The sequence below is a fragment of the Podarcis muralis genome, chromosome 17 (assembly GCF_964188315.1).
Source record: "Podarcis muralis chromosome 17, rPodMur119.hap1.1, whole genome shotgun sequence".
NCBI classification, from domain to species: domain Eukaryota; kingdom Metazoa; phylum Chordata; class Lepidosauria; order Squamata; family Lacertidae; genus Podarcis; species Podarcis muralis.
Genome location: NC_135671.1, coordinates 34,958,060 through 35,027,946, shown reverse-complemented (window position 1 = coordinate 35,027,946; position 69,887 = coordinate 34,958,060). Strand labels below are relative to the sequence as shown.

The 69,887-nt window shown below is 45.7% G+C and overlaps 4 protein-coding genes and 1 pseudogene across 5 annotated transcripts; 3 read left to right on the top strand and 2 right to left on the bottom strand.

The window, feature by feature from the left end:
- Positions 1 to 10,056: 10,056 nt before the first annotated feature.
- Positions 10,057 to 17,667, bottom strand: LOC114587859 (uncharacterized). The gene is made up of 2 exons (XM_028712692.2): positions 17,178 to 17,667; positions 10,057 to 11,870 (listed from the first exon to the last, which is right to left on the bottom strand). The coding sequence occupies exon 2, from the start codon at positions 11,857 to 11,859 to the stop codon at positions 10,786 to 10,788; it is 1,074 nt and encodes a 357-aa protein (XP_028568525.2). The 5' UTR covers positions 11,860 to 11,870; positions 17,178 to 17,667; the 3' UTR covers positions 10,057 to 10,785.
- Positions 17,668 to 31,169: 13,502 nt separating this feature from the next.
- Positions 31,170 to 45,040, top strand: LOC114587618 (surfeit locus protein 4-like). 2 transcript variants are annotated; one of them, XM_028712110.2, is made up of 6 exons: positions 31,170 to 31,310; positions 37,629 to 37,815; positions 38,654 to 38,730; positions 40,745 to 40,788; positions 43,717 to 43,903; positions 44,437 to 45,040. In XM_028712110.2, exons 1-6 carry the CDS (start codon positions 31,260 to 31,262, stop codon positions 44,701 to 44,703), a joined length of 813 nt encoding a protein of 270 aa, XP_028567943.1. In that variant the 5' UTR covers positions 31,170 to 31,259; the 3' UTR covers positions 44,704 to 45,040. The 2 variants fall into 2 exon arrangements, with proteins under 2 accessions (XP_028567943.1, XP_028567945.1); XM_028712112.2 differs by lacking the exon at positions 31,170 to 31,310 and adding an exon at positions 36,057 to 36,078.
- A 4,315-nt stretch (positions 45,041 to 49,355) lies between these two features.
- Positions 49,356 to 60,169, top strand: YJU2B (YJU2 splicing factor homolog B). The gene is made up of 10 exons (XM_077921587.1): positions 49,356 to 49,491; positions 50,995 to 51,031; positions 53,168 to 53,221; positions 54,045 to 54,127; positions 54,368 to 54,423; positions 55,277 to 55,337; positions 56,628 to 56,770; positions 56,862 to 57,034; positions 57,817 to 57,955; positions 59,465 to 60,169. The coding sequence occupies exons 2-10, from the start codon at positions 51,029 to 51,031 to the stop codon at positions 59,872 to 59,874; spliced, it is 1,122 nt and encodes a 373-aa protein (XP_077777713.1). The 5' UTR covers positions 49,356 to 49,491; positions 50,995 to 51,028; the 3' UTR covers positions 59,875 to 60,169.
- Positions 51,449 to 52,183, bottom strand: LOC144326002 (translation machinery-associated protein 7 pseudogene; annotated as a pseudogene).
- Positions 60,170 to 63,619: 3,450 nt separating the features above from the next.
- Positions 63,620 to 69,576, top strand: C17H19orf53 (chromosome 17 C19orf53 homolog). The gene is made up of 3 exons (XM_028712763.2): positions 63,620 to 63,815; positions 67,056 to 67,111; positions 68,507 to 69,576. The coding sequence occupies exons 1-3, from the start codon at positions 63,713 to 63,715 to the stop codon at positions 68,645 to 68,647; spliced, it is 300 nt and encodes a 99-aa protein (XP_028568596.1). The 5' UTR covers positions 63,620 to 63,712; the 3' UTR covers positions 68,648 to 69,576.
- The last annotated feature ends 311 nt before the right edge of the window (positions 69,577 to 69,887 follow it).

Below are 69,887 nucleotides of genomic sequence, written 5' to 3'. Positions count from 1 at the left end.
ACTGCCCTATACCCAGATGTCTCAGGGCGGTTCGCAGAATAAAATCAAAATATAAAACCACAAAATACATAATCAAAATAAAAACAATACCCTCCTCCCAAATAACCCACCACATTTTAAATGGCATGTATCATATAGTGCTTGCAGCATCATTAACACAAGGCACACTGACATTTGGTGACTTATGAAAAGTCTTTAAAAACTATTATTATTAGCAGAGCGCTATTTTCTTGTGCCTTTGAATCAAAGTAGTGCTCATGTAGTTCTTTTTTTTTTTGCTGGGTGGGGGATTGGGTGAGCGCTAGCAAGAATAATTCCCAGCGCATCGATGTCCTTCCATTACGTAACTTTTTTATTTTATTTTAAATTTAGTAATAATAATTATTATTATTTATAATAATAATATTATTTACTTTCTTGGGCTCCATGATCACTGCAGATGGTGACAGCAGTCACGAAATTAAAAGACGCCTGCTTCTTGGGAGACGGGCAATGACAAACCTAGACAGCATCTTAAAAAGCAGAGACATCACCTTGCCAACAAAGGTCTGTATAGTAAAAGCTATGGTTTTCCCAGTAGTGATGTATGGAAGTGAGAGCTGGACCATAAAGAAGGCTGATCGCTGAAGAATTGATGCTTTTGAATTCTGGTGCTGGAGGAGACTCTTGAGAGTCCCATGGACTGCAAGAAGATCAAACCTCTCCATTCTTAAGGAAATCAGCCCCGAGTGCTCACTGGAAGGACAGATCGTGAAGCTGAGGCTCCAATACTTTGGCCACCTCATGAGAGAAGACTCCCTGGAAAAGACCCTGATGTTGGGAAAGATGGAGGGCACAAGGAGAAGGGGACAACAGTGGATGAGATGGTTGGATGGTGTTCTTGAAGCTACCATCATGAGTTTGATCAATCTGCGGGAGGCAGTGTAGGACAGAAGTGCCTGGTGTGCTCTGGTCCATGGGGTCACGAAGAGTCGGACATGACTAAACGACTAAACAACAACAACAACAACAAATTATTTATAAATAAATTTAAACATATTTTAATATAAATATAAAGAAGGAGCTGGAATGGAAGCGATGTATACCAGCAAACGAGCAAAACTAAATATTAGTATGCTAATGTCTACAGTGGTACCTCGGTTTTCAAACATCTCGTAAGTCAAACATTTTGGTTTTTGAATGCCAAAAACCCGGAAGTACCCGCTTTGGTTTTCAAAAGCTAAAAACCCAGAAGTAACTGCTTCAGTTTTCGAACACTTTTCGGAAGTCAAGCGTGCCACGTGGCTTCCATATTGAGTTTTCCATAAGTAAATGCTTCCAGAAATGCATGCTTCGGTTTTCGAACGTTTTGGAAGTCAAACGGTGCTGTGGGTTAAACCACAGAGCCTAGGACTTGCTGATCAGAAGGTCAGCGGTTCGAATCCCCGCGACGGAGTGAGCTCCCATTGCTCGGTCCCTGCTCCTGCCCACCTAGCAGTTCGAAAGCACGCAGTGCAAGTAGATAAATAGGTACCACTCTGGCAGGAAGATAAATGGCATTTCCGTGCACTGCTCTGGTTCGCCAGAAGCGGCTTAGTCATGCTGGCCACATGACCCGGAAGCTGTACGCCGGCACCCTCGGCCAATAAAGCGAGATGAGCAACGCAACCCCAGAGTCGGTTACGACTGGACCTAATGGTCAGGGGTCCCTTTACCTTTACCTTTACTAGGCTTGTGTAGGGTGGCAGCTTTAAATGTATTAAACACTGTAAATAAAGGTTCATTGTAAATAAAGCACCCATGAAATTGTGCTTAATCATAAAATGTCCACCAGGCACTTTTGCAGCTGGAAAAATAAATGCAATGAGCCCTGCCAGGGAGATTAGTGCCCACACCAACAAGCAGGAAAACAAATGCCGCCCTAGCCAATTAGAGCAAAATGGCTGCTATAATTTTCAAAGAAATAGAAGGGAAATGAAGAGATCCTACTCTCTTCTTCATTGGTCAGCACAAGTAAATGGCAGACCAATAGGTTTGGGTGCCTGAGCTAGAAAATCCAAACGGTGCCTCCAAAAATGCAATCATGAATGAAATATTTGACCACTGCCTTCTTTTTGGCACCTTCCAATCTGCAGTCACAGCCTGCCTAAATAATGGATCAGGCCCTGGAGGAAAATGAAGCAGGAAGTCCCTTCCTTGCTTGTCAATCAGACTAATGCCTTTGTATTCAGTGGCAGGAAAGAGCTCTGAGGGCCGAGGAAGGCTTAACTTCTGACTGATCAGCTGAGCAGAACACTGCTTGCTCATTTCATCTGTATAATTTTGTTAGTAAATAGGCTGAAGAATTTATTTTCTTTCTTTTTTTTATTAGAAAATTTTATTTACAAACAAACACATAGACATGAAACAAAATCCATATTACCCTAACACCCTAAATTACAGACATTAAAACACTGTCCCTCACCCTCCTATATATAATAATATTTCACATTGCAATTTTTATCTAAATTTATATTTCTTAACTCTTTTAACTTACTATTTATTTATTTTTTTAACAAGCTTTACAAACATTAATCCAAACATATCAGCATGTTAGTTTCTGAGCAGTACTTGGACATGTAATCCTCAAACCATTTCCATTGTATTTTTATTTTCTGGTTTGATTGGTACCTTATTACTGCAGTTAATCTTGTCCATTCTATAAATTCAGTTAGTTTATTTATCCAGTCAACCTTTGTGGGTATATATTTCCCTTTCCAGTTTTGTGCAAGGAGTAGCCTTGCTGTGGCTGTCACGTATAAGAATAATAATTTCCTATCTTTACCTATTATACTCAGTAAAGATGCCTCTGGTTTTTCCTCTAAATTAATTCTGAGCATCTTTTTTATTTCCTCATGAATTTTTTAACTTTTCCGCAACCCCACCCTCTGCCTCCTCGCACTTCCAGCACTTCCTTTCTCTTTAAATGGAAGCTGAAAGTTCAAGGAAGAGTCCAGGAACATCCCAGATTTGGGATCCCAAACAAAGCGCTCATGGGCAGCACAGTGCCCTTGCACATGCCACTTGACACCTGCGAAGGCCTCCCTTGCCACTAGTAATTTGGGGAAACAAATAGGGGTTTGTGGGGTTTCTTGTAATGAAGTCTCCCTATCCGCCATCACTCTTCAGCTATTACATACTGCAGGCTAGCAAACCACAAATCATAGAATCTTAGAGTTGGGACCACAAGGGTCATTGAGTCCAACCCCCGCATCTCAACTGAAGCATCCCTAACAGATGGCCACCCAACCTCTGCTTTAAAACCTCCAAGGAAGGAGAGTCCACCACCTTCCGAGGGAGACCATTCCACTGTCAAACAGCACATATCTCTTTTTTTGAATTTTTTTTGATTATTTTCACATAACAAATTATTTCAGCAATTATATTTTCCCCCCCGATGGAAGCAGGGAGCTGGAGGAAGAGGGTTTGTTGAGAAAGGGTTGAAATCGAAGCAGATCTTAAGCACAGAAAGGGATGTCAGATCCTCCAAGTGTCCCTTTTTTCCAGGGACGTCCCTGATTTAGAGAAGCTGTTTCTGATTTGATCCCAGAATGTTCCACTTTTCCTTAGGATGTCCCTATTTTCATTGGAGAAAGGTTGGAAGGTGAAATATATTCAGAGCTGAGAGCGGATTTCATGCTCTTTATTCAGCTCATAGTGGTGAGGAGGGATGGAAGTTCCCCCAGAATGTCTGCTTTAAATACATTATTTACACAATGGGCCCCGCGCGAATGGCTAGTTCTGAGATTCACCTGTAGGCCAATCAGGTTGCGGATTCACTTCCACCTGGAGCTGGATTGGGTGGCTCCTGTGGACCAATCAGACTGCTGCATTCTGGATCCTATTGTTCTAGGACCAATCAGACTGCTGCATTCTGAATCCTATTGTTCTAGGGCCAAACAGAATGTTGCATTTTGGATCCCATTCAACTCAGTACATAACAGAAGGTATGGAGTTATCCCACCAGGAAGCCATCTGAAGGAAATCTTGTATACAGAAGTTTTTTTTTTAATGTTTAATGTTTTATTATATTTTTATATATGTTGGAAGCTGCCCAGAGTGGCTGGGGCAACCCGGTAAGATGTGTGGGGTATAAATAGTAAAATGTTCACTATGGAATGGGACGTCCCTACTTTCAGCGGAGAAATGTTGGAGTGTATGGGATGTACACCATAGAATGAGATTTCTTTTTTTGGTGGAGGGGAGGAGAGGAAGACAGGACAAGGACAAGCCAAACTGAGATGGAAATTTGTTTGTACAGTGCCATCAGTGTGCATGGTATATTGCAGAGTACAGGAGGGCAGTTCCTTGCCCTGAGGAGCTTACAATCTAAATTTTCCACAGGGGAAGCGGAGGGGGGCGGGTAAAGCAGCAAAGCTATATGCAGTTGTTTTATTTGCAAAGTGCCTCATTACAGGGTGCGTTACAGAAGGGCATGGGAATGAGCGGGTTGTGTGTCAAAAGGGCTTCATACAAAAGGTGGGGCTTGAGGTTCACATACGGGTTTGAAACAAACAGGCAAATACTGTATTGGGCTGCAGGCTTCTGATCTTACAGAACCAGGAACTGCCACATTTCCCAACCTTATAAAGAAAAGATCCGTGAAGCAGGGCTCAGTCAATGTTTGCTGACTCCTGTGCCCTCTGCTGGAAATTCTCATGGCGGCACCCTTTCTGTAAACTAGTCAGCAACTAGTTTGGTAAAGGGAGTCTCAGGCCCTTTCTCCACCCAGAATCCCTGAAGTGGTCTCTTAGCAGCTTCTGTTGCAGTAGATGCCACTTTTCTCTGTGTACCTTTCATTTTGCCTCGTGCTTGGCAAATGGAAGAGGATCAGGTGGCCCTCCTTAGAAGGCTTCTGTGTGGGTCCAGGAGGCTCCAGCTTCTGATTCCTAAAGGATTTGCCTGCACTGCAATCCATCCTGGAGGAAAGTTGCAGGTCTTGTCTGCTGTTGTACAGTACCTGACTTTTCTATTTTTCAGAATGGCAGCCAGTGATAAATAAAGCCTATGCTTGCACAGAAAGGATATCCAGGCGTTGCCAGTGGGGTTTCCTCCTAATTCTTTGTTTATGGTGTTGGGCGTTCCTATTCTCTGACACCTTCTCTGACACTAACGTTGCCATATAACTAACTCCACTTCTTTGGCACTAATGGGTAATACATTGGAGTTTCCCTGCATGCATCAGGGCTGAAGCCTACAGGCCTTGAATATATGACCTGTGGGATTTCAGGTGAATAGTTAGCCTGCGTGCTGTGGGTTAAACCACTGAGCCTAGGACTTGCCGATCAGAAGGTCAGCGGTTCGAATCCCCACGACGGGGTGAGCTCCCGTTGCTCGGTCCCTGCTCCTGCCAACCTAGCAGTTCAAAAGCACGTCAAAGTGCAAGTAGATAAATAGGTACCACTCCGGCAGGAAGGTAAACGGCGTTTCTGTATGCTGCTCTGGTTTGGCAGAAGCGGTTTAGTCATGCTGGCCACATGACCCGGAAGCTGTACGCCGGATCCCTCGGCCAGTAAAGCGAGGTGAGCGCCACAACCCCAGAGTCGGCCACGACTGGACCTAATGGTCAGGGGTCCCTTTACCTTTACTAACCTCCCAGATCTGTGCAAAGAAGAGAACTGCAGAGGGATGATCCCCGTGATCCATAAACACACTTCCAGCTTGCTTGCTGGTCTGAGCAACTAGAAACTGGGTGTGGGGGGGGGGGGAGCAAGCAAGCAATGTGTTTCCAAACCTGGGATCTCTGCTACTCCTCCCAAACAGATAATCCATGATATCACAAATATTCTGACTGGGGTTAGATGCACACAGACTTGGGCAAATGTCCATGGCATCCATTTTGCCTCACTGGATCAGGTCAACTATGGATTCGGGGGTGGGGGGGAGAGAGTGAAGCAAAAAACTCATAATTCAAGGGTTTTTTTTTCCTCCTCTGTGGGTGTGGTTTGAACCTCACTTATAAGGTACGGTTTTTGTGTCACCGGACACCAGATGACCGGCAGGTGGGAGGTTCTGCCCACCTGTCAGGGGGGCCAGTGAGGGTGCAGGATTCGGACTCCGGCCCACTGGTCCAGACCCTTCAAGTATCCCGATTTTTCAGGGACGGCCCCAGAATTATGAAAGCTGTCTAGGCTTCTGATTTGATCCCAGAATGTCGCTATTTCCCCTGCCAAGGCCGCCCGCTCTGAGCTCAGGGTGGCTCATTAGCCGGTGCTTGCCCCGAGCGATGGCAGTGGTGGCAGTGGCGACTGCGAGGAAGCATCCCATGTCTGCCACTGCCAGCCTCCTCTCTTGGGCAGCTTGTAGAGGCTGCTGGAGAGCAGGTGAGGAGGGAGAGGCTGCAGCCACTGAGCCCACGTGACGCGCTTTCTCTGAGGTACAGTCGTATCTTCCATTCAACTTCCAAAACGTTCGGAAACCAAAGCTCCTGCAGCCAATCAGAAGCCGCTGAAACCCTGTCAGACGTTCAGCTTCCAAAAGAACATTCGAAAACTGGAACACTCACTTCCAGTTTCTGATCGTTTGGGAACCGGAACGTTTGACTAAGGTTACCAGACGTCCCCATTTCCCGGGGACAGTCCCCGGATTTACAAATCGGTCCCCTGACAAAATCCTATCATTCCTACTGAAGTTGAAAAGTGTCCCTGGATTCATGGAAAAAAATCTTAATATGTTTAATTTCATAATGTGAAGATCTAAGGATGTTAATGTTTAAGTTAAATTATTTTAAGAGCTATGATTTGGAAAACAGTTAAAAGGACATGCAATGAAATTCAACCAAGGGGAAGCGAGGAAGTCACTTAATCATGTTAATAAGTGTAATTTTTAATAAGGTTATGATTTATGTTTGTTTGTTTTATGTGTTTGTTTGTTTATAATGTTGTGAAAACCAATAAAAAAAATTGAAAAATAAAATAAAATCTGGTACCCTTACGTTTGACTCTCAAGGCGTTCGGGAGCCGAGGTACAACTGCGTAGACAAAGGACAGAGTCGCCCTGGGCAAGAAGAAAGGGGGAGCGGAGCACAAGGAGTCTTGATTAAAACAAACAAATTCTTGGTGTGTGTTTTTCTTTTTGCAACTCTAGCAAAAATCAAATCAAATCGGGATTAAGGGTTTTTCTCAGGATGGTGGAGGAGGTGTAGCCGTGGGGGCTTGTGCCCTCCTTCCGATAGGAAATGCTCTGCAGGAGTCGGGGGTGGGAACAAAAAATACAGGGTCGAGGGTGGTAAGTTGTGCGGGAGTGAGAAATGTCCCTATTTTCATCTGATGAGTGTTGGGAAGTATGCTGGTCAGATCCTGTTCCTAACCCCTGTTTTAGAACTGGAGCCAATTCTACGTCTGAATATGTGGTTTCCTACTTTGGGAGTCAACAGTATATCAATATACCATAACATAAATGTGTATTTAAAAAAGGAATTGGTGGAGACGTGAACAGGTGTCACCCATTATATTGATTTTTGCTTTTCTCTGACTAATGTAACCAACTTTAATACAGTTCAGCAAGCGGTGCGAGTGATTGTAACCGTCGGGTTAGTAACTTCCTGCATTCCCTCCCCTCCACAAAAAACTCCACAACTCTGGCCCATTTTCTTAAACTGGAGTCCCCCAAAATAGTGGGCATGTTATACACTGGTGTGTGTGTGTGTGTTATTCATGGGAAAGTATGGTAACTTTGCTCCGCTAAATGTGTACAGTGGTACATCGGGTTAAGAACTTAATTCGTTCTGAAGGCCCGTTCTTAACCTGAAACTGTTCTTAACCTGAGGTACCACTTTAGCTAATGGGGCCTCCCGCTGCCACCGCAATTTCTGTTCTCATCCTGAAGCAAAGTTCTTAACCCGAGGTACTATTTCTGGGTTAGCGGAGTCTGTAACCTGAAGTGTCTGTAACCTGAGGTAACACTGTATTCTGCAGTTGACCTCCTTTGCAAATGTTTTATGCTGAAATCATTAGGATAATATTTTAATTTCCTGTTAATTGTGTTGCTTTGTATGTATAATTTTCATTCCCACCCCTGTAATGTTTTATTCCGGATTGTTCTATTTTATGTTTTAATTTAGGTTGTAAACCGCTTTGAGATTTTTTCCCCCTTTAAAAATAGAGAGTGGTATAGAAATGAAATTGATGATGATGAGGATGAAGAAGATGAAGAAGAAGCTTGCCCAGTCTCCTGCCACTACCACCTGTGGAGGCTGCGGGTGGCCTTTAATGCATCTGCCCATTCTTCTTGCCTATGCCAGACCTTTTACATGGATTGGTTGAAGGGAGTGGGCATGTGTCCCCCCCCCCCCCCGTGTCATCTTTCCACTGACACACCCCACCCCGAACGCTATTTACACTGATCTTGGTTTATTAACTTAGGGCAAATCAGACTGTGTGCATAGCAAATTATTACTGGGGGGAATGGCACGGGAGGGAAAGGGTTAACCTGGGGCTGGGCCAGCTGCAAGCAATGATTTTAAAATGTGCTTGAAGTCACATCCAGTTTGACCCCAAAAGCAGAAAATCCAGTTGGCACTCCTCTAATGCAAACTTGGCCTGTGTAGGTAGCAGCGTGATCATAGGAAATTTACTCTGCAGCTGGGAGATCACATTTTTCAGTACTTCCTACACAAACACTGGAGGGCAAAGCCGGAAACAGGACAGGGAGCAAGCTGGGACGCAATTTTCATGTGCTAGGCATTCCCTGCTACTACTGTGGAATTTAAGAACAAAAAATGGAAGTACTTATCCCCATTCACCTTTCTGCTGTTCTTTCCAGGCACTGTCCATGATTTAAAGCTCCGTGTCTGAGCGCACACCCCTCCCCCCCCCCCACTTCTGAATATTACTTTTTCAGAATACTGAGGGAAATATTTAGGTTAATTGACAGGGGCCAATAGGCCTCAGGAAGGCCATGAGTTCTTATGCTTATTTCCTGCCTCTCTTGATTTTGCTGTGACAAGGAATGAAAAAGCAAAACAGCCTTCCCTTCTACAGCTGTGTGGTAACTTTTGCTTATTATTAAAAGTTGCATTTTTTCTCAAAAAACGAGCTCATTATTAGATCATGGCAATACACAGATTTATTAAAATCACCAAAATGATTAGTTTAAAAAGTAGACGGTCAAAATCAACCAAAATCTGAGCGTTCTCAGTGGTGAGGTTCCACACTGAAGCAAGATCGAAGAATCAAAAGGAGAGTTGTTTTAAGCATGTGCAAAGTGCCTGTCCTCCATCACAAAGTGTCCACAGTCAGAGGGTTTGGCTTCCAGGCAGCACTAGGCAGAGCAATGAAAGAGGCAGGAAAGGTACGAGGAATGGAATTGTTGTCCCATTGGCTGCCTCTCCTTCGACCCAGACCTTCAGTCCCTCTCATTCGTTCACCAGGTCAGGTTCTGGACCTGGCAGTTTCTGAAAGGGACATCAACTCCCACAGACATCTGGGCACTCACCTGGTCTACTTCAAAACAAAAAAAATTCCTTCCAGTAGCACCTTAAAGACCAACTAAGTTAGTTCTTGGTATGAGCTTTCGTGTGCATGCACACTTCTTCAGATACACTGAAACAGAAGTTGCCAGATCCTTCTATATAGTGAGAAGGTGGGGAGAAATAGAAAATATTCAGAAATAGACTGGAAAGAGAAGCTGCTGAATTGCAACTCATTATCAAACTTAAAACCATGGAGAGACCTGGTCTGAACAAAGACATTGGATTCTTATCTCATTATACATGACAAAGCCATTTTTCACCTTCTCACCCCTTGCTTTTTCCTGTAAGACCTATTGCAGTCGTTAAGAGTCATCAACAGGCTCATCACAGCTATCTGCCAATCACCCATTCCCACCACCCTTCTGAGTAATACCCCTCCCCACCTTCTCACTATATAGAAGGATCTGGCAACTTCTGTTTCAGTGTATCTGAAGAAGTGTGCATGCACACGAAAGCTCATACCAAGAACTAACTTAGTTGGTCTTTAAGGTGCTACTGGAAGGAATTTTTTTTGTTTTGACTATGGCAGACCAACACGGCTACCTATCTGTAACTGGTCTACTTCAGTTTCCCAACCTAGCAAAAACAACCACCACCAGCAAACACAGATGCACTAATCACTTAAAGCAGATCTACAGTTCCCCAAGTGGTTTAAAAGTCCATCCCTCTTCCGGTTCCCAGGATTCTTTTGAAGTTTGTGGTCCAGATGGGACCCCCATTGTGGTTGAGGAAACAACTAGCTGTTCTCCAGGAAGTCAGGACTAGTTCAGTTGCATTGGGGTGGTCGCTCTCATGCTTGAACAGTACAGTGTCTCCCAAACTCTGTTCTCCAGAACCCTGGAAGCTTATTGAGGTTCCTCAAATGAAAAGACAGGCAATGGCTGATGAAATTCTTGGAAGGAGAGATTGCCATGCCTCCAGCCCACGAACTTCCTCAACACACAGTGGGCATTTACTGCACAAAAGCTGAGTGTTCGTCACCTAAAAACACCTCCCAAAATCTTCCAAAATGCACAAGGGATGGGGACAAGAGAAGGTCATGCAGATAGAAGATAAAAGTTCCCTGAACGTAAGAAAACTTGAAAGTCACTAAGACAGGGCCACGGTGATGAGGAACACATATTCTAAAGGAGGGCTGTTGCTGTGGCTTGAATTAATTTAAACAGATGAAAACTGACCACGCAGGGCCAAATTCTATACAAACACAGAATACCCATTTTTTTTATAGTTCTGGAGATTGGGGAGGGGGAGATGAACCCCTATAATGCCACCCTTGCACCCTGCCCACCCCCAGTTCAGTTCATTTTGATCAGGATCTGTTCAGCGAAGAGCTTTTTCAGCTGAGCCACTTCAGCTGAAAGTGACGCTAGCTGGCTTCGCAAGGTGCTGTTTTCCGCCTGGTACTCAGGCCCCGGCGGGGCGGGCAGCTGGGTGCCGGGAGCCTCCGTCTCACAGCAATTCTCAAAGGCCATTGTGCCCACAGGGCCGGCGACATTCCCCTGCTCCTCCCGTGCAGCTGGGGCCCTCCAGGTTCCTACCGGTGGAGATGGCGTGTAAGGTCCAGGTTGCTCCCCACCCGTCTCCTCGGCCCCACCCGCCATTTTGAAGCGCAGCTTGTGGGGGAGGCCTTTGACGCTCTCCCCGGACTCGTAGCGGCCAACCCGACCCACGTCAGCTCCCTCGCTTGGGGCATCGGGCACCAGGCAGTGCCCGTCGTAGGCACCCCCTTCCTCTGCCCTGTCGCGCTCCTCAAAAAAGACAGGGCTGCCCATGCTGGAACTGCCTGGCGTGGAGAAACCAGAATCCTCAGAGCTGGTGGCTGGCTCTGGGCGGAAAGGGCAAGCGTAGTGGGGTGCGTCAGGAGCCACAGGGTAGTGCTGGGGTGGGGCTGGTGGCTGGTGGATCTCAGTGGCAAGAGCAATCACGGGCTGGTGAGGCTCAGCCGGGTCCCGGATCAGGCCGAAGCGGAACTTGAGGGCCAGGAGCTCCGCCTTGAGGCGAGCGTTCTCCTCCAGCAGCGCCAGCACCCGGCCCTCCAGCGCTAGGTCGCTGACCCGCCGCTTCTCCCGAGAGCGCTTGGCCGCCTCGTTGTTCTTCTTCCTCTTGTCCCAGTAGCCGTCATCCTTCTTGTCGTCCGGGGTGAATTCCCGCTTGCGCCGGGCCATGCTGGAGGAGCCCCCTGGTTCCCTTTGCTGTGGCCCAGCGTTGCCTCCTGTTCTGAGCAGGGAGTGGCTTAGCAGGCCGTTGACCGAGAGCAACGAGACGGTCTCCTCAGCAAAGCACGACACCGCAGTGCGCAGCTCACACACGTGGGCTGGTGGAAGCTCCCGTTGAGGCTGGGCTGCAGGGTCCTCCAGGGGCAGGTCCATTCCCTCAAAGTCTGTGGGGTGGGAAGAAAGGAGAGCAAGTGGTTGAGAGCATGCTAGGGCTGTTTTCTCTCAGTGTGTGCACCTGGGAAATAAAGAGGATCTCGGGGCAGAAGGAACCTTTTCACAGGTCCAACCATGACCTCTGCAGGTTTTCCTGTGCCCAGAATCACAGCAAGAGTTAACATTGCCAAGAGGTTGCTTAGTATTCGAACAAACCCACAGATATGTAAGGCAGTGCCAAAGAGGCTGGAAATGTCAATATTATTAGTCATTCCTAAAGCTGTTTTTAGCTACGCAACCCACATTTATCCTTACAACAGTCATGTAATAAGGCAGACTGCTATTTATGATTTGTTTTCAGAGATGGGGTCGCTGAGATCCAAGAGACTTGATAAGCAGGAGTTCAAACACACCAATGTCTCCTGTGCTGGAGAAATACTTGGCAATACTAAGAGACTGAGCTACAAAATCAAGACGTCCCCAGTTTGAACCTTGCGCCTGCCAAGAGCTCATCCATCTGCATTCTGGAGATAAAAACCCATGTCTACCTTATGTAGTTGTGAGAAGAACCACAAGGAAGCACATGTGACTGGTCAGAGGGTGCCAATGTAATATAAGCGCTGAGCATTACTGCTAAAAAAGGGCAAACTTTTAAAGGACAGAGGCAGAAGTTGAGGTTACAGCCAAAATCTGAAGCAAGTCAGTGGCGACTTTGGGGCTCATCCAGACTTCTTTTTGTGCCACGCTTTTCTGGCACAGGTCTGCGGAAAACCCAATTGCCCTTTGCTCTGATTCTGCAGTAAAATGTGGGTTTTCCTGGGGAAAGTGCTGGGACAAAAAAAAAAAAAAAAAAACCCACCTCTCGGACACAGAGTTTTAAAGCCTGGACCTGTGCCTAGAAATGTGAGACAAAAGGGAAAGACTGTGGAATAAAGGGGTCAAGTTCACTGCATGTACAATGTTAAAGGAAAATATAATGAAAATGATGTATAGATGGTATTTGACCCCTGTTAAATTAGCAAAGATTTACCATAACTGTGATAATCTATGTTGGAAATGTAAAGAAAAAGAAGGTGCTTTCTATCATATGTGGTGGACCTGCCCCAAGGTGAAAGACTTCTGGGAAAAGATTTATAACGAATTGAAAAAAATGTTGAAATATACATTTATTAAGAAACCAGAGGCCTTTCTTCTTGGAATAATAGGTTCGGAATTGCCCAAGAAAGATGTTAAATTATTTTTGTATGCCACAACTGCTGCTCGAATTTTATTAGCTAAGAAGTGAAAAATGCAAGAAATACCAACAGTGGAAGAATGGCAGATGAAGATGATGGATTTTTCGGAGCTGGCTGACCCGACCGGAAGAGTCCGTGACCAGAAGGAGGAGGAGTACCAGGAAGAATGGATTAAATTTAATGATTATTTAGTCAAATATGTTAAGTTAAACTAATTGGAAAAAGCTTGCAAATACTAGATAGGCTTAGGGTTTTAATATGTAATATGATGAATTAATATGTTTAACGCTGAATTGGAAAGAAACAAAGATGTTAAGTGATTTCTCATCCTGGGGAAAGTTCTTAACCAGAAGTACTACTTCCAGGTTAGCGGAGTCTGTAACCCGAGGTGTTTGTAACCTGAGGTATCACTGTACAGTGGTGCTTCGCAAGACGAAATTAATTCGTTCCGCGAGTTTTGTCGTCTTGCGATTTTTTTGATCTTGCGAAGCACAGTGTCGGGAAAGTTTTGGAAAACCTTCAAACATCACCAAAGTCTTTAAAAACCTCAAAAAAGGCTACCACACCGCGTTCTATGAGTTGCTCCTCGAAGTCAAGTCGCAACTGTATTAACGGTGTTAAGAAAAAGGAAACAAACTTGCAAGATGTTTCCGTCCCATAGGGAAAATCGTCTTGCGAAGCAGCTCAAAAAACAAAAAACCCTTTCGTCTAGCGAGTTTTTTGTCTTGCGAGGCATTCGTCTTGCGAGGTACCACTGTAGTGGTATTAGAAGGATAGCTTACATCAGTGTTCTCCAACCTTGGGGCTCCAGCTCTTTTTGGACTACAACTCCCATAATCCCTAGCTAGCAGGGATGATGGGAATTGTAAACAGCTGGAGACTCAAGGCTGGGAAACACTGGGTTACATGCTTTTTTAAAAAGGAAAAAGGGTGCCGTACACGCCATGAAGTTGGTTACAGTAAGTGCTACACTTTTCACATTTGGGGGTGAAAAGTGCAAGTACTGGGTACCCTTGAGCAGCCCTAGGGCATGGATAATCTGCTTGTGTGTGCCTGTGCATCTGACTCAAGGTGTCCCGGTGAATTTCATGACCATTTTGAACCCAGATCTCCTTCTGTGCCCCAAATGCTAGGCACTACACCACACTGAACATACTGTATATAAGGGTACCTTTTACCATATGTGGTGGGAATGTAAGAAAGGACTTCTGGGGAATGATTTACAATGAGATAAAAAAATTGTTGAAATATACATTTGTTAAAAAACCAGAAGCCCTTCTATTGGGTATGGTGGGCACAAAAATTCATAAGAATGATAAAAAAAATTGTTTTTATATGCGATACCTGCAGCAAGGATACTATTAGCCCAAAGATGGAAACAAGAAGAAATACCAACTAAAGAAGAATGGCAAGAGAAACTGATGCTGAGATGGCGAGACTAACAGGGAAAATTCGGAACCAGCAGGAGCAGACTTTCCTAAAGGAATGGAAGAAGTTTTGATATATTTGGAAAGCAATTGTAACCAATTGACATTGCTTGTAGGGGTAAAAGAAGTTTTGTAAGGAGTGATTTATAAATTATTGTGAAAAGAATTAAGAATAGATGTATTGGAAATTTGAGTTTATAGCAATAATTATAGTAACAAAATGCGTAATTAGAAAGACTTTAGAAAACCATCAGTCGAGGTTGAAGGAAGTCTTAGGCTGTGCTAGCCAAAAAATTTGAAAGGATGTTATGCTGGAAAATATGTGTAAAAGCCAATAAAAAAATTATTTTAAAAAAAGAAAAGAACATCCTGTATATAAAAATACATCAGGAAAAAATGTGGCGGAACAGGAAACAACCCCCACTACAGATTACAATTGTTTTAGGTGGAGATCATATTCCAAAACAATCAAGAAGTAATCCATCTCCAGCCCCTCCTCAGCGTGGAGCTTCAGGATTAAGTCGCACTGAGCTCAAATGAGGCTTACTTCTAAGAAGACATGCATAGGATTTCATTGTATGTCTCTTCCTGGGATGAAGGAGTGAGCCAGTGACCTCAAATCTCTTCTTCCTTCTGTCCCTCTTCTAGGCACTGCTGTTAACTAGGTCACTCCGCCATAACAGTTCCCTCCCTCCCACAAAACTCCCATTTACCCGAGTTGTTGGGAACATTCCAGTCCGCGGTCAGGACTGCATGTGCCGTCCTGCCAAAGGAGGAAGGCTGGGAAGAACGCGCAGTTTGTTCCAAGGGGGGGGGGGGAACAACAGGAAAACTCCAACAACAAAAAACACCCACCCACATCTACTACACAACTACTATACGAGGAGCGCAAAAAGCACACTTTTTAGTTATGTAAGATGCACCTCTCTTTCTAGGTCTTGGTTTTGACAGGTAAAAGGTTGCTTTGAATGACAGCCGCTAACCACCAACCACCGCCAAGCCAAATCGCTGGGAGGTGTCAACACTTCCTTGTCGAGGTGAGGCTGAAACCAGAGTTTTGTCTGAGCACGTTAAAGACAAGAAGCATGAAAGGGAAAGAAAGAAGCCAAGCTAGCTGTGCCATAGTTCTTGGGGGAATAGTGCTGTTCAAAGTCATCAGGTGTCGGTTTAATGAAATAATTAATACAAGAATTCGCACGGCTCTCTTTATCTTCACAAATTGCCAGTTTCTGTAACAGGTGGATCTGAAACTTCATATCTTTTGGAGATACAGGAAGTATGCAAGCTTTTGAACTACACTGAGTTCTGCGTAAGGTCAGGAATATAACTGCAGAGCAAACAGAAAGATATTTCTTACATCCCCCTATATTAAGTCCGTTATGTGGAACAAGCAGAGCAACTACACTTACTGCCAGCCTTCCTCAAAGCCTTGCACATCCATAGGGGACAATTCTAACCTCGCCTACCTGGGAGTAAGCCCCAATGAACTCAGCAGGACTTATTTCTGAGCAGACACGGTTAGGATTGTGCTGACAATCTCACCCATGTATGTAGGTGCAGCGCTCCAAAGGTATCCAAACAGAACACTGTGAAGGGCAACCCTGGAGATTTTGCTGCCCCACATAATTCAAGGTGTGCCCCAGAATCCCTTGCCATGTCATGTGGGAGGCTGGGGAGCACCCAGTGGGGCAAGTAGGCAAGTTTAGACTCAGGACTGTAATTTGCCTTGCATGCGCATACCCTTTAGATGGAAATGTATATTGCTTCACTTACTTCAAAATGTGGTAAGGGAGGCCCCTCCCCTGTTCACTCTGTTCAGTCCTGCCCCACAGACCTGTCCTGATGGTAGCTGCCCATTGGCAACACCTGTTGCACTACAGCTTGCATGGCCTGCTATTTAGGGCCCATCTGAAGGGAAGTTTTTAATGTTTGATGTTTTATTGTGTTTTTAATATTCTGTTGGGAGCTGCCCAGAGTGTCTGGGACAGCCCAGTCGGACAGGCAAATAATAATAATAATAATAATAATAATAATAATAATAATAATAATAATATTGTACCCAAATACAATATTGCTTGTGCAGTTGCAACTACACACACTATGCATGTTTACATTGGGGGTGGACCCTCCAAAGCCCAACAGTATTACAACGATCTTACATACAGTTTCAGAAATATTCATTGTGTACCCTGCATAGATAAAAAAAACCATTTTTTAAAGGGGAAAAAAATGTGTGCATGAAATACAGAGCATGTGTGATGGCTGATCTCAAGTCTGCGTGCAAACCCTCGCCTCTCCTGACCTGGGAAACCCTTTCTTCCTCGCAGATTACAGGTGGGAGTAGCTGATCGTTCAGGGAGGCGGGCGCAAAGTACACTCTGCACGCGCTCAGAGGCTCCCCGTGCTGGCGCCTAAAACCACCCCTGAGAGCGGCTGAGGGCCTGCGCGGATAGACGCCCCGCAAGAAGCCACCTTCGCGCGAACGCGAGTGGAAAAGAGCTGGGATAAAGAATTGGTGCAACCGGGGGGGGGGGGGCGTCTCGCGCAAAAGCCCAGGACCCCCCCCCCGCACCGCCATCTCCTTTGTCTCAATGTATTGAACTCCCCCCCCCCCCGCAGCCTGCCAAGCCTCCCCCGCGCGCCCCCCCAGCCTCACCTCGACGCAGCCGGGAGGGTCGGGCGGAGAGATGCGCGCAACCGGGGCGCGGTGAAGGAACCAGGTCCCCCTGGGGCCTTCGCCTTGCGCCGGACCTCGCCGGGCCTGCTGGCTTCTGCTGGTGCGCTGGAGGGAGCGTCCCGCGCCGGCGTCTGGAGCAGCGGCGGCCGCGGCAGCAGCTCCGGCCCTGGCGAGGCGCCTCCCCTCGGCGCGCCAGAGCCGCCCTCGCCCGAACCCGGGTCAGCCGAGGACGCCGCCTCGCCTGGCTTCACCCCGGCAGCCAAGGGAAGCGGGAAGGGGCCGCCGTCAGGCCCGCCGAGGCATCGCTGCTCTGCGCTCTCGGAGAACCAGAAGGGCCCCGAAGAGCCGAGCTGGCGCCAGACAGCCGGGCCTGCGAGGGTGCGCGTCTTGCGCGCTGCTCGGCCTACCTGGCGCTCCGGCTTGGCGCGCCCTTGGTGCTTTGCGCACCTTGCCTGGGCAGGAGAGCGGGGGCCAGTCTTGCAGGTGGGCTGCCGGCCAGAGTTGGCCCTCTCGTGCCGCTGCCTGTCTTGCATTGTAGGACGCGTCGCTTCGTCCCGTTCCTGCGCGGTCTCCTAATCGGAGCGTCGCGCACACATCCAGCGAGAAGGCGCTAAAATGGTTTGACTCCCTTTGGATGAGTGACGTGCGGTACCCGTCAGAATTGGCCTTCTTTTCAAATATACAAGCAGATCATCCCAAGCAGAGGCTAACAGACCCCTTCAACAAGATAGCGCAGCGACAAGTTCTCCAGGAGAGCAACTTGGCACTATAAGGATGATTCAGATTCAGGCAATCCACAGCTCTGGTGTTTTGTCTGGCAAAGTGGGTGAAAACTATTTCCCTGCCATCTCCCCGGACAGAGGGTGTTGCCTTTGCAAACTCTGCTAGGTATTTCATTCTGAAAACTAGAGAGAGATCCTCAGCTATCAAGGTAACCTCACCTATCACTAACGCCCATTGCTAAAATCACAGCCAGTCATCCTGGGCAAGCCTTCAGAATAGCTAAGGATGGCCAGCCATCACCTGGGCAGTGCTTTAAAACAGGATTGAAGTACTGCTGTCATGTCTAGTTTGGCCCTTACTAGTACATTTAGGCTCTGTACAAAACTCTTGGAAAGATTGTGATAAATAAGGCACAAGAGAGGCAAGAGTGTGTACAAAGAATTGCTCCCATCAAAGCAGAAGAGAAGACAGGAATCAGCTGCAGCAAAAACAAAACCCCTCAAGAGTGGAATATTCTTCCACTGAAGACTCTCTGAAATTACTGGCCTGGGGTGGCCAAACAGATGATAGTTTAAGGCCCATGTTGTTATATATATATTATTCTAACTGTTAAGTTACACATTCCTAGTATATTGTTACCTGCCTGGAGCCTTTTGGATGAGGGACGTTTGTTGAAAGAAAAATACTTGATGGTCTCCAAAAATTATTGCCTATTTCACAGCAAAGAAAGTCACAATCCATAAGCATAAGCCCACAAGGCACATCACCATTCTTTTCATTTTATATATGAAAAAACTGCAGTTGGGAGAGAGAGGATTATTTGTCTAGAGCTATTTAACATTTCCATAACTGAACTTGGATTTGATGCTGAGATTATAGCATCCTTAGTCCTGTTATAGGTTTGGGGGGAGGATCCCCTCTAAATCCTATAAATTAATAAATGGTAGGATTTTGATTAACTGGGAGAGATGCAAACTGCAGATGAATTTCTAGGCTGGCCTATGCCAAAGGAGGTGGCTGAGCTAACATCATGAAGAAACAATGCAGGGCCATTGGCAAGGCAAGAGAGTTGTCCTTCCCCCTTGCCCTGAGGTGTGAGCAAAGACTGGGGATTTGGAAGGTTGCCAGGGTAACTGGGTGTGATGTCACAGGAAGAGTTGGGGGGGGCTTTGGCAGGAGGCTTCGAATAGCTAAGAAAAGGGCAGAAAGATCTTGGCTGGCTGAAGGCAGATGGAGAGATGCCTCATACTCCAGTGCTGCACTACCATGGGGAACAAGCCCTTCTTGAAATGACCATGCTGTAAGATCTGGACTCCCTCCATCTAAATTCAAGTATAAATATGTGAATAAATAATATTTCTTAAAGCTACAACAGTCCCTGCAGGGTCTTCAATTCTCCAAAGGAGCACAGATCCTGGTTGAGGGCCAAGACCCCTGGAATCCTGTGCACGGCTCGGGATGGCCTGTAAAGGTAAAGGGGCCCCTGACCATTAGGTCCAGTTGTTGCCGACTCTGGGGTTGCGGCGCTCATCTCGCTTTATTGGCCGAGGAAGCCGGCGTACAGCTTCCGGGTCATGTGGCCAGCATGACTAAGCCGCTTCTGGCAAACCAGAGCAGCGCATGGAAACACCGTTTACCTTCCCGCCGGAGTGGTACCTATTTATCTACTTGCACTTTGATGTGCTTTTGAACTGCTAGGTTGACAGGAGCAGGGACAGAGCAACGGGAGCTCACCCCGTCACGGGGATTCGAACCGCTGACCTTCTGATCGGCAAGTCCTAGGCTCTGTGGTTTAACCCACAGCGCCACCGTGGCAAATAAGGGGAGGTCATCCCCTTGTCACCGTGGCAAATAAGGGGAGGCCAACTATGTCTCCCAAATCTATGCACACTTACCAGAAAGCAAGTTTAAATTAATTTTGTAGAGCATACTGTCAAATAAGAGTGTATAAGATTACACACATCACCTGCTCCTGAACCAGCAACGGTTATAGATTGTTGTAATCGCCCCGGAGGCCATGAACTCTAGTCGGCTCATTGACTCATGTAATCAAAGATTATACGTTTTGATTTCCAAGTGTATCTTTTAAAGCTGCTATGTTAAGGCCAAGGATCAAGAGTCTTCTTACCTTAAGTCACTAGAAGATAATATTGGTCTGCGTATAGCTATGACTCACTTGCTTTCCATAATTGTTTTATGAAGAGGTTTGTGTAACAAAACTTGGCCCAGTTAAAGTTATCAGCACCATGCTCTAACCACCTGTATCATCATATCTGTTTTCTTATTTTCTCTCTCTGATCAGCACAGTAACAAATATCTACCAATAACTCTTGCGTTTTTTGCCAATGTAGTATCCTTGTATTAAAAGGAATGGGTAGGGGACTGTGGCTTGATGCTCACATTTTTGCATTGGGTGGAAAGAATAATAGAAACAGAATTGTAGGGATGGAAGGGTCATCTAGTCCAACCCCCTACGATAGTTAAAGAATCCTTCACAGGTGGCTATCCAACCTGTGTTGAAAAACCTCTGTTGCCAAAAACCCCACAAAAAACCCCAACATCTCTGAATCCATAAAGGAAGGGACAAACAGATCTTAATCTGTGGCAGGGCTTGGCAATGAAACCTGGTTTCATTTAACAGGGCTCTTATTTCACAACAGCTGAGACTTTCTCCCTATACAGTGGTACCTTGGTTTTTAAACGCCTTGGTACTTAAACAACCTGGAACCCAAACACTGCAAACCTGGAAGTAAGTGTTCTGGTTTGTGAACCATTTTTTGAAAGCCAAACGTGCTCCGTTTTGAGTGTTACGCTCCCAATTTTAGTGCCACACTTCTGTTACGAGTGCCACACTTCTGTTTTGAGTGTTACACTGAGGTCTGTCTGTTTTTGCTATTTATTTTTGTTTTATTTTTGCAGCTCTCTTTTTGTTTTTGTGAATGTGTGGAACCCAGTTCAGCTACTGTTTCATTGATTGTGTGACCGCAGTACATTGTTTATTGCTTTCATTTTATGGATCAATGGCCTCGTTAGATAGTAAAATTTGTGTTAAATTGCTGTTTCAGGGGTTGTTTTTAAAAGTCTGGAATGGATTAATCTATTTTGCATTATAATAATAATAAACTCTGGGTGGCTCCCAATCGAGTGTTAAAAACAATACAGCATTAAATATTAAAAACTTCCCTAAACAGGGATGCCTTCAGATGTCTTTTAAAGATAAGATAGCTGCTTATTTCCTTCACATCTGATGGGAGGGTGTTCCACAGGGCGGGCGCCACTACCAAGAAGGCCCTCTGTCATTACTTTATATATAGGAAAGCATACCTTGGTTTTGGAACACTTTGGTTTTGGAACAGACTTCCAGAACGTATTAAGTTTGAGAACCAAGGTACCACAGTAACTCTAGTCTGGCAAAACTTACCAGGAAAATAAAAAAATAAAGATAAACTTTTTATAAAAGAATGGAAGTGGTTTATTGAATATTTACAAAGAAACTGTAAACAGATAAGAACATTTGCAGGATTATTGTAATAACCTGCAGTTTTATAAGAGAACATATTCAAAGCAGATGAACAAATGAGCAAATTAAGTTAATTTGGATATGTAGAAAATATTAAAAACATATCTAAGGAACCACAGAAAGAGGGGGAAGGAAGTCAAGTTTTGAAACGTTAAAATGATTGTAAAATGATTGAAATGTATAAAATTGAAAATCATTTTTAAAAGGCTTGCCATTCTTCAAGGGGCAGACGGGGGCAGAGATGCGTTGTCTCTCTTGTCAATGCATTCTCATGGATGCTAAGGTATCATGTAGTTGGTGGGGCCAGAGTCCCCAAGGGACTGGGACTTTTCTCTGTCTCTTTTCCTCCCCACATGGAGGAAGGGAAAGATTGCTTTTGCCAGCAGACTGAACTGATTGCTTACTGAGGGAATCAGGTACTCTTCCCATCGCTCCATCCATTCCCTTTTGCCATCCTACCCCCTTTCTCTCTGGGCTCCCTCCGCCTGCATGAGATTAGAGGACTGACTACATCTTGAGCAGAGGAGGATTTGGGGAAGTGTGACCGGTTTGGTCACACTGGTTTGGCCACACTGGGCGCGGAGCCTTGGGGGCACAGCAACTATTATTTAGAACGGAGCGCGAGAATTGCTGCTGAAATTTGAGACCTCATGGTCCGCCACTGCCTTGATTCACAGACTCCTAGAGTGAAGATGCAACTGTCCTGCACTCAATATGCCATCCTGTACCAGCTTACCTAGGAGTGAGTCTCACTGAACTCAACAGGGCGTATACTTCTGAGTTGCACTGTCAGAAAATTGATTTCTGGAAACTCAGTGGAGGCGGCTGAAAGCTGCAGGAACTCCATCAACTTACACTAACAAATACAAAACACCCTCTCTAAAATTAGCCCAAATGTAAAGTAGGAGGCAAACAGGAATGGTGATTAATGAGAAGGCACCAGAAAATTGAGCTGCCTCCTGGAAGTAAATCAGGATGTTTGCTCAGATTCCACCTTCAGTTCATTGACAGGGCCATATTTAGTTTAAGGCTGCAGTCCTAGTCCCACTTATTTTGGAGAAAGACCAATTAGAGAAAGACTTTTTGCCTTCCGATCTTCCTTCAAACCCAGTGAAAACCCAGCAATGCAAGCAAGAGCTATGTTGTTGTTGTTTTGTGTTAAATGTGTTCTTTTCTGAGTCGGTGGAAGAAGATTGGAAAAAATTTAAAGTATATTTACAGAAATATTGTAAAATAAATGAATGTTAGAAGGATGCTGGAAAGAAGTTATATGGCTTTAGCAGAAATGTTATAAAGAACTAAGTAAAAATAGATTGTTAACGGGTCAAAGTGTAAAATTTAAGGTTAAATTGCGTTAGATAAATTATGGAACAAAATTTAAGAATGAGGGAAAGGACTTGCTAAAACAACTAACTGAATTAGAATACAAAAAAGGGAGGTGTGAGGAAGTCAAGGAAACAAGTAAATGAAAGATAAAGATATGAAAATATTGGATGGGGTTTTTAAAAAAATGTTTTTGTTTTTAAATGTTTTTGTTTTTTCTTTTGTATTTTTTTGCTGTATTGTTGTTTTTTATTGTATTTTCTTTTATTTTTGAAGTATTGTAACTTTTTATTGTTTGTTTTTCTTTTTTCTGCAATTGTTAAATTTTAATAAATATCATTTAAAAAAAATGTGTTCTTTTCTGCAGAAGTTTTGAAGCCTATAACTATTTCGGGCTCTGGGCTTGGGACTGCTCTACCTGTTAGCAAGCCTGGTTTTGATTCTCTCCCAACTCTGACTTGCTCTCTGGTAGCGTTACCTCGGCCCTCTCCTTTTCCTGCACTGTTGCTTCGCCTCCTCCCCTTGGTCAGCTGGCAGCGTTCCTGTGAGGTAATAATTTACTCTGACCTTCTAGGAAATGGTTGTAACAGACAAGCACATGTGCGAGCAAAGTGCAACGAGGGAGGCAAAACAAGATGGGGCAGGTCTAGGGCAGCGCTGAAGTTACTGCTGTTCACCTCAGCTGGCCTTGGGGGCACGTCAGGGCATCTTATATGGCTGAATCACTTTCTCCAGAATAAATCTTGGTTTTGTTTAAATGTTTTCCCCTCTATCCTGGGGCATGATGCAACCAAAGTGAGGCACCTCTAAGCGCCCACTGTGTACTTGTTCAGAAACTCTGGCCCACAAAAGCTTGCCTTAAGTAAGGGCATGCTGTTATTGCAAATTCAATACAGTAATCACACATTTGTTGTTTAGTCGTTTAGTTGTGTCCGACTCTTTGTGACCCCATGGACTAGAGCACGCCAGGCACTCCTGTCTTCCACTGCCTCCTGCAGTTTGGTCAAACTCATGCTGGTAGCTTCGAGAACACTGTCCAACCATCTCGTCCTCTGTCGTCCCCTTCTCCTTGTGCCCTCCATCTTTCCCAACATCAGAGTCTCTTCCAGGGAATCTTCTCTTCTCATGAGGTAGCCAAAGTATTGGAGCCTCAGCTTCAGGATCTGTCCTTCCAGTGAGCACTCAGGGCTGATTTCCTTAAGAATGGATAGGTTTGATCTTCTTGCAGTCCATGGGACTCTCAAGAGTCTCCTCCAGCACCATAATTCAAAAGCATCAATTATTTGGCGATCGGCCTTCTTTATGGTCCAGCTCTCACTTCCATACATCACTACTGGGAAAACCATAGCTTTAACTATATGGACCTTTTTTGGCAAGGTGATGTCTCTGCTTTTTAAGATGCTGTCTAGGTTTGTCATTGCTTTTCTCCCAAGAAGCAGGCGTCTTTTAATTTCGTGGCTGCTGTCACCATCTGCAGTGATCATGGAGCCCAAGAAAGTAAAATCTTTCACTGCCTCCATTTCTTCCCCTTCTATTTGCCAGGAGCTGATGGGACCAGTGGCCATGATCTTAGTTTTTTTGATGTTGAGCTTCAGACTATATTTTGCGCTCTCCTCTTTCACCCTCATTAAAAGGTTCTTTAATTCCTCCTCACTTTGTGCCATCAATATTATTTCATCTGCATATCTTAGGTCGTTGATATTTCTTCTGGCAATCTTAATTCCGGCTAGGGATTCATTCCGTCTTCCTGGGCGCAACCTGATGGTGGTGCCTCACAAAGAATATAATACAGTATCCTTCCTTTTGTAATCCAGAGTGACAAATGCTTTGACAAAGAATAAATTTGAGAGTACATGGACTGAAATTGTGTGTGTGTGTGTGTGTGTGTGTGTGTGTGTGTGTGTGTGTGTAGAGCAAATGCATCTCCACCCTTCTCCAAGACCACTACTGTATATTTTTCTATCCTAACATGCCCAAGTTTGTATTTGTTTTGGTAGTGTTCCGGTGAAGCTCCCTGCATCAGAATTTCACCAAAGATGTTGATTCTGCTGTCTTATCTTATCACAATTATATGAACCCTAGGTACGGTGAGACAAAGCAAGGTTTTGCCAGGTGGGAAGTACTATGAAGCAGGTTGCAGGTGCACTTGACATAACCTCCCTCTTTCCCAGCACCCAATGTTCTTTATCCATGCACACACTACACATTTCAGATTACACAAGCCACTCACTGCTGTTATGTAAGGGGCTGGCATCAAGCCAGGCTATCTTGGTGCTCAGCCCAGATCCCTCTTACGCCAGCCAGGCAGGATCAACAAACCCAGCAAGGACGATAAGGTGGAGAGCAACCAGATAGGACAGAGCTAGTGCATGTGTAGTACCTTTGTCTGGGCAAAACATCAGGTGGGGCAGTGGGAAGATGGTTCTGCAGCCGCTCCAAGGGCCTTGGTTTCTCTGGAGCACAGAACTCACACCTCCTATTGTCCTCTGATTTGACCCTTCATTTCCTCCAGCTCTGTGTGAATGTGGTAGCCTTAGCTCATTCTAGGAAACCCCCTATGGATTCACAGCTTTATCTCTGGTGACTACTCCACAGCTAAGGAAATATGTGTGAGATGGGAATAATCCTTTCTGTGATAGTAAGTCCTTAAACTGAACCCGCCACTAATCTGGAAGACAGGAAGAGGAGCCCTGTTTTGAATTGCAGCAAGAAGTCAGTGTATATTATTTTTATTATAATGTTTTGGAGGAGGGGCAGGTAGACAGGTAGTAGAAGAGACAAATGGGCAGCTTTGGGGCCTCATACTGAGCGAGGAGCCAGACCAGTCTGACCCCCCCTTTTTTCGCACATATAAACCAGGAAATGCTCCCAGCACAAGGCCCATTGAAATGAAGAGCATTTCAGCACAATAACTTCCTTGCATGTGCAAGGCAACTGTTAGCTCTGTTTTCTGCCTCAGGCATCATATGTCATAGATCAGTTTGGAAAGAGAAGTTAAAAGGAAGCAGCACACAGATAAGAAAGGAGAGCAAGGAGGCATAAAAGCACAAAGTGAGAGGGAATTAAGTGCAAGGTGTGTGTGTGTGTGTGTGTGTGTGTGTGTGTGTGTGTGTGTGCTGGGCCGGGGTCGCTGCGTATTAGTTGTGTAACATGCGTCAGCACAGCACTCAATGTTCCCAGATGGTTATTTATAGCGCTTGTTGCCACTGCTCACAGCCTGCCCCCTCTTCCCTCTGCTGGAATCAGTTGCTCATGGCCAACACAGCTGGGAAAAGAGGGGGACTCTGGATCCCAGGTTCTAGTTGTAAGCCTGGGAAGGATTTAGTGGTTTATGCCGCACAAAAGAGATAATTTTGGCACATTTATATAGACACAGGGTTCCATGCCTTTTATAACTGAAATTCCAAAATCTGTAGTTGGGCAGTATCTTTCTTAAGGTAAAGGTAAAGGTACCCCTGCCCGTACGGGCCAGTCTTGCCAGACTCTGGGGTTGTGCACCCATCTCACTCTATAGGCTGAGGGCCAGCGCTGTCCGCAGACACTTCCGGGTCACGTGGCCAGCGTGACAAGCTGCATCTGGCGAGCCAGCGCAGCACACGGAACGCCGTTTACCTTCCCGCTGGTAAGCGGTCCCTATTTATCTACTTGCACCCGGGGGTGCTTTCGAACTGCTAGGTTGGCAGGCACTGGGACCGAGCAACGGGAGCGCACCCCGCCGCGGGGATTCGAACCGCCGACCAGTCCTAGGCGCTGAGGCTTTAACCCACAGCGCCACCCGCGTCCCCTGAGTATCTTTCTTAGGGAAATTAAAATGTCACAAAATAGGGAGCCATCCTTCGGGTTCTCCAGAACTCTTCACCAGGCTCAGTGTAGAGGGCGAAAGCTGGCTGATGTTGAAGACAGGGAGCTTGCCTTTGGTCACGGTCTGAAGATTGAATGTGAGAGGCAACAGACAGTTGCCTGACTAGGTGCTACGCAGGTTTCAGGTGGCACATAAGACTGCTCCAAGGATGAAGAAACATACCATTGCAGTGGTGAAGCGTGGGGGGGGGCACTGTGGCCCCCGGCACATATTGAATGAATGAATCCTTATTTGCATCAGCCACCAGCCATAATAGCAATAAAACAAGCAAAATGCAGCACACAGAGGATAAAGGTAAAGTCAATTATATAAAATACATTTTGGGGGTTTGGATCAAAAGTCAAATAATGGATCTTATTCTAATTGCCCCGGTTAGAAACTTTGCAACCTTTGCTGTCACCTGCTCATCTTGCTGTAACACTGGTTGGGTGACCCGGAATGGACAATAATAGAGGGGTGATAACCTCACTCCTCAAATCTTTAAATAGAGTGCAAGCCAGAAGGACATGATCCACCGATTCAGTACTGCCATCTCCACAGGCACATAACCATTTTTCGAGTGGAATTTTTTGGAATTGTCCCTCAAGTACAGCTGAAGGCAGTATTTTCAATCTTGCGAGAATAAAAGCGCGTCTATATTTTGGAATTACTAAGTTATACAAATAGGGAAATAAGTTATACAAATAAGGAAATTTTGCCCATGGTATGACTATTTTCCACCTAGTCATCTTGACTCTCTGGCACCCCGGGCACATATTTTGAGGGGGCACAAATAGGTGCCCCCATAACAGGCTCCCTCATTGGAGCCTTGCTTCAGTGTGTGAGGGAGCTGCAGAGGCAGCTTCCTTGTGTGATGGCCCAATGCCGCCAGCCGCAGCTCCACCCTCGTGTCAAACCTGAGCCGGGCACAGAGAGAGGAGAGCTGGCAGCAGCTTCCCTGCCCCTCTCCTTGCCTGGGCCAAAGCACACAAGTGTGTCCCCTATGCTGCTTTGCGAGGCAAGCCACAGAAGACTCACTCTGTGCCCTGCCTCCCTTGGGGGCACGTCCCACATGCCTGCCCCAGGCAGCGTTAGCATACGCTCCACCACTGCGCTGTCACATGCCACCCCAATCTCTGAACATTGCAAAATTCCAGAGGTTCCAGGTGCTCATCCAGGGTTTGTGTTTCCTTTTAGGAATGTGGCACCCTTAAGACCTGCTCTTAAGGGGCATGTAGAAACACCACAAATCTACAAGATCTGCACATCATCGATTTTTTATTATAAAACTACATTTCAAAACTACATATTATAATTATAATGTAACCACATAAATCTCTTCACAGCTCCCAGGCACTGATTGAGCCCCAAGATCAATGTGTTTGAGTCAGATGAGAAGGAGCAGAGCCAGGTGCCAACATTGTACTGACCACATCTCAGCCCACATCCCCTTACAATCTCAGACAGCGGTTTCCTATAGATGTCAAACAGCACAAGGAAAAGCCACAATCATGGGCTGAATAGAAATCCCCTAGCACCACCTTCTGGAATCTAGCATAGCATACTGTGTATCATTATGACCTCGGTGTATTGTATTGTATTGTATTGTACCTCCTCCTCCTTTCAAGGAATATATAGCAGCTTTGGATGGACACATACAAAAATGGCACAGGGAAAAGGGTTAAACCCCTCTTCCTTAGTTGTGCAATCCTAATCTAAATATCTCCCTTGCTATTGACTCTTTTAAAAAATGTGGAAAATCCCACTTATGCATTTCCTGTATCATGTCTTGTTTAGGCCTTGGGATAGATCATTTTACTCAGGTACTATCTCTGTTGTCATGGGGTCACCTCATGTTCATGTAGGGATAGATTACTGCAGCTGTCATCATGCTGTATACCCCAGCCTCCACTGAGAGACCTGGGGAATGACACCATACAGTAATATATTATATCCCTCCTCTGCAGATCCTTGCCTTCTCTCTACCCAGTTTCTTCCCCCATAATAATAGTAATAAATTTTTATTTATATCCCGCCCTCCCCAGCCGAAGCCGGGCTCAGAGCGGCTAACAACAATAAAAGTAACACAACATTCTAAACTCAATTCATTCTAAAATCAATTCAAATCAAATTAATGGCAACCATTGAGCATCTTATCTAATACAAGCATATTTCTGTCACCTTTAGTGTGATAAAGAGGCAGAATGAAAGACTAAGCTGAGGCCTCCCCATCTAGCCTACAGCACCCCCTCCGCCTTTCCCCTACTTTAATTAGGCAGCTGGAGCAGTGGCAGGTATAGTAGTGTAGAGGAAATTGGGAGATTCCCTTACTGGTTTGGCCACCCCAAAGATGGTCCTTATATAGCTGTTAAATTTCATGTAAATCTGGAGGCCTCAGAATAGAATATGAGCAGCATGTGCTCAGACAGCCCCTGGGGCACCCAGCCCACCAATGCTCCTTGCCTGCCCCCCACCAGTTGTTCATTTCTTTTTTAATGGGTCTTTTCAGGGTGGTTTTCTTCTCTTCCCTTTCTTCCCTTCTCCACCCCAATTCCTTCCTTCCTTTGTAAAGTTAAGTAGGTAATCATCCCATTGCTGTACAGTCTCAACCTCTAGAGGGCATGCACACAATGCTTTTTCTTTCCTCTATAGAAGTGAATAGCAATGAGTCCGTATTTATGTGAAATGCTTCCACTTAAATTGTCTCTAATATTAGCCTATTTTCCCCAAACAGGGAGCTGCAGCTCAAGACAGGAAAAAAGGTGGTAAGGGAAAACCAAGCTACTTTAAATGAATTCAAATATTGAGGGCCTGATGAGCTGCACCCAGGGAACAAAGCGAGCTTGCACCCATCTGTCATGGATGATTTAGTTGAGATTCCTGCATTGCAGGGAGTTGGACACAAGATGACCCTCGGGGTCCCTTCCAATTATACAATTCTATGATTCTATGTACTAATCTCAGAGCCTCCTGTCTATAATCTTTGACATCTTTTTGAGGTGGGTAAATGCTGTCCACCAAAGAGTTCCTCATCACATATCCCCCAACACTCCTCCGATGAAAATAGGGACATCCCATTTCATAAGAATATTTTATTATTTATATATACTCCACACATCTTACTGAGTTGCCCAGCCACTCTGGGCAGCTTCCAACTGTATAAAAACATAATAAAACATTAAACATTAAAAAAAACTTCCCTATACAGACGGCTCGGAGTGTCGAATAATTCCATATCCTCCAACATTTCTCCAATGAAAATAGGGACATCTTAAGGAAAAGTGGGAGATTGCGGGATCAAATCAGAAACCGGGACAGCTTCTCTAATTCAGGGACGTCCCTGGAAAATAGGGATGCTTAGAGGGTCTGTCATCATCCTGAAAAAACATGGCATGTGGGATGTCGCAGGGTTCTATGCTGGCCCCTGCTGATGTCAAATGCTTGCGCTAGTGGGCGTGCTGACACCAGACCATGCCTGCCACGTGCACGGTCGCAGCATGAAAATTTGTGGGTGCCCGGCCCCTTCATGGGGCATGTGGTGGGGGCTGGGTGCCCCCCCCCATAGTACCTATGCCCCCTAATATTTTTTCTTTCAGAAATTTGACAAAGCTTGCCCCCTCATCAGATGATGTCCCCCTATTTTTTTGCCCTGGCCTGAATGTATTGCTGTACAATACTGCCTGTGTATGAAGGGTCATGTATTTCAGCTCTGGGTAGCAAAGCACAGACAGATCTATAAATGCATAGTGTGGCAAATTCCAGAAGGGCCATGCGGTTCGGCTGCAGTAGACTGTAATGGGTTGATTTGAAGTTATTTCAGCACCAGTGGCGGGGGGGGGGGGATCGTCCCCCAACCCTCCTGCCATCGCCATCGCCTGCCTGCCTGCCGCCCTCCTGTCCTATATTTTGCCAGGTCAAAGGATACGAGTGAATCCGCCCGTTTCGATTTATCTTAGTTTCTGTTTCCCAGCCTTAAATTCAGCTCCTCGCATTTCCACGTCAGTTTTCGATTTTGACTTCATGAAAATGCTGGGAGTTGCCACTTTCTGAGGAGAGACAGTGCGTTTTTTGAGAGGCGAAATACGCTTCGCATGTGCTTTAAAGGCAGCGCCTTTTATAATTTTATCCGAAGGGAAAACGGGCCTTGTATATACGTGGCACTCATGCATTAGCCTGACTCGCCAGTCGGCGCTTAAGCGAAGTTGCCACGGCAACAAGCTGCCGGCGGCGGGTGAGACGCTGTCACGGCGGAAGCTGAGCTGACCCATAGAGACAGGGGGCGGGAAAGTAGGAGTGACAGACAGCTTGAGCCTCCACTGAGAGCCGAGAGCTGGTATTGACAGTCGCGTCAAGTGGACGCAGAGGGACGTTACCCCGACCTTTGACCCTGGAGGCGAGGGCGGGAAAAGTCGACTGCTGTAAATGCCGGAGCTCTGATTGTAACAAGCGCCTAGTCGGCCACCGTAGCAATCGCGGCCTTAAACCGCACGGCGATCCGGAGGAGGGGTTGGTAAAGGAGCTGGCTCGGCCTGCGGTTGGTTGAGCTCAGGCTCCGCCCACTTACTCGTGGAGCCCCTCAGGAAAGTGCGGGGGGGAGGGAGGCAGGGAGAAAGAGAAGGCGCGCGCGCGTGGCCGAGCCTCGCTTCAGCGGACCATGGCGCCCAGCGGCGATGTAATGGGGGCGGCCGAAGACCTGGCCGATCAGGTGAGTTCCTCCCCTCCCTTCCTCGGATGGAATTCCGCGGCCGGCCGAATGAGCCGCGTGCTGGGGGCCGTACCATCTTTCCCTGAGAGGAGGGGAGGGCCAGCTGGAGGAAGGTACCATTTCCCTCGCTTCTTTATTCCCTTCCCGTTCGCCTGCCTTTCGCGGGCGGGGAGATGGCGGCGGTGAGGGGGAGAAGCGCCCTCCGTGGAAGGCCCGCTCTGCTGGCGAGGGGCGCGGAGGGCAGAGGCCGGGTCCCGCGGAGGCCAGGGCAGAGCGGCGGCGCTTCGGCCCGAGGGAGGGGCGTCCTCCTGAGAGAAGGAGGCCGGCAGCCCTGTGAGCCGCTTGCCTCCTTTTTCGGGAGGAACTTTTCTCCTCAGGCGCGGCCGCTTTCGCTTCTCCTCGCTGGTCCGGCCCTGCCGTGAGGCAGCTGCCTCAGGTGGCAAATTCCGAGGGGTGGAAAGCGGCTGGAAAGCGTGCCTAGGGGCCTGCCCTGCAGCCCCTTAAGTTAGCTTGCTGCCCTAGCATGGCCCACGCACGAGTGAGGTGACCTGGGCCTGCATCTGGGGGGGGGGGGTGAGAAGCTCGTGTGGCTGGTCTTGCCTCAGACGTGCCAAAAGGTATCCCACCGAGCACGATCTGGAGCCTAAGGCATAAGGGGGTGGATGGGCGAATTGACTCTGGGTGGGGAAACTAAAAGGATTGGATTGGTTGGTTGCGTTTACTTATATGCCACTTTCCCCCCACAAAGAGCTGAGCTAACATTCCAAAAATTTGCCAAATAAAGAGCATGCCAGTTATTCAGAAATGACAACAGAATAAATCCGGTATTGCGAAATAACCACAAGTGAGGCTTAAAGATAAAGTGAAATGAGTTAACTGACAATGAAGTTGTCTTCCTGTCCTCAAGGAGCCTGGCTTAAAATGCAGTTTACAGGGAAAAGGGTCCTCTCTTCAGGCTAGGTGTCATACAACTGGCCCCCATATCCTTACTCCAGAGGAAGCTGGCAGCAGCAAACGGCTGATGCTGGGATAGGCCATGACGGTCAATCGTTCCCCCAGCCTCCTGGAAGTACCAAGAGCTGGTGCAAAGTTGGCTTCATGCTGCACCAGCCCTGTGTGACATGGTTTTTGTTTATCAAGGATGTGGAATCTAATCCTTGTTGAATTCCAACCACTTTTGGCCACAGCCAGCGTGGTGAGGGGTGGTAGAAGATCATAGCACCACAGAATTGTAGAGCTGGAAGGGACCCCAAGGGTCATTTAGTCCAACTCCCTGCAATGCAGGAATCTCAACTAAATCTAAACTGACAGATGGCTACCCAACCTCTGCTTAAAAACCTCCTAGGAAGGAGAGTCCACCACCTCCCTAGGGAGTCCATTCCACTGTTGAAACAGGTCTTACTGTCACAAAGTTCTTCCTGATGTTTAGTCAGAATCTCCTTTCTTGTAACTTGAAGTGATTGGTCCAGGTCCTAGCTTCTGGAGCATGAGAAAACAAGTTTGCTCTATCCTAGCCATTTAGGTATTTGAAGATGGCTGTTTTACCTCCTCTGAATCTCCTCTTTACCAGGTTAAACATACGCAATTCCCTTAAACATTCCTAATCAGACTTGGATTCCATATCATATTGGTTGCCCTTCTCTGCACACGTTCCAGCTTGTCAACCTCCTTAAATTGTGCCCAGAACTGGGCACAGTCAGTGTTAGAAACTTAATAAAAGCTAAGAGCCAAATGGCACCTTAAACCTAGGTTACGGCCACCACAGTGGAATGTATGTTTGCCCAGGGGGGTTGGACAAGATGTCTCTCAGATCCCTTCCAATGCTACAATTCTTTAATTCTATCATCTCAACTATATGTAGTTTGCTCTTATTCATTTGCCCAGTATGCAAGGAGACACACAGTTGAAATGGAAATAGTATTAACAGTGGAGTAAGATTTTTAAACTGTAGTTCGTGAGTTCCATTTAGGTGGCCTGTGGAAAGTCTGCAACACAGTCAAATATATCAGTATTCAGCCTTGCACTTAGTTTATTTGATGTGATGATGGAGGACAGTGTGTGAATCAGCTGGCTTGATGGAGATGTCACTTGCCAAAATGGTGCCCAGAAATCTCATTGTGGTTTCAATTGGACTTGCACCAGTAGCAAAACACACATGGAGAAATTTAGATACTGGAAACAGTACTTCAGCTGTGGTCTAACCAAGGCAGAATAGAGCAGTGCTATTACTTCCCTTGTTCCGGACACTATACTACTTTTGATGTATCACAACATTGACTCATGTTAAGCTTGTGGCCCAACAACATAGGAAAAGCCACAAGTTCCACATTTAACTGTATATTGACATTACTGGTGTTGAATCCAACTAGGTGGAAGTGATTTCAGCACTGATTTGGCCACCAGGAACAACACTTAAGTGTTGTGGTTATTTTCATACATCAAATAATTGTGCATAATATACCTACATAAAGTTGGCCATTGTACTTTGTCCACAGCTGCCATTAAAATAAGTACTGGAGAGTAAAACAATGCATATGTAGGCTTAGAATGGGTTTCTGATTTGTGTCAATGATTGTGTCCATTGAGCTATGCAAAGTGAAGACAATTCTTCCAGGTTAATCTGGAATGAAAAGGTGTGATTATGTGTGTGCACTCTTACATTAAATGGGATTTATCAACTCTTTGCCATCAAGTGCATTTTTAAATATGTTATTAAAGAGCTTCCTTGTACATCTACAGGTTATAACATAATACCTGTTTTTTTCTTAACCTTTTTGGCAATTTCAACCAGTCACATGGTATGCAATGCAGGTCCATTAGTCAGCCAAAATGAACAAAACGTTTTTTATTTTTGTTGCCTTGGCTATCTTTGTGCCTTGATTATCTTTCTGGCAGTCAGGGCATTTTGGATAAGTGGATTTAATTTTTGCATGATACATTTAGGTATATAATGCAGACAACATTATATTGGTGAAAAACAGGTTTATCAGTGTCCTGTGTATTTGTATTTAAAAGTTGTTCCCATGTTCAGTATAGCATATTCCTGGACAAATTCATAGGATTGCAGCCTTGCGGTCCATTCTGATCATGAGTTTTATCTACATGTAAACGTCAACATAATTTGTAAACTGGAGGTTTACAAACACTGAGTTTTTAAACTCAAGTTTGTAAACTCAGTTGCGTGTAATTGGGATGGTAAGCATAAATGTTGTGACGTGTACCAAGGCAGAATGGGTGGGCCTCATTGAGGGCAACTTCTTGAAGTTACAAGTTGCCTGAGGAATATGAAGTGACTTGCTCTTCTTGTTCTCCACATAAAGCAACACCAGAAGTTGCTCTTAAGACTGTGAACTTTATATCACTTAGAACTGGTAATGAAAAGAAAACTTCATCAATTAATCATAATTTTTAATTAAAAGAAGTATTCACCAGTCATATGGTGTTTTATTAAATCAGTTAAATCTGCATATGTTCTTCATTTGAACAAACAAAAGTTCGAGAATGGGAAGGGAAGGTTACTTAGTTGATAAATTAGTCTATTTGTGTCCTGTCCGGTTCCATCTTAGGAGAAGCATTCCTTCTTATGTGAGAGATGCCTCTTCTAAAGTGGTGCCTACCATACACCGTTTTTATTAAGGACTTGAGTGAAAAATAATTCAAAACTTCACCACTGACTTGCCTTTTTAATCAGAGTACATGTTGAAATTAATTAAAAGTCTTTTAATTCATCACAACAATTAAGTGTTGGCAGCTGTAGCCTTGTGCTTGCTTACCTGGGAGTAAAGCCATTTGAATTCAGTAGTTGAATTCTAAATTAGTATGCATAAGATTGCAATTTAAATGATGCAGCCCTACTATTGCTTCCTTTATTGTTGAAGTCTGCAGGGCCATGGGGGTAGGAGAGGGTCTCTAACAAGACTAATGATCCTTGCATAAAAATAGTGGGGCCAGTTTTGTGCTCGTATGCTAACCTCATGCTGCCATGGAATGTGCTGTACTGTCTGGGGCTCATCAACTGTTGAAGGGGCAGTTCTTTTCCTCACACAAAAGATCCAAGGGTGGTAGTAGATTGGATTTGTAGAATAGAATCATGTGAAGCGTGTTCTCTGATCCCAGCCCTCTTACCATGTAAGGATCATTTGTGGACAGTGAAGGGAGCTGCTGCTTTACCACTGAAATAAAAAAGTAGGAATTGGGCTTGGATACACTTTTTTCTGCATCCACTATTGCTTCCACTGTAAATTTGCATGGATCAATATTATTATTATTATTATTATTATTATTATTATTATTATTATTATTTCCCTTTAGGGCTCACAATTTTGAATGACACCAGGTGTAATCAGTGTTGTGGATGCAAAGTTCAGTTCACACAGCAAATCTTCCCTTTCCTCTCCTCTTGGGACACCTCAAAATCTTTTCTGCAGGGTTCTTCTGCTACTCTTTGGAGGAAATTATGAGGGTCATGGTACCCTGCAGACAACAGTTATGCTACCAGCTTGTTGCTGTAGTAGTTGTTCACAATCTCCATGGTGCTTCTCAGTTTACATTTATTATTTACCCTCACAACAACCCTATGAGGGAAGTTAGGAAGAGATAAATATTAGTTTCAAATTTACCACCTAGTTTTATTATGGTCAAATGAGCCTCCCATGACATGGGAATACATTGTTTGCTTTCTAGGCCTGTAAAGATAGTGAGATCTTAATGCAGAGAGGAATCACAGAGCGAGCAACAGCACCCAAGAAGTAGCCAAAGCAGAATGAAGGTGCTTGGAATTTACATGTATAATTAATTGATTGTAGAGTTTTATTCCATGTTATGGATCTCCAAAAATATTTCTGTTTTGTGCGCATGAGTTTTCTTTGGCTTTCTTGGAGGAGAATTTCTAACACTGGGAAAACAGTGTGTGGTTCATTGGCTGGATTGGGAAACAACAATCTATTGGCTTTTCTACAAGGGGACAGACAAGATAGGCCATGTTTATGAGAATAATATGGGCCTGGGGTTTTTTAGCACAGATTAGACAAGCACACTTCTTCTATTCAGCCAGAAAGCATTGAGCTGGGGAAATAGTGTGGAAAGTGAAAATTAAGTGGTCTGATAATTAATTATCCCAATCATAGTCTAGAAAGGAACATAAAGGTTCTCTAGAGAAGAAGTTTCAAACTTCCCTGAAAGGTACATTCGTGCTGAGTTGCGCCCAATACTGGGGAGCCCATCACACGTGCATGATATCACACGCACAATGCCCCCAACCCGGTCAGGCTGACTCGGCCTGCCATCCCCCATCCTCAACCAGCCACCTTACCTTTGTGAAAGGAGCATGTGGGGCGAAGTTTCGCCCTGATGCTTCCCTGGCGACCCTCATAAGGACGTGGCATGGCCAAGCATTTTGTCCTGGTGCGTCCTTTTAAGGATTGCTGTGGAATGGGGGTTGGTGGGCGGTCCCCTTGAAAATATTGGGGGCTGGCCGGCCCCACAGCCCCCTATAGATGGCGCTCCTGGTGCAGGCGGTCTGTGGAATTATGCAGAACAGTTGGGGATATCTGTATTTGCCCTGCATTAGATTTCCTCCCCTGCCCCCCAATAACATAGCCAAAGGCCATTTTGATTCGAGGCTGAACAGGTTAACAAGGCCCTGGCCTAGGTCCCATGATTTTCATTATATATGAGACACTCCTTTGTCACTTAAGACAGATGGATGCCAACATCAACAGGAACTGGTTTTGCTGTTGCTGGTGATGAAGGGGAGAAAGTTTATTAAGTAGTCCATCAAGGCCACTAGCCATTTTAAGTTATCTTTGCAAAAAAGAAAAAGTTTACAAACTGCTGCTTGAGAGGAATTTTGTGTGTGAGAGGGGAGCTGGGGAGCAGAGAAAATAAGTCGGGAGCCACTACGTCTTCAAACAGATAGATTTAGCATTTGGATTTACCGTGAGCAGCAGAATCTATATTGTTGTTTTGTCTCCTGATATGAGGGGAAATGATAAGTAGTACCAGACTCAGACTCTGTAAGAGATTAGTTTCACTTGTCTACATGTTTCATTCAGGAGCAGGTCTGAAATCGAAAGTGTTTGGAGTGACCTACACTTGACCAGTACACCAAGTTATAACATCAGTAGCTTGTTTTTGCATGTATAAATTGGCCTTCCAGATGTTGAACATATGTAGTATATATTTGCCACCTTGTGGAGCAGAAGAACCCAGAGATCATTTGGACAAAGTTGGTATTAAGTCTAGGCAAGGCTGACCTTCATTTCTGCAGCCATTTAGGGCCACTGTCCTGTCTCTCATGTTGCATTTCTTTCACTCCAGTTCTTGCGTGTGACAAAGCACTACCTACCTCATCTGGCTCACCTCTGCCTGATTAGCACCTTCTTGGAGGATGGCATCAGGATGTGGTTCCAGTGGAATGAGCAACGAGACTACATCAACATGTCGTGGGGAAGCGGTGCACTCTTAGCCACACTTTTTGTATTAATCAACATGTGTGGGCAGCTAGGTAAGGGCTTCTTCCTTTGGCGACTGGGTAAAGAATGACTGGCACAGATCTGGTATCCTCCATAGGTCTTGCTGCCAAAGGTGGGACACAAGTACATGTTTGCATTCTTTCTAGAACTTTCAGGGAGTGATTTGTCTTGAGGGCCAAATTTAGAACACAGACTAGGGACTAGGTTTCATGTTTACATCAAACAGCATTAGTTTTCATAAAATTTGTCAAAGCCCTGATCTTTGAAACTAGACACACTAAGGTAGTATAGTAACCTCAAATGTTTACAGCTCCAGAATAAAAAAAATAAAACCTAACAGTTTAAACTAAAAAGGCTGGGCAAATATAAAGATCCACCCAGTGCCAGAGACGCTTCCTTGTGGAAAGTATTCCAACCCAGGCACCACAGCAGAGTAGCATTCTCCATCTGCCTCCCTTCAGAAGACAGGAATTCAGGAATTGTCCTCCAAAGAAGATCTTAATATTTGGGCATGCTCATGCAGAATAAGGTGGTTCATGGCTTCTTTACTTACGGTATGTTAACAGTAAATAACTGTAATCTTAAAACACAGAGCAGCCAACTACTATAATAGTAACTTGGAAAATTAGCAGTTTATAAACGCCTGAGAAAATTACCAGGTCTTAACCTGGAACCAGAATGAGACTGACATTGGCACCAGACAGACCAAAGAGGGGAGCGTATTCCACGATTTGGGTGCCCCCATTCTTCATTTAAAGCTGCTTCAGGACAAGTGTAGGAAATGGGCATGTGGAAAACACTTTCTGTATTTTGTTTCCTTGTTGCAATTCTTCTGTTGTCCCTGAAACACCTTCTCTCTTGTTCTTTTAGCTGGGTGTGTGCTTGTTCTCGCCAGAAAGTTTGTCCCTTACGCATGCTTTGGCCTGTTTGGAATTGTTTTCATGCAGGTGAGTTGAAAGTGTAAGGAACAAGATCTAGATCCCAGAGTGAAAAGATATGCTCAGATCCAGTCAAGCTGCTTCGGCGTAGGAGGATCATGTTTTCATTTCTTTACAATTATTTACATGCTTCCGTTCCTTCCTAGAGTTCAGATCAACAAACAACAAACACTATAAAATGTAAACAGAATAGAAAGCAGTAAAATTCACAGCAGTCTAAATAAGCAGGAGGTTTCATTAAACAGAAAGGTTGTATCTGCCCTCCAAAACAGAAGTAGTGATGGAGCCATATAGGAATAAAATGTTAAGGTTTAAGGTATACTGAAATTACGGTATATGAAGTTCTGTATTTATTGCCGAATATCAATTGTAAAAGACTTCAATGCAATTCAATGCTTATTGCCAATAAGCTTCAATAAAACAATGTTCATTAACTATAAAAACGATGCTTATTAACTATATTTTTAGTCTTAAATTATCAAACATGTTTTGACCCAATATTCTTCCTCGATGGCTTCTCTTTGCAAAACATTTTTTTCATCTTTAAGGCAAAATACAGAATTCCATGAGTCCAGTGCAGCATTTGGCAAGTCTTGAGCTCGTGAGCAAGTTGTTCAAAAGTATTATTCTACTTTCTGGTTGTTTTCAGCAAAGTAGGTGTGCCAAGTCTAAGAGATTGATTGTGATACGTACTTTCCTGAAGTATAGTCTACTTCATTAGATGCCTAAGTGTTATCCTACTTGATATAATATGCAAAAAGAAAAAAAATAAATATAAACAAAAGGACAGCAGTAATTGTCCAGTATTTCTTTGCAAACTTCAGTTGCATAGAATAGGGGTAGCTGACCTGCAGCACTTCGAATGTTGATGGACTTCAAACTCCCATTAGCCACAGCCAACTTTTCCAGTAGTCTGGGTGATAGGGGTTGTTGTCCAGCAACATTTGGAGAGTCACAGGTTAGTCTCCCCTAGTTTACAAGATAAGAAGAGACTGATCTAGTCACAACAGCAACCACAGACTAGAAAGATAGTATTAATTGTCATTGTGAATGGACTACTCTCTTCTTAGCTTGTACACATTTGAGCTATGCCTGGAACAGGGAAATGTCTTCTGCTATTTCTTGAATTCAATTATTCCCTGGCCTCAGTGTTTGCAAACCTCTTATCTCTGTACCTGTGTGTGTACACATCTGGTGCAGGACTCTTCATACTTCTGATAAAATGAGCAATAGTCCACAAAAGCTTCTGCGCCAATAAATCCCAGTCTTTAAGGTGGCTGAAGACTCTTCGTTGTTTCAGCAGACAAACACTCAGCTACCACTCTCATTGCACATTAGTGATAATTTATTGTACTACACTAAGAACATAAGAAGAGCCCTGCTGGATCAGGGCAAGGGTCCAGCATCTTGTTCTCACAGTGCAGAAGCAGAACCTGAGCATAGCAGCACACTGCCCACCTGTGATTCCCAGCATCCAGTATTCAGAGGCACACAGACTGACAGTGGAGGCAGAACATGGACATTGTGGCTAGTCGCCAGTGATAGCCTTATACTCCATGAATTTGTCCAGTCCTCTTTTAAAGCACTCCAAATTGATGGCCATCACTAACTTGGGTGGGGTGGGGGGTTAGTTTAACTGCACTGTGTGAAGAAACAACTTCTTTTGTCTGTCCTAAATCTTCCAACATTGGATTTCCCCAATATGTGAAATTTAGAATTATTTGCCCCAATGTGCATCATTTTTCACTTGCTTACATTAAATTGCATTCCTCATTTTAATGCCTGTTTGCACACTCTTGAGAATCTTCCTGAAAACTAAGTGTACATTAGTCTCACACACCAGCTCCCAATGAAAGGCAGCTCCTACCCCCAAAGCTGTTTTCTAGGAACTCTCTCAACAACTGTTCACGGCTGCTGCCAAGGAAATCATTCCTATCCCAGGAAATCTGGAGATTATGTAGAGCCCTTGAGCTAAACTAATGATGGTGTCCTCATCACTACCTACTGCTTTCTTGTTTTTCAGACAATTGCCTACAGTATTTTATGGGACCTCAAGTTCTTGATGAGGTGAGTTAAAACCAGAAGGCATGTTGTGTTGTAACTCCACAGAGGATTCATGATGGGGTATTTTGATGTTCTTCACCTTTTGTATGGGAAATGTTTGTCTCATTCTCTCACACCCACACACCTTCATGTACGCTTATACAAGTTAGAGAGGGTTGACTTGTGTGCCTAAGAAGAGGCTGGCTGCTAGTTTGATGGTGGAAACAAGTTGCTTATAAAGGGGGAAAGGAAGCTGTATTGCACATAATCCCACCTCTAAGATTACCGGCCAGTGATGCTGTGCTCAGCAACATAGTGCAACTTGATAATGTCATGGTGACCACCCGCATTATAGGCAGTCCCTTTCATGAGCATACAACTGTGCTCTGTCTCAAGCTCCTTTCACTCAGAACTCTCACAGTGTTGTCACCAGTCCCTGTAGATTGAAAAAGTGACCATAGTAATTCTTGTATAAAGACAAAAACCATACAGGGTCTGCAAGTTGCCTCCTCTAGCTGCCCCTCCTTAAGTGCTTGGCAGGCTGGAAGAGGTTTCTCTTCATAAAAAAATAATCCAAAGAGAGGTCCTTGTTCCTTATTCCATAAAGATGCTGTCTTGATTGTGCCAAAAGCCAAGCAGGGTTTTTGTTTTGTTTTTGTAAATCCCTGTTTCGCACTCTCAGATAGTTGCTTCCACTAGTCCAAATGGTAACTTATTTATAATAATTAATAGACATATTTCTCATTTTCTAGGCATTTGGGGGTACCCCAGCTTCTCTGATAAAGCCAAAACAGTAATTTATAAAAACAAAACATAACTGCTTAGGCTCACAAAAGCTTCAACTCAACGCAGATTAGTTCAATAGATAGTAAATACACTTCTTCTTAGGAAATGGGGTTCTGAGAATCCAAAATCTAAAATAAAATATCTTTATAAACATTTCTGTACCTCTATGAGGATAGGGTTCACACTTGCCCTATTTTCAGGGGTTCTTGGAATCAAAGGTCCATTTCCAATTATATGCATGACCTAGGGGGGCAGACATTGAGTCTTTGCTTACTGTCTCTAAGCACATGTCGGGAGACAAAACAACAGGCTCTCTAATCTCTTGGGGAAAATTAGAGTCCTGTGATAGAGGAAAACTGCCAGCCTTGGGGAAAGGATGACTCAGCCCTTTGGGCTGTGGACTATTCAATATTTTACAAGTCCTAGAGTGGGGCTTCTCAACGTTATAAGGCCAAGTGGCACATCTAGAAATATAAAACTTACAGGCACCAAAAATACCCATCTCAAAAAAGAAAACTTGGTAAAGCTCAGAATGCTCCCCCCAAAGGCAAAACATGTAACCCCAAACAAATAAAACACAGAAGAAGCAGGATCCCTCTCCCCACAAAGAACCCAGCAGCCTCTTTCCAACCATAAAAGCCGAAGGCAAGGCAGGAGCCACGTCCTGGCAAGAGTTAAGAGGCAAGGCTTTAAAAATTAAACTGGAGGAGGAGCCCAGTATGGAGAGCTTTCTCATTGTCTATGCTAAATCACAGAAGTGGTTGCAGGAAGAATATCCAATCCTCACCTCCTTGGGTTATCTGGCCAGGGTTATCTTAGAACACTGAGTGAATTGGCAGCCATCTACGAGAAAGATATTGTAATCTAGGTTAAAGAAAAATACCTGTATCAAGTAAGGTAAACTAGGCTTGCTGACTCTCAGAAGGGGTTTTTAAGTGGTAGTAATTAAGTCAAGCAAAAGGGACGTGGGTGGCGCTGTGGGTAAAAGCCTCAGCGCCTAGGGCTTGCCGTTCAAAAGGTTGGCGGTTCGAATCCCCGCGGCGGGGTGCGCTCCCGTCGCTCGGTCCCAGCGCCTGCCAACCTAGCAGTTCGAAAGCACCCCCGGGTGCAAGTAGATAAATAGGGACCGCTTACTAGCGGGAAGGTAAACGGCGTTTCCGTGTGCGGCTCTGGCTTGCCAGAGCAGCGATGTCACGCTGGCCACGTGACCCGGAAGTGTCTCCGGACAGCGCTGGCCCCCGGCCTCTTGAATGAGATGGGCGCACAACCCTAGAGTCTGTCAAGACTGGCCCGTACGGGCAGGGGTACCTTTACCTTTACCTTTAATTAAGTCAAGCAGGCCAGAGTTGCCATAGGCAGCTAAAAAAGCCAATGCAATTCTGGGCTGCATCAATAGGAGTATAGCATCTAGATCAAGGGAAGTAATATTGCCACAGTATTCTGCTCTGGTCAGACCGCACCTGGAGTACTGTGTCCAGTTCTGGGCACCACAGTTCAAGAAGGACACTGACAAACTGGAACGTGTCCAGAGGAGGGCAACCAAAATGGTCAAAGGCCTGGAAACGATGCCTTATGAGGAACGGCTAAGGGAGCTGGGCATGTTTAGCCTGGAGAAGAGGAGGTTAAGGGGTGATATGATAGCCATGTTCAAATATATAAAAGGATGTCATATAGAGGAGGGAGAAAGGTTGTTTTCTGCTGCTCCAGAGAAGCGGACACGGAGCAATGGATCCAAACTACAAGAAAGAAGATTCCACCTAAACATTAGGAAGAACTTCCTGACAGTAAGAGCTGTTCAACAGTGGAATTTGCTGCCAAGGAGTGTGGTGGAGTCTCCGTCTTTGGAGGTCTTTAAGCAGAGGCTTGACAACCATATGTCAGGAGTGCTCTGATGGTGTTTCCTGCTTGGCAGGGGGTTGGACTCGATGGCCCTTGTGGTCTCTTCCAACTCTATGATTCTAGGTGTCATTTAGAGGTGTGGAAAAAGAGCACCAGGTGCATCCCAGCAGTTAGGAAGGCAAAAATTGTGGGGTTAGGGAAGCAGCAGAATCATGAGAAGGTCCAGGTGATGAGTGCTACTGTGTTACAGAATATGCCGTTTGATACCTCCATTGCAGACCCCAGTTCCAAATTGTCTGAGCCCCTTGCGTTTTTTCTCCCTCTTAGGAATTTGGCTCTCGGAGGTGGGCTGCTCCTGCTACTTGCAGAATCTCGTTCTGAGGGGAAGTCCATGTTTGCTGGAGTCCCTACCATGGACGATATCTCACCACGGCAGTACATGCAGCTTGGTGGGCGCTTGCTCCTGGTTCTCATGTTCATGACACTCCTGCACTTCGAACTTGGCGCCTTCACTGTGAGTGGCATCCACCTTTACAAGACTTGGTTGGGTTTTCTCTGTCTGCAAAATTGGCTGGTTTTCTATGGAAATAAGCACAAACTCAGTTGGGCAATTGTGTGCTACCTCACCACTGGATAGTAAATAGACCAAGCCCTTGAAATTTAAGACATTATCCCGACTAATAAAGGAAACTACTCAGTTTGGCTTTTGCTGCAGCCTTGTGGAGAATCTGCTAGACTTGACTTCTCTTCTACTCTGGGGTCTTTTTCAAACACCACTGGGCTGAATAGGCCAGCAAATGTTCAGAGAGTGCTGTTGCATCACCTTACATAACACCTTGCCTGTTCTTAACAATCACAGAGCTAGAACAAATTAAGTCAAATAAGAAAATACGGACACATTTTCATAATGTATTGAGGAGGTCACAACATTTGTTTTGCTTGGGTGCATGCCTGATCTCTGTTGTTGATAACAAGTTGGGGACACCAGCCATTGATTGAAGCAAAGAATGCATTAAACTGAAGCGTGGTATTTGTCTTCCTCCCTAGATTTTCCAGGACATCTTTGGCATGGCGCTTATCATTTTGGTGGCCATTGGCTTCAAGACCAAGCTTGCTGCTCTTACCCTAGTCATCTGGCTTTTCATCATCAACCTGATCCAGAATGCCTTCTGGAGCGTCCCCACTTACAGGCCTCTCCACGACTTTCTCAAATATGACTTTTTCCAGACCATGTCTGTCATAGGTGGCCTGCTGCTTGTTGTGGCGTTGGGACCTGGGGGGGTTTCCATGGATGAACACAAGAAAAAGTGGTAAAGATGGACTCTAAACAGAGCTCAGTGTGTGGGCGGGAGAGGGAGGGGAGGGAGGGAAGGGGACAAAGTACAGCTTTTACAAACCTGTGTAGAATTTTCTTCTCCCTTGATTGATTCTCTTGTGGTTTATCATAGTTCACGGTTGCCTTATCAGGGTAGAAAAGCCTTTGCCTTCTATCCTGTTTGAGACATGTAAATTAAAGTCAAATTATATATATGTATGTATGTATATTGATTTACTGAACTTTTATACTTACCCTTTGGGACCCCATGGTTTTCTGGGGCACTGTGACGTATTGCCTTGTGAGAGGCCAGGATTAAAAAGTGGTTTTCTGGTAGAGTATACAGGGGCATTCTAGATCCTTTGGCATTGCCCATTCCCTCAGGAGGAAGCAGGGCCAGCTTGTATTTTCGCTCCTGTGCTGTGCTAATGAGGCAGTCCCATCGCCAGATTTGCTCTGCCTAATGTCTAGAAATCAAAGCCTATGCTGGGTTTCTAAGGTCCACAAGTGTTTGTGATTATAAATTATTTCCGCCTCTTTTCTCCTCTAACCTCTACACACACACACACACACACACACACACACACACACACACCCTGCCTGGACACCTCTTAGTAGGACTCAGGGTGTACACATGGTGCTATTTTTGCCTCTCTCTACCAAGCATTCTTCCCTTAGAGCTGGGACTTACTGGAACAGAGGAAGCCTGAATTACCCTGAAAGTAACACAGTGGCAGAACTTCCCAACACCTAGATATGAGCCTGAATGTTGGAAGAATCTGGAAGGGAAAGGCTGCTCTAAGGTAGGTGTGGGGAACATTTGGCCCCTCCACATGTTGCTGAACTACACCTCCCAGTATCCATGGCTACTTGTCATGTTAGCTGAGGCTGCTGGGAGGTATAGTTCAGCAGCGTCGGAAGGGCCATAGGTTCCCTACACCTGCTCTGAGGACCAAGAGTGCCTTTCAGGATGTTCTTCAAGACAAAGTGTCCAACTTAGGGGAGGAATAGGAGAAGCAATGGATTTAAACCAAGGTGAGGAACCTGTTTGGGGCTGAGGCATTAACTCAGTCGAAAGCCCTCAAGGGCTGCATTCTGGTAGTGGGCAAGTCCAGAGCTATACACACTCAATAAAAGTTATTTCTCATGAGAAAAGAGACATGTATTTAAGTCTCAGTAACTCCACTCAAGGTTCACTTCCCATTTCCTAGATTTCTTTTGGGACAAAGTTTGTATTTAAAAAAAGGTCCTGCAAGTGTGAAAGGCAAAAAGAACTTGATAATCACAGCAGAAGAATGCAACTGTCAGTACACACTGAATGAAAAGCTGCCTTACAGCTATTCAGCCTCAAATGCAAAATGCATAGACACATAATTGCAAGGAAAGAAGTTGGAGCTTTGCTAATGCATTTTCCTCTGTTTTGAAGAGGGAGGAAAATGCAAAAGCCTTTATATTATAAGTGTTCGATCTTCATGTGACTGAAGTTTTTCTTACTCCCTGCAGCAGATTTGCTTGCGGAAGAAGGAACTATTGCACTCGATATCTGTTGGTGCATTTTAATATTGAAATAAACTGATTAGTCAAGTCTCTTTTCAACATTTTGTTCATATTCTGCAGTAGGTGTTCCCTGCTAACCATTGCCAGGATTTATATTTTCTCCTAATTATTTCTGTATGCAGTAGCATTATTAATATGCATATTGCTTTACCCAGTGACATAAAGAAAAACACATTATAAACGTAGTTTTTTTAATGTTCAGTATATAAATCATACACATAAATAGTTTAAAAAGCACCAATAAGCCTTGAGGAAAGCCAACTATGTTAACTGTCTCAGATGAAATCATTTTGTTGTCAACTTGTTAATAATACTGCTGGTCTACTGCAAACCACCTTGAGATCTACTAGAAGATCCCAGTCTTACCTTTTTGTCTGCTCCTGCCTCTGCAGTCCCATCATTTCCTTAATTAGACAGCTGTGGGACTTTGCATTGGCTTTGAAGGGCATTTCCTCTTTATTTCCTTTGGACTGCTGTAAAAGTAGCTGTTCTGACAACTTCCTCTGAAGTACGGTAATTACAGTACCTCAGATGAACTCTTTATATTTTTTTGTCTCAGTGGAATAGGCAGCAATTCCTGCATAATGGGAGTGTTTGCTGAGAGACTGAGGTACTAAGTTCAACCAGAAAGCACTAGAGAGAGCATTTCTTAAGATGCAAGGAAGCCTGGTGGGCTGTCACTTGAACTTGCCTCTCAGTCAACACTGAACACCCTTTTGGATGCCTGACCCTTCCTCTACCACCTCTTTCAGACCCAACATGCTTGGATCTTCAGCCTTTCCTCTCGTTCCTCTTGAGTGGGCTGGCCTGCTCCCAGCGCCAATAGTTTTCTTTTCTTGGACTTATGACACAAGCTTTCCCACATACTCTTTGCTGCTTGCAAAATCTGAAACCAGCCCTGAAGATCTGCCAACGCAAATCATGCTCTTCAGGGGCAAAGGTTTAAATAGGCAGCTACTACTGATCTTCAGTTACTGCTGCTACAATAAAGGACAGCAGCACCCATCAGGTTGTTAGCAGGTTGGGGACGGCTGAAACGGATGTAACCTGGACTTTTATTAACTTGCCTGAAATCTTACCACAATTCAAAGTGGAAAAGAAAGGACGTATTTGTTTTAGTTTTTTAAACCTTTGCTTGTGTCTTGTAGTGAACAGGTGAGGATGTGCTTGTATTTACTTTGTTGAACAAACGTAGCTGTTCCCAGGCTGTTAAGGTGGTAGTTTTAGCCTTTAAAGCCTTATATGCTTTGGGACCACAAGGCTTTGGGATGATATGAAGGTCTGCTTTTGCTTGCATCCTATAGCAATAATTCAGCAGGAATTTACACAATATAAAAGGGACCTGCCCGGCAGCGCAGTGAAAAAAATACCAGCCATCCTCAAAGGCCTGAAAAGCTGAGGTGTTAGAATACACACAGTGATGGGCCTGGTGGGGGCTCCCCTGTAAAGGGCAGACCGTAACAGAAGGAAAATGCCATTCCTACAGCCACCCAGAGTGGGACCTTGGATGTAGACTTGTGTTGCATGGACAGGAACATGTGAGAGAAGATGGTCCTTTGGCAGGCTTCCTCAACCTCAGCCCTCTATATGTTTTGGGACTACAATTCCCATCATCCTTGACCACTGGACCTGCTAGCTAGTCATCATGGGAGTTGTAGGCCAAAAACATCTGGAGGGCCGAGGTTGAGGAAGCCTGATCTATGGTGCGTGTGTGTGGAGAGTGGGGAAGACGGAACAGCAATCCATAGGCTGGGTGCAGTCCTCCGAGGATTCCCATCCGGACTGCAGGATCGGTTCTCCTTGGCTCCACCTTGTTCCTTAGTTCCCACATGGACTGTGCAGGAAGGCACTTTTTGTTCTCCACAGACCAAAGCCAGCAGGGAAACTGCAGTTGCAGCAGTGGGTGGGAGGACCCAATCCAGATGAGGACCCTGATATGGGAGTTATGGGAGATTTAATCCCTTTATTTCCCTTCCCTAGCTGAAGTTCCAAACTGAACTGGGAGCCCTACACTTGCACTTTGCATTTGGGAAGGGAACACCCCATTTGTTCCAATGCCACATCTACAGTTCTACTTGGAATGCAGATTCAACTTATTCAAACAAGCTCCCTCAGTTAGCTCACGCCTACATTTGTGACTTAAATCTGTTTAGCTGCAACTCAAGACCTATTGCGTCTCGAGTTACGAAAGCAGATTGTTCCTGAGAGAAGAGAGTTGAGCAACTCAGGATCCTCTAACAATGCAGAAGGCTTTCCCAGTACTGCTAATCTCTCCTGTCAAGTTTCTCATAACATGTTCACACACCACTGCCATCAGCAGTCTTGCACATAATTGTCACTGGAGCCGTCAGACTGGTTTGATGTACTCTTACAACACATCCCCTAGAGAAGGCCATGACCTAATATCCTCATTTTGTGTTTCCTAGAGCCAAACAGTATAGGGCAAAGTGCAAGCCATACTCCAGCTTCACTCCAGCTTCTTTTTTGCTGCAGAGGGACATTTGGGATAAAAATGTTTTGAATTAATAGCACAAATTAAAGTGAGGTCCCACCTGCCCAAAATATGTAAAGCAGTAACACACACCACTTTGAACAGGCATGGCTTCTCCCAAAGCAACCTGTCAACTGTAGTTTGTTCAGGGTGCTGAGAGCTGTTAGGAAACCTAGAGCTACAATTCCCAGAATTCCCTGGGAAGAAGGATCGGCTGCCAAGCCACTCTGATAATTCTGAGCATGTCTGGAGCTGAGCCAGAAGCTGGAGTCAGGAGGACCAATTCTGGCACTTGAGGAACTCTGATTTAAAAACAGCATTTTTTATTTTGGAGACGAGAGAACCAATATCCTTGGATTCAAGCAGAGGCACTAGTTTCCAGGCTGGTCTATAGAAAATAGATAATCCCACGAGAAAGTTTCTTGGCTTCTGCACTCCTTCAGATACTATAACCACAAAATGCTGTTTGTGAGCACTACCTATGAAACCTAGTGGTCTGCAGAATGTCTGTTTTGCAGAGAAGTGTAGCAAGCAACAACCCCCCCCCCAAAAAAAAAAAACCAGGAAAAGGCAGAAGAAAAGGTGCATTTGCAGCGAAATCTGCAGCACGAAGAGGAGTGTCTTTTGTCTCAGTGCTGGCAGCCGGAGAAGCTGGCAGCACCTCATACAAGCCCCTCGGCTCGCCTCAAATCTCTCCCGGCGGCCCGAGAGAGAAGAGCTTCCTGGACTCCATTCCCAAGTAAGAACTGGAGGGGAAACGGATTTTGCATTTCCCAACGCGGACAGTTCCAAGGCGGGCGGCTTCGGCGGCGGAGGAGGAGGCCGAAGCTAGCGCAGGAGAGCGGCCCGCGGCCCGCTCGGAAGGAGAGCCCCCTTCGTCCCCAGGCCGGCCTCTCGCCCTCAGCCTCCGGTACTTGGGGAGGGGACAGGCAGTCGGCCAGGCAGGCAGGCAGGCTCCTCCCCGGGAAAGAGGGCAGGATCCGGCGCCGGGCGCCCGCTGATGAGGCAGCCCGGAGGAGGCGGAGCAGGCGGCGGGAGAAGGAAGCCGGAGCGGCGGTGAGGTCGGTGGGGGGCTCGGCCGCCCGCTTCCCCCGGCGCCCTAGAGCCTCAGGGAGCGCCGGAGAAGGGCCGGGCACGGGGCGGAAGATACCATTATTATTATTATTATTATTATTATTATTATTATTATTATTATTATTATTCCACGCCTTTTTTCTGGCTGGGACTCGAGGCGGCTTGTAGATAAGACCAGATTAAAAGCATACCTGGCACAGAAAGAGGTGTGTGGGTGAAAGTGGGGGACCCCCCTCACCAGTTGGCAGTTCCCCCCTTAAAGGGAGGTCCTGACAGAGCCGGCCCACCCCTGAGGCAAGGTGAGGTGACCAGGCGGCAGGATCCCCAAAGGCAGCAGATCTCCGATGGAGATCTTTATTCCCCGTTGTTTTCCCCATAGAGATCTTCCCTTGCCCCTTCTTCCCTGGCAGGGAAGGGGGCACCCTTTTGTGGTCGCCTCAAGACCTGTATCTCTGTGCATGTCTGCGTGGGTTTATTTCCTAACGTTTTATATACGGCTTGATGGTTTAGAAAAAGAAGGAGAAAGAGGCATCCCGGCAACCCTCGAAGCAGCATAATATGCCCGCTCAAAATGTATTTAAGTGTTTCAGCATGTTGCCAGGCCCAGGCGGCAACAGTCCGTGGTTAAGAATTATTTATAAGCCCTTTCTTAAGAAAAAGAGAGAGAGGCGTTTTGTAATGCCATGACAGGACTCTTTGATGGTGTGTGCCCACATATAGCCTACTTTATAGCCAGTGGTTTATTTCTGAAGAAGCAATCAGCCTTGGCAAGAAGAATATGGCTTAGAAGTGCTTAGCAGAGAAAGGCACTTTGCACACACTCAGAGGCACACTGTTACTACTGGGCATGGAGGAAATGGGGTGTTAGAGAGAACAAAGAGGGTCCCCTGCCCACTTTGGGATCTGCCCCCTCACGCTGGCATGCGCCCCTGATAGTACCCAGGAGAAATGTGCCCTTTGACAGAAGCCAGGTTTCTCTAGCCCTGCTTTCAGAGGCTGTGACTCTGTTATTTCTGCACATTATATGGCAGAAGTTCTAGCATCAAAAGCAGGTTCTGGAGCTTGAGAGTAGGTGGCTGCTGCTTTGGACACTCCAAAGAGTGGTGCTGCTTGTGCTTCTCCTCTCTGGGAATATCCTAGGAATAACTTTCTCCTGCTCTTCTCTTAGGCCATTCCAGCTGTTCAGCTAGACTTCTTTCATCATGGTGAGTACATGGGGTGCTTTGTAGCACATCCACAAGGTTGTTTCCCCCCCCCCCCCAAACACAGTGCTTGAACTTCAATAGGGTAAGCACAACACTTTCATGAGATGCTGGAGTTGTGTGTTTTTCAGCAGCATGTATCTAGCCTCCCATAGAGACACCAGCTCACACAAACACGCTTCTGGAGGAGGCTGACCTGACTACAAACTTATCTGTGGCCATGTGTGCTCCTGGGACGGATGCTGCTGTGTTTGTTTGTTTGTTTGTTTGGTTTTTAACCCCCAAAAAAGGCCAATTATTTTGTTTGAACAAAATATACAAAGGTGCTCACATTAATGTTTCCCACAACATCAGCCTGGAAATCCATCCTCCTGCCAATGAGAGTGAATGCTTTTCTTGCCCTGTAGTCTCATCAATCTGCTACTTCTTACCAGATTTCTTAATCCCACCTCCAGTAAGTGGGCCTTTGCCAGCTGCTTTTGCCTTCAGCTCAACGAGTTTGTTTTGCTCCTACTTCTGTTTTTGCTTGAACTCTTTGTCTCCCTCATCCATTTCCTTTACTTGCTTCTTGGGCTGTTTCAAGGGTTCCTTTCTTCTTGCCACCGTCCTATTCTGACATGATGCTGTTGCCTTGCTTGCTTCTCCCCGACCCCACAGGTGCTCCTGTTAAATGTGAACTGGTCCTTAACCTGCAAGGGTAACTTGAAGCTTATGTCCTGTGGTTGCTCTCCATACACTGGTCTTTTGGTCAACAAAACAGAAGTTTAAATGCAATAATTACCAGTGGGGGCTGGTTCACATTTGGCTGCAACCTCCCTGCTAGCACCTTGGGACTGCATAAGGCTGCGTTTCTATGGAGCTGCTGTTAGATTGAGTATTTGAACACAATGGCACCCCTGTGTATGCCTACACACACAAACACACCTCCTGCAGGCATGCTGATGGAACAGTTGGTGTTGGCCTGGCTTAGATGGCTCCTGACATTCCCAAGGTGCCTATGTGTGGACTGTCATCAAGTGAGAACTGGCCTGAACCAACAGCTGTTGCTTGAACAACGTGACTGCTTGGATAAGGCCATTGAAATGGGGCAGTGGTGGTGGTGGGGTTTGCTGAACGGGTGGCTTAGCTATTATGATAGCTAAATGGAACCTCCATGTTAGTAGATGGGACAACTCTGTATTCCAGTTGCCGGGGGGCAGGAAGACAATGTGGTAAATCTGTTAACCTTCATGCACAACTTGCGGAACCCCATGCATCCCCATAGTCATCTGGTTGGTCAGCAGGGTGCTGGTCCAAAGAGACTTTGAGTCCGACAAAGGAGAGGGTTCTCTTTGTGTTCTTCTGCAATGTTGGGAAGAAATGAGCCAACTGCTTTGCTTATTGGAACTTTGGCCATGCTATGATGTGATGGGATGATGAGCTGCTTGTGCGTAAAATCGTAGTCCCTCAGAGTTTGTTCAAGCCCACAAACTTCTGTCTGTGACAGAGCCCCTCAGACATGGCTGCTCTAGTCACTTGCAGATTCCGACAGTGGTTGCTTTCGGAATCGTTTCCAGCATAAAAGCTCCTTAACGGAAACACGTCTTCTGGACTCACGGCGTGACAGTTTCCGTCGAAGAGTGGGTCTCCCTATGGGAGCTTCAGATACCTCCCCACTGTTCTCGCTGGACGTGTCCCTGAGCCCTCCCTCCTGCTCGCTTTCCCTCAGAGATCCACCTCTCCCCTTGCTGGTTCCTGCTTCAGCTGCTGAGTCTCTCCCAGCCTGCGTGAGCCCCTCCACCAGAGACCCACCTCTCCCCCTGCTGGTTCCTTCTTCAGCTGCTGAGTCTCTCCCAGCCTGCGTGAGCCCTTCCGCCACCGGTTACTCCGATGGCAGTTCCCTGACATATGACTCTTACCTGATGTCCACCTTCCCATAAGTGACCCTTTGAGCTGAGCAGAAGGGGACCTGTGCTCTGGGCTAGAAGCAAGCAAGCAGGCAAAACTAGTATACAGGGTCCACTTCAAAACACCTGCATCCCCGACTCCTGCCGCTGCAAAAAAAAACCCTCCTTGTATTTGCAGAGTTTTCATACACATTTAATTGATTGAGGTGTTGTTGAGCAACAGGATTCTAATGCTGTCTTTGGTTACTTTTAGGGGGAAAGAAAAGGAGTCAATAAGTATTACCCACCTGATTTTGATCCAGCCAAGGTAAGAGAGCAATTGAGGGTTCCAAGGGAAGTTCAGGGTTTCAGGTTGTGTGCTGACTGTGTGCATTTTTGTTTTCTGAATTGCAAGATAAGTTTCATGGGGAGGGGGTTTGTGTACCTAGTGGTTATAGCAAGGAATCAGTTTTTGAATTGCCTGGAAGGTTTTTACTGAGCTGAAACAGGCACAAGTCTGCAAGCCAGGTTTTCTGGGTGCTGTCTTCACTGAGTGGACCTGCCTCCATTGAGTGGTCTTGTCCGCATGTGAGAGTGGTTAAGGATCTCACATGTTCGGGAGATCTGGCCTCACTGGCGATCCTGTTCCCCACACCAGGTCTATATGATACAACCCAATGTAATTTACTGCTCTTGCCTGCTTCATAAATAAGCATTGAGATGGTAGTTATACGTTCAGTGTAAAATGAAGAATGTATTTCTAAAAAAGCAATTAGATTTCTGCAGAATTATTTTTATGTTGACAAATGGAACAAAGGATAAAAATAAAATGTGATCAAAGACCATACGAAAGTGATAATTAATCCTAGAACAGGCCCATTTTTTATTTTTTATTTTGCTGCTGCATCACTCTGTTGACTCGTGTTAAGCTTGTGGTCTGCTAAGACCCCTATATCCTTTTCACATCTTATATTTGTGCATCTGGTTATTTCTGCCTAAGTGCAGGTCAGTCTAAAAAATCCTGGTTTTTCCTAGAATGGACAGTGTCATAGGGGTACATAAATTGTCATCAGACGAAGGCCGTAGAGTCATGACAGACACTGGACTTTGTATATAACAAGTTGAGCATCTTCTCTTCTCATTTTTTGCAGCATGGCTCCCTTAATAAATACCGCAACAGCCATCCGCTACGGGAAAGAGCCCGTAAACTCTCCCAGGGTATCCTCATCATCAGGTAAGGACACTTAGATGCAATCCTTAGCATGCCAGGGCACCTTGGAGTTGAGTCCTTATTACGTGGTGCTCTTTGTAGGGGGGCATAGGAAACGGTCTGGGGCCTGCACATTAGGGGAGGACCAGCTCTATGCTAGCCAAGTTGCATGTGGACATCAAACAGGGCTTGCTTTCCTGCTAGCTGAAGCAGTCGGATGCCTCTGCTGCCTATAGTGAATGTCCCTTGGCTGTTCTTTCCTAGGTTTGAGATGCCTTATAATATCTGGTGTGACGGCTGCCAGAACCACATTGGCATGGGTAAGTGTGGAAGGTGGCTGGTGTTGAGGCCATCCCTTAGATACATAGACAGCTAATAGGAGCTTGAATGTGGTGAGAGGGGCTTGTTTGAAGGTAGTGGAATTTTGCGGCAGGAGCTATGTACAGCAAAGAGGAACCTTGTTTGTTGGATCTCCATTTGGTATTTCTGAAAGCCTCCTGTTTTGTCTTGTTTTTTTGCTGCTAGGTGTGACTGAGTACTTCTCACCTCTTGGGGACTAATGCTTCAGGGTAGGTCAGGAAGAAAACTGAGAAGGAAGGGTTGCACACCAGGAGGCCAGTAGGAGTCATAAGGTCAACTGTTGCTAGTTAGAATAAGAGAAATGGGATTTTATATCTCTTGAGGTCTGTTCTCACCACTGAGAAGATGGGAGTGATGGGTCTAATAGATAAAAGAAGGAGTTAAAAGTCCTGGAAGCTGTAACAGAAGCTGCATTCTGATTATATGCCTCTACAGCTTACACATAGATCAGGGATGGAGAACCTGTGACCTATGTGTCGTTAGACTATGACTAGACTGCCATCAGCCTCAGCCAGCATGGCCGATGGTCAATTATGATGAGAGTTGGACATTTGGAGTGCCACAAGCTCTCAGCTCCTAGTCTAGTAAATAAAACGGGGGTTAGGGATTCTGGAAGTCAAAACATCTGGGACACTTTTATTGTCCTGCCATTTTGGTAATTAAGTTAAAGGTTTTTCAAAGGGTGTGGCATAAATGTTTAAAATGAATAAATCAGTCATTGTTGGTAATGATAAGATTCCAGGGTGGGGTTGAGTGATCAGGAAATCGGAGGCAGGAATGTACAAATTCTACTCTTCCCTCTGCTGACTGCAGGTGTTCGCTACAATGCTGAGAAGAAGAAGGTTGGCAACTACTACACAACCCCCATCTACAGGTGGGTGCTGTGAGGGCTCTTGTTGTCTTTACTGGTGCTCTTGGCCAGGACGAGTTGGGCAGTGTGCGCATCAAGTGGATGTTCAGGTCTGGCAAAGGGAAGAGGCAACTGGCTGGTGTTTAGGTAATCTGTGCCCATGTTCCCCACCTCCACTTCCAGTGGAAGATCAAGAAAAACAGCATGCTGTGCGAACTGTCTGATTTGTGTAAGTCCACATGCTTGCTTGTGAATCGTAGAGTGGAGGGGCCTTTCCTGTACAGTGGTGCCTCGCAAGACGAAATTAATTCGTTCCGTGAGTTTTGTCATCTTGCGATATTTTTCGTCTTGCGAAGCACGGTGTCGGAAAAGTTTTGGAAAAGCTTCAAAAATCACCAAAGTCTTTAAAAACCTCAAAAAAGGCTACCACACCGCGTGCTATGAGTTGCTCCTCGAAGTCAAGTCGCAACTGTATTAACGGTGTTAAGAAAAAGGAAACAAACTTGCAAGACGTTTCCGTCTTGCGAAGCAAGCCCATAGGGAAAATCGTCTTGCGAAGCAGCTCAAAAAACAAAAAACCCTTTCGTCTAGCGAGTTTATTGTCTTGCACGGCATTCGTCTTACGAGGTACCACTGTAGGTCCAACCCCTGTTGGTGGAGGAAATCTAGAGTGGTTGTCTTGTTAGAAAACATCCAAGTGAGGCAGAGTCCACTACCAGTGTGTAATTAGCTGCATCAACCTTTCTTCATGTGGACTTCTTTCCCATAATGCTGTTCGTCCTTGTTCCCCTCCTCTGCACCCATTCTGATTGGTCCAAGTCTGCTAGCCATGGGGCAAGACCAGAAGCTCTGTGGCACGATCCGTTTAGCTGGGTGCCCTGCTCAGTCGTCTTCTGCTTCCTGCCTGTAGCCATGAAAAAAATAAACACAACCACAGCAAGAGACTTCCTTAACTGTACCGTGGCTTCCCAAAAACCCACAAACAATAAAAATAAATTTAATAATCATAATCAGACAAAATAGAATCAGCAGCTTAGCTCTGCTCAGCAGCCATTGGGATTTGGAAAGAGGCATGCTTTTCATCCTCTAAAACCTTCAGAACCAGAAAGCAGAGTTGCCTCAGGTGTTGCAGGGACCAACCACCATACAGAACATGTCCCCCTACAGGGACACAAAGATTGTAGGAGAAAAGGTGGAAGGTCAGTACAGGGTTCTGTGTGACAATAAGAGGCCTTTTTTCTGAACGTCTTCCATTCATGGCCACAACATCTGGTATCCCCCTTACCATCCCATCTTGCTGAACTTGCCTTGTAGGTTCCGTATGAAATGTCACCTTTGCCCCAACCACATTGAGATGCAGACGGACCCAGCCAACTGTGATTATGTCATCGTCAGCGGTGCCCGGCGCAAGGAAGAGCGCTGGGATGTGGAAGCGAATGAGCAGATAGTGGCCACAGGTGAGCCTAGGGAGCTATGCCCATCCTGCTGTTGGGGTGCTTGAGGATTCGTCCAGCCTGGCCAGGCCTAATGTTTGTATCTGCCTCTCAGCCCACGAGGAGAAGCAGAAGCTGGAGACCGATGCCATGTATCGGTTGGAGCATGGCTCAAAGGATCAGAGCAAGCTACAGCGAGCCCTCCCCACCCTGCAGAACATCCAAGAGGCTCAGAGCGCCTGGAAAGATGACTTTGCACTCAACAGTCGCCTTCGCCGGAAATTCAGGGTAAGCAGATGTTGAGGTGGGAGGGTTCCTCTTCGTGGCCCTAGAACAAATTTCTCCATGGCCCTGAACAAATGAAGGCAGGGTGAGATTTCAACTGTGTTCCTAGTAATATATTTACTTAAGACTGTCAGCCACTCTTAGAAGTTTAACCACGTGCCTTTCAACTAATCAAAGTGCATATTGTTTCATAATAAAAAGTACCACGAAAAGATGAATGGATTCAACCTGTGATGCAACACCCACTTACTCAGGAGTAAGCTCCATTGAACTGGGTGGGACTTACTTCTGAGTAGACATGTATAGAATTGATCTGTAAAAAAGTTTAATAGCTTGCATACTTGCATGCTTATCTTAGTCATTTGCATTTTAGTGTGCTATCTTTATGGATATTCGGGTTTCTTTTTTAAATTATTTTTAATGTAAGTGATACCAAATCCAATAAGCATAGACAGAACAAGAATTATTCAATGGAGAAATGCAATTTGTATTGTAGAATGAACTTCCATAAAGCTTCCTTGTCTGGTATCCTGGAGTTATTTTTTTATTGATTACTGACAACCAGGCTGGAGGATATTTATATGACTGGATTCAAGTTTGTATCCCTATTTTTATTTTATTTATTAACTAAGCTCCTCCAAGACAACTGGATGCAGTGGATTTAAAAATGTTTATTCCTGTCTTGCTAGTCCTTGGCCTGTGTTTTAGTTTTTTTCCTCCCCAACCTCCTTTCTGATGTGGATTTCTCTTTTTTTGTCTCTGCTTCTCCCTTTCCTACCCCATAGGAAGAAAAGAAAGTCCTGCAAGAGGAGGAGAAGAAAGATCTCGCCCTGCAGTCAAAAGCCAGCCTGAGCATCCCGCTTGTGAGAGAGTCTGACGAAGACCGCCACCTGGCGGCACTGCTCAAGTACCAGAACCTTGGTTGTACGTGAAGCCTGAGTGGTTGAATTTTTTTGGAGGGCTGGAAGATTCAAGGAGGAAGGGTAGGGCTTCTCCAGCCTGAAGTGTGCTGTGCAAAGGCCCAACACTGTTGTTGGCAGCACAGAACAGATGGCCTCCTGTTGAAACCGGGATTCAAGGAGAAGGCTCACATTGCTGCCCCACTCGTGTCCTTGCACACCCCTTCGCCCCCAAAGCCCTTAGAGCTCCAGGTCTTGCCGCACAAACCATCTGACTCCTTTCCTGATGGATTCTTTCACTAAGGTTTCAAAAGAAACGACTGGCAAACCCTCACAATCAAGCTAGGTTGCTAGGCTACAGTATTCATTAATGTACTAAAACAAGAGATAGTGATGTCATGTTCATTGTATAATTTACGTTTGTTTTTCACATGTGCAGACTTTGTCTGACCTGCCATCTCCCCTCAACTGCTGTAGTTGTCAGAAACCAATCCTTCCCCTGCTTTCCGGTGACTCCTAGATCCTGGTTGGAGAACCGCTGAACTTGGGCCAAAATACAAAGATACTCATAACGGTGCAGGCACTGGGCTGTCAGACAGACCGGTCTCAAGACATTATAGCTGCACCAGATTATTTTATGCTTCAAAATCCCCTGTAGCATTGGAAAGGATGCTGAGGTGCCAGCTATCGATAGCTCAGTGATAGAGCACATGCTCAATGTGCAAGAGGTCCAAGGTTTGTTTCCCCGCCCCCAGCATCTCTTAGTTAAAAAACAGGATCAAGTTGCAGTTGGTGGGAAAGACTTGTCGTCAGCTAGATGGACCAGTAATCTGATTTGGTGTAACAGAGCTTCCGATATTCCTGTTGCAGTGCACACAGTACCATTTCCAGTTATGTAATAGTCCCCTTATAATATTCCTGTTGGCGGCAGCTTGCATGGAAATTGCTTTTCAGTGGAAAACGGCAGGTGATTTGATGTTGAAATGTTGGTTTGACAGTGTGCAATGTGGCATTATCTGAGAGGTTGATGCAAATTGTCCCAGAGAGACAATTTTGACTGCTGGGTTCCCTTTTCTATTGTACATAAATGGGACTTTGCCAGTTTGTTCTTTCCCCAGTCAACAGGTTTCTCAAAGGAGAGGCTGGCTTACTCAGAGGGCAAATTATTCATAGAATCATAGAATTGTAGAGTTGGAAGGAACACCAAGGGTCATCTAGTCCAACCCCCTGAAATGCAGGAATCTCCGCTAAAGCATCCATGACATCGTTATTATGCAGCATGCAATTCAGTTGGTTATCTGTATCTTGTTTTTTGCTTGCTTTTTTGCAATGAGGTGCCTTACTTTGTACTAATTCCACACCCATTTTTAACATGTTCTTCTGTAAATTTTAATAATATTAATATATTATTATAATATATTAATAATATATTAATAATAATATATCAATAATAATAATATATTAATAAATTAATAAAATATAATTTGAAATAAAAACAAAAGTGGTAATGATAACCTGTTCTCTCTCCATCCAGCTTATGAAGACAAACAGAAGCAAAAACGCAGTGAGATCGTTGACCGCCCATGGTTCTCATCTGCCCAGGTCTCAAGCCCCAAAGCCAATGACACCCTGAAAAAGCTGGCACTCTCGGGGAAATCCCCAGCTGGAAAGCCACCCGTAGCGATGAACGACCTGGGTGTTGTGCGTCGGAAATCCAGGGATAGGGAACGAGCTTCAGCCGAAGAGGAGAGTGAGGCTTCAGATCCCACATCATGCGTTAACACGCAGGACCAGGACAGTGCAGTGAAGAAAGTGTCCCTTGACTCTCTCACGGGGCCTGAAGTGGGTTCCCAAAAGGCTGAAGGAAGCCCTCTATCCCATTTTGCTACCTCTCTTGTTGCAGATTATTCTGACTCTGCATCTGATCCTGAAGCTGAACTGTGAACAGAGTTTTGTGGCTCTGGATAGAACATAACTGGATCAGATGTACAAATTGTCACCCCCCTCCCAAACCAACAAAAGACTGTGCAGTTGTTATGCCTATCAGTTGAATGTCTGAATAGGTGTGTGTGTGTGTGTGTGTGTGTGTGTGTGTGTGTGTGTCCGCCCGCCCGCCCATGGGAGTTCCATTTTGTTGCCTTTCCTTGAGCTATTTGCACCTGTGCCCCTGGTTATTTAAGCATGACCCCTTCCTTGTTTTGTCCCACATGCCACAAAATAAACACAGCTCTCCCTATAACCCTGCCTCTTTTGTCCTGACCAAAGTCTTGACAGCTGCACACACAGAGTCATAGAATTGGAAGGGACCGCGAGGGTCATCTAGTCCAACCCCCCTTCAGTGCAGGAATCTTTTGCCCAACTTGGGGTTTGAACGCATGACCCTGAGATTAAGAATCTCGTGCTCTACTATCCATAGCTGAACCCACCAACCTGGGTTTGCAGTGAAAAGGAAAGAAGCTGAAAGCAGGCATCTTTGTATGTATACACATAAAGCATTAAAGCCTTTTGAAATCATCTATTTCTAAAACTGGGATTCCACACGTGGCACCTGTAGGCTTTGTGGCACTCCCAGACACCTCCCATTTTTCTTTGAATGATGGGTTTCTTTTCTTTTGCTCTTCAGAGGGGTTGCTTCCTGTTATTGGGGGGGGGGGTTTGAACATTGTCAGCTTTTCTGTCAAATGGGTATTTTGGGGTGCCTGATTTTCCAAATATGCCCCAGGCCCAAAAAGATTGGGGACTCCATTAGACCCATATTTTGAAACCGGGATAGATATTTGCTGTTTGGAAGAGCATGGGCTCCCATAGCTGTGCCAGAAATGGGCACCTGGTGAAATGGGTCAAAATCCAAACCCCTTGTCCACACTTGTATGAACCCCAATCTGCCCACAAAGGTTATGTTCACATTGTTGTTGTTGTTTAGTCATTTAGTCGTGTCCAACTCTTTGTGACCCCATGGACCAGAGCATGCCAGGCCCTCCTGTCTTCCACTGCCTCCCGCAGTTTAGTCAAACTCATGCTGGTAGCTTCAAGAACACTATCCAACCATCTCATCCTCTGTCGTCCCCTTCTCCTTGTGCCCTCCATCTTTCCCAACATCAGGGTCTTTTCCAGGGAGTCCTCTCTTCTCATGAGGTGGCCAAAGTATTGGAGCCTCAGCTTCAGGATCTGTCCTTCCAGTGAGCACTCAGGGCTGATTTCCTTAAGAATGGATAGGTTTGATCTTCTTGCAGTCCATGGGACTCTCAAGAGTCTCCTCCAGCACCATAATTCAAAAGCATCAATTGTTTGGCGATCAGCCTTCTTTATGGTCCAGCTCTCACTTCCATACATCACTACTGGGAAAACCATAGCATTAACTATACGGACCATTGTTGGCAAGGTGATGTCTCTGCTTTTTAAGATGTTGTCTAGGTTTGTCATTGCTTTTCTCCCAAGAAGCAGGCGTCTTTTAATTTCGTGGCTGCTGTCACCATCTGCAGTGATCATGGAGCCCAAGAAAGTAAAATCTCTCACTGCCTCCATTTCTTCCCCTTCCATTTGCCAGGAGGTGATGGGACCAGTGGTCACGGTCTTCGTTTTTTTTATGTTGAGCTTCAAGCCATATTTTGCGCTCTCCTCTTTCACCCTCAATAAAAGGTTCTTTAATGTTCACATTATTGGCTTGAAATGCAGCAAGGCGATTTCCCCCTGCTTCATTTCAAGCTGCATTTGTGTGGAGTTATTCACATAAAAGAGGGGTGGGAATGTCTTTGCAACATGCACCATCACCTTTTCTGTTTCCCGATCCTTGCATCCCTCCTGGAACTCCTGTTCGTTATGCTGTCATCTGCACTTGCGTGTTTACAGGTATCTGTTAACTCCACAACCCAGCTTTCTAATTGAAGCTGGTTTGAGAGAAAAACACCTCAAACATCTGTATTTGTCAAGAAATCTAATCAATGTGGATTGTGGCTACTAGCGTCGTGTGAATGCGGCTTCAAAAATAAGTAATGGGAGTGCACTGGATGCGGAGGAAGTAGCAATGTGAAATCATTTTTAATTGATTTTACAAGTACAAAGTTATAAAAATCCAAATATAAATCCATATACAGTGGTGCCTCGCAAGACAAAATTAATTCGTTCCGCGAGTTTTTTGGTTCCGCGAGTTTTTTCGTCTTGCGAAGCACGGTTTCGGAAAAGTTTTGGAAAAGCTTCAAAAATCACCAAAGTCTTCAAAAACCTCAAAAAAGGTTACCACATCGCGTGCTATGAGTTGCTCCTCGAAGTCAAGTCGCAACTGTATTAACGGTGTTAAGAAAAAGGAAACAAACTTGCAAGACGTTTCCGTCTTGCGAAGCAAGCCCATAGGGAAATTCGTCTTGCGAAGCAACTCAAAAAACCAAAAACCCTTTCGTCTTGCGGGTTTTTTGTCTTGCGAGGCATTCGTCTTGCGAGGTATCACTGTACAGAGATTCCTCCGAGTCTCACAACTTTTAAAACTGCATGTTCTTCCAAATTCTAACTATTATATCAATCCATATTATCCATGGTAATTATTAAACTACAAGTGAAATTAAAATCCTGCCAATGTTTCCATCTGCTTTCAGTGGTCTCCTAAATAACTTACAATCCGCCCCCCCCCCCCATTCTTTAATGAAGTTTTTGTCCTCTTGGTTTCTGAGTTTTCCAGTCAGTTTTGTCATTTCAGCGTAGTCCCTCAGCTTGGTTTGCCATTCCTCTCTTGTCTTCTTTCCATCTCTGGGCTAGGGTGGCTGTTGTTTCATACATAAAGGAGGAAGTAGCAATGTGAATATACCCAAAGTTAAAATATGTGCTTCCACACATAGGAATGTGAGCAGAGGTATGGCCTGATGTCAGCACAAAACTCTTCTGATTTAAATTCCTAATCTTGGAGGTCAGAAACATGTACCGTACCTTTTGCTTTAAAATTGAAGAGCCATGGTGCTCTGGATCAAAATCAACCATTAATACAAAGTGACTGCTATTTGAGGCTGAGTCAAAAACCACATTAAAGGTATTTATTAAAGATAGGGAATAGTTACAGGATGGAATCAAGTGGAATTTATTTTCCCCCTACCCTATCCTTAACTTTAGGGTTCAGCACAACAGAAGAAAAGACCAAATCAATTTATTAAGCATAGCATTCATCAAAATTGAATCAAACCTATAAAAACAACATTAGAACCTCCCCCAACCTCTAGTGGCTTAATTCCAGTCTCTTTAAAGTTGGTGAAGTAACTCGTGCATGGTTTTTCGGTAACGAATTTTGTTATTCCATTTTATAATGTATATAAAACAGAACAATTATAACAACAAAACTATGAAACAGGCACGTAGAATGAGTGCAGCTGCCCATGGGTTTAAAAGTCCAAGAAAAGACTATCAATGTGATCAGATCAAGCATAGCTCAAGATTTGCTAAGCTTGTGGGGAAAAACCTCCGGATTTTCACTTTATGAAATAATAATAATAATTTAATAATAATAATAATAATAATAATAATAATAATAATAATAATAATAATAATAATAATATCGTTTGTGGCTTGAGCCAGGATCCTGCCAAAAAGCTGGCCTATTTTCATGAAAAGAGCAGCCTGCGTTAGGCGCCTTCCCCTCGCTGCCTGCGCATGAGGAGGCGCGCGCCCTGCCGGCCTTTTCCGGGTCGCGCGCCGCTCGTGCCCTTTCGCATCCCGGCAGCTGGGTTCGAGTCCTCCCTCCTTCCGTCTGCCAGGGCGCGCGGAAGTGAGCCGGGCAGCCAAGGCAAGGCGGCCGAGAGCGATGGCTCAGGGGAAGCGCAAGTTCCAGGCGCGCAAGGCGGCCTCCGCGGGGAAGAAAGCGAAGGCGGCGGTGGCAGCGGCGGCCCGGGGGCCTCGCAAAGGAGGTAGGGCCGAGGACGGATACAGAGGCCGCCCGGGCGCCGGCTTTGCTCGCAACTTTGCCTCCGGTTCCGGAGACTTTTGTGCGCGCTCGGAAGAATTCCGGGCGCGCGAAAAAAGAACCCCTCCTCTCCAAGCACGCGATGAGGAATCATTATTATTCTTTATTTTAAATATTTAGTCGCTTTCTCTTGCCCAAGGCAATCCAAGCGACTTAAGACCAAATTAGGAGGTTTCTTTTCCTCCCCTTATTTTCTTTATTCGTGATCCACGAAGCCGGTGCCGGAGCGCCCTCCATGTTCCCATTTTACGCGCGCGCCATGCGTAAAAAGCAGGTCGCTTCCCGCAAAGAATCCTGAATACAGTGGTACCTCGTGTTACATACGCTGTAGGTTACAGACTCCGCTAACCCAGAAATAGTGCTTCAGGTTAAGAACTTTGCTTCAGGATGAGAACAGAAATAGTGCGGCGGCGGCGCAGCAGCAGCAGGAGGAGGCCCCATTAGCTAAAGTGGTGCTTCGGGTTAAGAACAGTTTCAGATTAAGAACGGACCTCCGGGAAATTAAGTTTTTAACCCGAGGTACCACTGTACTGTGGTTTGCCTCTCAGGGCTACAATGGAAATAAACTTTAGCGAACTACAGTTCCCTGGATTCTTTGCGATGGCGGAGGGGAAAGCCATGTGACTTGACTGGATAGTGGGTTTGCAGTCATAATAATAATAAATAATAAAATTTTATTTCTATCCCGCCCTTCCCAGCCGAAGCTGGGCTCAGCGGCTAACAACAGTAAAATGATACAACCTAAAATCATTTCATTATAAAATCAGTTCAAATCAGATTAATGGCATCCATTGGGCTAGAGTTCTGTGAGGATTGCCAAAGGAGGGGGTTAAGGGCGCTGGACTTTAACTAAGGAGACCCAAGTTCAAATTTTCACAGCCAAGAGAATTTACCTGCTGACCTTGGGCTGCCTCTCCACCGCACAGGTTGTGATGGTAAAAGGATGTGTGCAAAGAAAGAGATCACGTAGAGCACCAGGAGCTCTCTGGAGGAAAGGTGGGGTTTAAATGAAATAAATTGGATGGGCAAATAAGGCTGAGTGGGGATTTATTTATTTAAATGCATTTCTAAACCGCTTGCCATTTTTTTAGAAAATCCCAACACAGTTTACAACATAGCAAGATACATTAAAATCGTATTATTTAAAAAGCAACTGCTGCAGATGTAAGAAATACAGTTGACAGTCAGGGAAAGCCTCAATAAAGAGGTGGTGTTTTTAACAAATGTTGGAAGCACCCTACAAATGACAGCGAGGAGAGCATTCTCCACCACTGAGAAGACCCTGCCATCAGGTGGAACTCGGCATGCCATGGCTCTATTGACAAGGCCTCTGCTGAGTATTTAAACCAAGACCTATGCAGGGGGAAAGGAATCGTTTAGGCACCTTGGTCCCAAATTGTTCAGGGCTCTGTATGTTAATAATAAAACCTTGAGCTCAACTCAGTGGCTACTTGGTGGTCAGTGCAGTTCTCTCAATATAAAGGGTAAAGGGGACCCCTCACCATTAGGTCCAGTCGTGGCCAACTCTGGGGTTGCGGCTCTCATCTCACTTTATTGGCCGAGGGAGCCGGCGTACAGCTTCTGGGTTATGTGGCCAGCATGACTAAGCCGCTTCTGGCGAACCAGAGCAGTGCACGGAAACGCCGTTTACCTTCCTGCTGGAGTGGTACCTATTTATCTACTTGCACTTTGACGTGCTTTCGAACTGCAAGGTTGGCAGGAGCAGGGACCGAGCAACGGGAGCTCACCCTATTGCGGGGATGCGAACCGCTGACCTTCTGATCAGCAAGTCCTAGGCTCTGTAGTTTAACCCACAGTGCCACCCGCATCCCCTTCTCTCAATACAGTGGTGCCTCGCAAGACGAAATTAATTCGTTCCGCAAGTTTTTTCTTCTTGCGAGTTTTTCGTCTTGCGAAGCACGGTTTCCCATAGGAATGCATTGAAAATCAATTAATGCGTTCCTAGGGAAACCGCTTGCCAGGCTGGCGGTGCGGAGAAGGGCTTTTCTCCCCACCGCAAGCCTTCAGGACAGGTACGGGAACAGAGGGGAAGGCGCGCAGCGCTTTCCCTCTGTTCCCGGGGCTTGCGTGGGAGGAGGGTTTTTCCTCCCCACCGCCAACATTCAGAACAGCATTCTGAATGTTGGCGGTGGGAAGGAAAACCCTCCTCCCACCCCAAGTCTTCAGGAAAGCCATCCGAAGCCAGGCGGCGGGAGAAGGTGTCCCCGCCCGCCGCCCGGCTTCGGAGCATCGTTCCGAAGCTGGGCGGCGGGAGAAGGCGTCCCCGCCCCGCCGCCCAGCTTCGGAGCTTCGTTCCCAAGCCGGGCAGCGGGAGGAGGAGTTCCCGCCCCGCCGCCCGGCTTCGGAGCTTCGTTCCAAATCCGGGCGGCGGGAGGAGGCGTTCCCGCCCCGCCGCCCGGCTTCGGAGCATCGTTCCAAAGCCGGGCGGCGGGAGGAGGCGTTCCCGCCCCGCCGCCCGGCTTCGGAGCTTCGTTTCAAAGCCGGGCGGCGGGAGGAGGCGTTCCCGCCCCGCCGCCCGGCTTCGGAGCATCGTTCCGAAGCCGGGCGACGGGAGGAGGTCCGAGGACAGTGGGGAAGACGCGCTGCGCTTCCCCGCTGTCCCGGAGATTTCCCTATGGGCTTTCGTCTTGCGAAGCAAGCCCATAGGGAAATTCGTTTTGCGAAGCGCCTCCAAAACGGAAAACCCTTTCGTCTAGCGGGTTTTCCGTCATGCGAGGCGTTCGTCTTGCGGGGTACCACTGTATAGGTGTACTGTAATGTGTGAATGGGCAGACTCTCTGGCTGCAGCATTCTGTGCCTGTGGCAATTTCCAGGCGAGTCTCCAGAGTAGAGCAACAAACACACTGTCCAGTGCAGCAGCTGTGCATGATCTTTGTAACTCTCCTGAAACAGCTTCTGCATTATTATTATTATTATTATTATTATTATTATTATTATTATTATTATTTTACAAATTATGTACTTTAAATATTTTGAGTAGTGACAGTGGGTTACATACAAATCTAGCCCAAGAGAAGGTTGCCCATCTAGTAAGAAACAATGATATTTGGTAGGCAAATTCTTTTCTGCATATCTGTATATCCTGCACAGCTTCTGCCTAGGAGATGTAGCAGCGTGGAAGCGAAAGAGAATTTATTTCCTTTGTGTTGGGTTCCTCTCCTAGGCCGCATAATTGCTCCCAAGAAGGCTCGGGTCATCCAGCAGCAGAAACTGAAAAAGGTGAGATGCTCCCACTCTCCTCCGTGCCAAACTGACACTCTGGAAGCAGCAACGGCAGAGACCACCTTTTGAGGCTTGTGCTATGTGGGCGCATGTTTTCAACCCACGTGCAAATCATCAATTGTCTTCAGTGGCACGGAGCACTTTTCCACCGGTTTAGCCTAAGACACGACGTGTAGCTGCTTCTGGACAGGGGTAGCCTGGCCACCATGTTCTATGCTCAAGTAGCTTCTCGGTTAGACTCCTACAATGCATTGCATTTGGTGTTGCCCCTGGAGACAGTTTAGAAACTATAGCTAGTACAGATTCAGCTGCCGTGCTTTTAGCTGAGATGGCTCATCTGAACTTAACAAACTTCTCTGGTTCTCTGGTAGAGGGCCTTCTTGGTAGTGGCACCCGTCCTGTGGAATGCCCTCCCATCAGATGTCAAGGAAATAAGCAACTATCCTATTTTTAAAAGACATCTGAAGGCAGCCCTGTTTAGGGAAGTTTTTAATATTTAATGCTGTATTGTTTTTAATACTCGATTGGGAGCCGTCCAGAGTGGCTAGGGAAACTCAGCCAGATGGACGGGGTATAAATTATTATTATTATTATTATTATTATTATTATTATTATTATTATTATTATTTGTTTCTGAGCCTAAAGGCACAAGCACTGACTTTAAGGCCCTTGGCTCTCATGGGTTTCTAAAGGAATGCCCATTCCCACATTGATCAACATCTACCAATACTTTCTGTCATGAGTGAGGTTGGTGGTGACCATGGGGAGAGCTTTATGTTTTAGACTCCAGCCAAAACCTTTTTTTTATTCTCCTAGGCCTTCTACGTATGTTCGAACTCACCCTACTGTTCTTTTCATTAGGATGTTTTTGATCATTGTTTCATGTGGATTGTATTGTTTGCTTTTATTGTAAACCAGCCTGGGGTCATATCTGATCAAGGGTAGTATAAAAAGGTAAAGATAAAGGACCCTTGACAGTTAAGTCCCATCGCGAACGACTCTGAAGTTGCGGCGCTCATCTTGCTTTACTGGCCGAGGGAGCTGGCATTTGCCCGCAGTTTTTCCGGGTCATGTGGCCAGCATGACTAAGCCGCTTCTGGCGAACCAGAGCAGCACACGGAAATGCCGTTTACCTTCCCTCCGGAGTGGTACCTATTGGCAGGAGCAGTGACCGAGCAACAGGAGCTCACACCGTCACAGATATTTGAACTGCTGACCTTCCGATCGGCAAGCCCAAGAGGCTCAGTGGTTTAGACCACAGTGCCACCTGCTAAAAAACCAGAAATACCTTATACCCCCCCCCCCACAAGCAAACTTCAATGGCACACCATAACATTGGGACATTTCAGGTGCATAGCTGCTTAGTTGTCATATAAACTTCTTTTTCTGCAGAACCTGGAGGTGGGCATCCGTAAGAAGATTGAGCACGAAGTGGTGATGAAGGCCAGCGCTAAACTACCCAAGAAACTGAGTGTGCTGAAGGCCCCCAAAGCGGACACCACCAAAGAGGCAGGCCACTCCAGCAAGTCTTAGCTATGACCTGTGTACCTGAGTGGGTGGCGGAGAGCAGCCACATACAGCTGGACGACTGTACCCATGACACCCGCCTTGTAGTGTTGGATGAGCCTACAGATTAATAACGTAGCAGCATTTCGGTTGGTGGCGAAAACTTCCCTTCACACGAGAAACCGGGTGGGCTGTTCTGTGCCTAGGTGAAGAGATGGGCTTTGTTTTTCAGCTCTGTTGTATGTAATATTGGTTCAGGTCCCAGCATTTTCCCTGTTTTACATTTGGACTTGTCTTCTCGTTAACATCTTCAGTGGAAGCCATTCTTTCACGGACTTCATGTGTTCTTGTGGGTCTATAGACATGGCATGTATAACACCTATATCACATTGGTATTTACACATGTGGGTGTCTTTGCAAACATGGGAGTCCAGTGTGTGAATGTTGGGCAGGACCCAGCAGGCTAGGATGAATCTCAACCCACTGTTTTCTATAGGGCTTGAATGTCTGCATGAGACTTGATCTACCCCGTATGAAAAAGCAGAAATTCCCAACTGAGCTTTGAGGTTTTTAGCTGTTTCTGGAAACAAGTGTGATTTACTCTCGTGTGTTTTGTGGTTTGAGTAAAAAGGATCCCTTCTGTCATCTGTCCCCTTTCTGCTGCCTTCTGAGGGTCCACACAGTTTTATTTTGCTGCCCATTTCAACCTCCCTTTTGCAAAGCTTCTGAAATAATCTTTGTTGATTACTTTTGGAACCCAGAAGGCCCATTGGGGCTTGCTCATAGTGGCTAATTCTTCCACACGGAGATAACATAAAACCAAGGTATATGTTCTCAGATCAGGAATCCCAAATCTAAAGTAATTTTTAAAATCCTTGTTCCTGTAACTACTGCAGATGTTTGTTTATTACTATAGTATCTCCACCACATTTAATAAATATATTATCTAAAAAGTGCGTTCTTAACTCAGAGCATTTCATCTTGCAGTTTTGTCAGTTGTACAGGGATGAAAGATTTACTTGGAAATGTCCTGGAGTGGAGGCGAGAAGTTAGTGAACACCGAGGGCATAGGCGCCGACTCCATGGGGCCTGAGGGGGCCTGAGCCCCCTCAAAAATTTTATTGGGGGGGCTCTGCCCCCCCAATAATTTAAGAATTTTTTTAGTTATATTCAGCGGCGCCCGGCAGAGCAGCCCTCTCGGCCACGGCAGCCCGGCTCTCCCAGCTCCCGGGGGCCGCCCTCCTCCCTCAACGACGGCCCCAAGGGC

Coding starts and splice junctions, on each gene's coding strand:
- LOC114587859 (XM_028712692.2), bottom strand. CDS start 11,859: ATGGACCTGCCCCTGGAGGACCCTGCAGCCCAGCCTCAACGGGAGCTT.
- YJU2B (XM_077921587.1), top strand. Junction 53,222..54,044: donor CTGATTTTGATCCAGCCAAG/GTAAGAGAGCAA, acceptor CATTTTTTGCAG/CATGGCTCCCTTAATAAATA. Junction 57,035..57,816: donor GCCTTCGCCGGAAATTCAGG/GTAAGCAGATGT, acceptor CCTACCCCATAG/GAAGAAAAGAAAGTCCTGCA.
- C17H19orf53 (XM_028712763.2), top strand. CDS start 63,713: ATGGCTCAGGGGAAGCGCAAGTTCCAGGCGCGCAAGGCGGCCTCCGCG. Junction 63,816..67,055: donor CCGGGGGCCTCGCAAAGGAG/GTAGGGCCGAGG, acceptor TTCCTCTCCTAG/GCCGCATAATTGCTCCCAAG. Junction 67,112..68,506: donor AGCAGCAGAAACTGAAAAAG/GTGAGATGCTCC, acceptor CTTTTTCTGCAG/AACCTGGAGGTGGGCATCCG.
- LOC114587618 (XM_028712110.2), top strand. CDS start 31,260: ATGGCGCCCAGCGGCGATGTAATGGGGGCGGCCGAAGACCTGGCCGAT. Junction 37,816..38,653: donor CAACATGTGTGGGCAGCTAG/GTAAGGGCTTCT, acceptor TTGTTCTTTTAG/CTGGGTGTGTGCTTGTTCTC. Junction 38,731..40,744: donor TTGGAATTGTTTTCATGCAG/GTGAGTTGAAAG, acceptor CTTGTTTTTCAG/ACAATTGCCTACAGTATTTT.